Source organism: Mytilus californianus, unplaced genomic scaffold (genome assembly GCF_021869535.1).
Source record: "Mytilus californianus isolate M0D057914Y unplaced genomic scaffold, xbMytCali1.0.p SCAF_9, whole genome shotgun sequence".
Classification (NCBI taxonomy): domain Eukaryota; kingdom Metazoa; phylum Mollusca; class Bivalvia; order Mytilida; family Mytilidae; genus Mytilus; species Mytilus californianus.
In genome coordinates this window covers 29,717,637-29,789,725 of record NW_026262745.1, presented here as the reverse complement: position 1 = coordinate 29,789,725, position 72,089 = coordinate 29,717,637, and the positions used below count along the sequence as shown (strand labels likewise).

At 32.3% G+C, this 72,089-nt stretch overlaps 1 protein-coding gene across 2 annotated transcripts; it reads right to left on the bottom strand.

The window, feature by feature from the left end:
- Window positions 1-23,409: 23,409 nt before the first annotated feature.
- On the bottom strand, window positions 23,410-63,845 carry LOC127714321 (glycoprotein 3-alpha-L-fucosyltransferase A-like). 2 transcript variants are annotated; one of them, XM_052220381.1, is made up of 3 exons: window positions 63,581-63,845; window positions 26,599-26,676; window positions 23,410-24,851 (listed from the first exon to the last, which is right to left on the bottom strand). In XM_052220381.1, exons 2-3 carry the CDS (start codon window positions 26,636-26,638, stop codon window positions 23,776-23,778), a joined length of 1,116 nt encoding a protein of 371 aa, XP_052076341.1. In that variant the 5' UTR covers window positions 26,639-26,676; window positions 63,581-63,845; the 3' UTR covers window positions 23,410-23,775. The 2 variants fall into 2 exon arrangements, with proteins under 2 accessions (XP_052076341.1, XP_052076340.1); XM_052220380.1 differs by lacking the exon at window positions 63,581-63,845 and having other exon boundaries at window positions 26,599-27,131.
- Between the last annotated feature and the right edge of the window lie 8,244 nt (window positions 63,846-72,089).

Genomic DNA, 72,089 nt, shown 5'->3' with positions numbered 1-72,089 from the left:
ATTCAAGATGGTTTTTAAGTCCGCCACACTATTTAATGTCTTAATGGACGATAATTCATTTTCTATCTGATCTGCATACTTTTGAAGAGAAGTAAAATTGTTCCCAAGTTCATAGAATTTCAGTTGAAGTGAATAATATTTACCCTGTAGGTCACTGTACTGCTTTTCTAAAAAGGCTATTGAATTGGTTTGTTGTCCTAGCGTTTGATTGTGTATTTCTTCATTGTGATATACTTGCGTCACTCCTTGCTGGGTGCTCCAAAGCTCGGTGTGTAGTAGATCAATGCGTTTTTCTAATTGTAGTCTAAGTTGTTTTTCTTCTCCTAGGAGATTAAAAAGCATAATAAAATGCTCTTCAGATATTGATGAACTTTTCGTTGTCGGTTGAGTTCGTTCGTCAATTAGAAATCCATGGCAACATATGAAAAATAGTAATATGAAAAAATGTGCAATGAAATTCATACTTTAAATTATAATGTGTTAAATACTTCTATATATTCGTATATTTGTTATCAAATGATTTTATAAATGCAAGATTTAATAGATATGCTGTAATCTAATAGAAATATATGAAATTACTAGGTGAACAGTACAGCGATAAAAAAGATATGGTACATATGCACTCCTTTACCAGTGGGAAATCCAATGACAAAATATGAACTCCTCTGTAAATAGATATAAGAAGATGTGGTATGAGTGCCAATGAGACAACTCTCCATCCAAGTCAAAATTTATAAAAGTAAACCATTATAGGTCACAGTACGGTCTTCAACACGGAGCCTTGGCTCACACCGAACAGTAAGCTATAAAGGGCCCCAAAAAATTACTAGTGTAAAACCATTCAAACGGGAAAACCAACGGTCTAATTTATATAAAAAACGAGAAACGAGAAACACTTATGAACCACATCAACAAACGACAACTACTGAACATCAGATTCCTGATTTAGGACAGGTGCAAACAAATGCAGCGGGTTTAAACGTTTTAATGGTACCAAACCTTCACCCTTTTTCTGAAACAATAGTGTAACATCACAACATAGAAAGACACACTATAAAATATCAACTGAAATAGCTTAACTCAATCAAAGGACATATTAACACCATTGAACATACACTGAACAAATAAATTTGACCTATGACACAATGTAAATACAAAATAAATAAACTAAGGGAAGAATAATAAAAGTAACATGTTATATCGGTAAGAAATGTTAAACAATTAAAGAAAAACAATATGCTCAAACAAAAATACCATCCATTTGCAATAACTTTAAACACAGGTAAATGAAAATAATTTTGTTGTTAGGTATACCTGTACAGTACCAATAGAGAAAGGAAATATTTTTACAAAATAGATAATTTTGAATACAAAATAAATAAACTAAGGGAAGAATAATAAAAGTAACATGTTATATCGGTAAGAAATGTTAAACAATTAAAGAAAAACAATATGCTCGAACAAAAATACCATCCATTTGCAATAACTTTAAACACAGGTAAATGAAAATAATTTTGTTGTTAGGTATACGTGTACAGTACCAATAGAGAAAGGAAATATTATTACAAAATAAATAATTTTGATGTTCATAGTACGGAGTGAAAATTTATAGTTATACCAAACACTTATCAAAGCTGGTATATCCTCTGTAAACATTGATAACTTGATCTTTTCAATGTTTTTCCCGTTTTAGAAAGCACTCTACTTATTATAAATTCTCGAGAAAACGTTTTGGTAAATGGTACAAATTAAAATAAGTTATTATAAAAACAAAATCTCCATTTAAAGTTATCATGTCCCTCCTTAAACAGCTATAGGAGCTTGGTGTATATTTGATTTAAAATATTGCTTTGCGAATAAATTCCTTAAGTAACATTTGTTACTTCAATTTATTTTTTTACTAGCTGTATACCATTCTGGAACATGCCAATTATCCGTATATGTATGCAGCTAGATCAGAGAAGTTCAGGAGACAAATTCCAAAGGAATCGATTGATATGCAGCAAAGATTAACACTTTTGAAATTAAGTTACTAAGCAAATTCAAACGGACCTTATTTCGATGTAAACATTGAATGTGAATAGACCGAGAAGACCGCAAAAACATGTACAAAAAATCGACACGACCTTTTCTTAAAATTATATGTAGATGATTTTTTCCAATTTTTAAGATTTCAATTTCACAAGCTTCTAATGCAAGTATCTCGAAAATACTGAACGTAAAATATCGTGTTTTTGCATGTATATTTCTAATAAGACAATTCAACAAATAATTTCTTTAAAATGTACGATTGCTGTTTAGAAATAAAGTATCTTCCGGCATTGTTTTATTTTTGTTTTTCTCGAAGAAGAGTGAATTTTCTGATGTTCTCAGTCACTGGATTTTCCAATGTTAACACTGTACTGTATCATGGACATTATCATGTTCACCAACAATAATGATGTTAACCCTTGCAATATAATACTCATTTTGACAATTATTGTAAATATTTTTATAAATTAACTGTTTGCAAAAGTATGAATTATTCTAAATACTAAGGATTTTCTTATCCCAGACATATAACCTTAGCCGTATTTGGCACAACTTTTAGGAACTTTTGGTCCTCAATGCTCTTCAACTTTGTACTTGATTTGGCTTTCGTACTTTTATGATCTGATCGTCACTGGTTAGTCTTGTGTGGACGAAACGCGCGTCTTGCGTATTAAATTTTAAACCTGGTACCTTTTGTTAGCTATTATTCGTATGTTTCCCTGTCCTATATGTTCTCCCATTTATTTGTATTGTAGTCTTGTCATGTAATGTTGTCATTTTATTGTTATATTTAACATTGCCAAGCGGGAGGTTTGGCTAGCCACAAAACCAGGTTCAACCCACCATTGTTTTCTTAAAATGTCCTGTACCAAGTCAGGAAAATGGCCATTGTTATATTATAGTTCGTTTCAGTGTGTGTTACATTTTAATGTTGTGTTTCTGTGTGTGTTACATTTTAATGTTGTGTTTCTGTTGTGTCGTAGTTCTCCTCTTATATTTGCTGTATTTCCCTCAGTTTTAGTTTGTAACCCGGATTTGTTTTTTTCTCAATCGATTTATGAATTTCGAACAGCGGTATACTACTGTTGTCTTTATTGCGCCTGTTTAACGAAAATAAAAAAGTTATGAAAACTGTCAAAGGCTCTAAGGTGTCTTTTTACATCTCGCTATAGTTGCCATGTATGTACGAACAAAATTATTTAGCAACTAACAACGCTCAAGGAGCATAGCTGTCGTTTTTGTCCCGATGAAACCGGAAGGAAAAGGTTAAATTTAAAGCCATTCATAAATGATACCTGTTAAGTTCCATTCAGCCTACGACTTAAATTTAAGAAAAATAGGATTATCATAATTTCTTTCAAATGTCATACGGTTTAATACCACATGTAAGGCACCAATGTGGCCGTGGATACAATCTGAGAGGATTATTCAATAGACCAATTTCACAATATATGACATTTAGTTATCATCCCTTGGTAAAACTCTCGTGTTGCTTAGTCTTTAGTTTTCTATGTTGTGTTTTGTGTAATGTTTTGTCTTTTGTCTTTTCGTCTTTTTCTTTTTAAGCCATGGCGTTGTTGGTTTGTTTTCGACTAATGAGTTTGATTGTCCCTTTGGTATCTTTCGTCTCTCTTTCTCAAGCCTCTTTCCAAATGATTAATATCAAGTTGAACTGCAATGAAACCCGCGGTTTAAGTTAGTGTGAAACTATATACCATCGGTTCGTCGTGATTCAAATGTGAATTTTATTAAAAACCAAAGATTTGTTAGAGTACATATAAATCAAGGTTTTTTTCGCCCAAAAGTTAAAAAAAAACCATTGGACTTTTCTTTCCTTTACACTAGTTTATTTCTTTCAAAACTTAAAATAAGGATTGAAAGAATTTTTTTTATTAAAAGGAAGGTCCAATTAGATACAAATATCTTGTTAAGGAAAGGTTACATCACACTTTTAAAAATAAACACACTGTGATTCAAACTAAAAGTTCTATGAAATTGACATCATCAAGACGCTTGATTATTTTATTGGCAAATTATTTATCAAATTGAGAGGACGGGATTTTCAACAGTCAATTGGGATAGCTATGGGAACCAACTATGCCCTTTTTCTACATAACATGTTCCGTTACGCCTATGGGAATGAAGTTAATATCGTAGCTTCCAATGAAAATGAACATAAGCTATACTTATCCTTTATCTGCATATTTTCACTTTCATCGATAAATTGGCAATGAGGGTCGGCTGTGAACTAAATATTACGACAAAAAAGTGAAATTCCCAATTGGCGCTTGCATTTTGCGTATTATATATATCCCAGTTGAAATTTAGATCGTGCGTTTTCTATCATGATTTTACGTGATAGACGACAGTTGGTTACAAGGAAACTATAAGAACCAAAGGTTCGTATAGGTAATGTTGAGATCATTCTAAAGATGAACACGTATATATTTCAGTTGTCGTAGCCACCCCAATTGTTTCCTCTTTTCATCTTTTATGACATTACCAAATGCGTCATGTAACTTTTTGTTTCTTCCCATTACCAAACAACGGATTCCATTTTTGGAGCAGTACCTGATTGCTTGTCCTTCCGGAGCATCGATCTTTTTGTCGTGTGTCTTTTTGGCGATTGTATTGTCTACGACGTATGATGTTTGGTATTGTCTGCCTTCATTTTTTTTTTATATAAAAGTCTTATAATTTTGATTTCTAGGAAGTCTGATACGATTTGTTAGTATCTCAAGAAAAGAAATTTGAAATGACTGATTAGTGATGAACGAAAATTGACTTTAGCCGTTTTCCATCGTGCAGAGCAAATAAAATATTACAACAAAAGCGTTATCATACATGCTATCAGTCAAGTTGGTTTTGATTATCCTTATGCTTTCAGAGAAAATAGTTAAAGGTGATTTCCTATTATGTTAAATTTGGACATATAGTGCATAATTGACTCCCTTCAATTAAAAAAGGAGCTTTGTATTACCACATCAGCTTTTGGCCTACTTTAGACTTTACAAAGATCCTTGCTATGTTTCTGTTTCGTAAACCTCACAACAAACCCGTCAAAAATAGTTTGATCTTGGCTTGGAACATTTAGATAGCATGTTATCGAAATTAGATTCATGGGAATATCATTCATGGAGATTATCAATCCGGTCGTTTGTGTGCAAAATGTTTTAGGGTTCACCATAACCTTTTGGCTAATATGGCCGTATTTACACCACACATGCATGGCAGGAACTAGATAATTAAATTTGAAATGCATTGTATGTTACAGAAAATTATAAATTTTTCTGGATTTTGCTATTCATTTTTTTTTCCATTCCCGCAGAAGGTGCCAAAATAAACTAAGTTGGGACAGAGGTTTGAGAAACTCCCCTCATATAATAGATGTTGTGAGTAGTTTTGATTTAAATGGACGATAGATGGACAATAGACATTTGCAAACAATAGGTGATTTAAACTGTGTAACTGAGTGGACCGTATCAAATGAAACTCATATGTTTGTTTATTTTGCTAGCTTCTGCAGACTGGAAAATATGCACATCAAAATGCAGGTAAGTTTTTAATTTTCTAAAACATAGACTACATATAACTTTTATATATCTTGGTCCTGCCATGCCTTAAAACTTTCCTAGATGCATCAGTTTGTCTGTACTCATGGTAGATTTTTGTAGTGTAAACACGGCCATATTTTTCAATTCCTTTTGATGAACCATAAGTTGACCATTCGATAAAATGGACAACAATGCATTTTGGACTACTTTGAATAATCTTTCACCAAAGAAAACGTGATATTTAGTCGAAAAGTTTAATCATTCATTTCATCTCGGAGATGGGTACTGTTTTCTCATCTCATGTAATACATGTAATTAATATAGCATAATCTTAAATTTACATGCTTGAAATATTGTTCAACAGTTTTAGAGTTCGGTTTTGTTTCGTTTTTCACAGAAGTCGAACAGGTTTCGTCTATTATTATGCACTGTAACAGTACTAGTGCATTCATTTCCATTGTGTAAACCATTTTATTCGCTTTGATTAGTTTTTGTAATGATATAAGTAGGTAAAATATCATAATTCATTGTGTGGCAAATCACATTTTCTAATTCATTTTACGGATATTTGTCAGTCATTTTCCAAATTTTGAGAATTTACTTTCGTTTTGGAAACCAGAATGCAGGTACATAAACTAATGTCATTTGAGGTTTCGTTTCGATTTGGTTGCTGTCTCGTGAACGCATGTATGAATTTTTTAAATTTATTTATCCATAATATAGTTGCTTTGATTCGAATATTTAAAACAATATTTTCTTAGAAACAAAACAATTGTTCGTAAATCTGAGCATAGAACTAAATACTTTATACCGTGTTTTGTAAATGTAAACATAAACGAAAAATAAGTAAGATAAATTTTATTTCCGGCAACTTGTTAAAAATTGGGTTGATTGTCAGTTTTCAATAATTGTAAAAAACACAAAGTAGTTCATTGCAACTTATAATTCTTGGATTGGTCAATGGTCCAGGCAAAACAATTGCATTATTTGTAAACAAACACTAAAGCATGTATTAGCGCGAGGGTTCGTAGGCTAAACACTGCTTATCCGTATAAGGAACTGTATCCGACCTGATGAATTCAGCTGTTTCAAAAACAAATGGTATGGTTCACAATCAACTCTAGATAATTAAATTTGAAATGCATTGTATGTTACAGAAAATTATAAATTTTTCTGGATTTTGCTATTCATTTTTTTTTCATTCCCGCAGAAGGTGCCAACATAAACTAAGTTGGGAAAGAGGTTTGAGAAACTCCCCTCATATAATAGATGTTGTGAGTAGTTTTGATTTAAATGGACGATAGATGGACAATAGACATTTGCAAACAATAGGTGATTTAAACTGTGTAACTGAGTGGACCGTATCAAATGAAACTCATATGTTTGTTTATTTTGCTATCTTCTGCAGAATGGAAAATATGCACATCAAAATGCAGGTAAGTTTTTAATTTTCTAAAACATAGACTACATATAACTTTTATATATCTTGGTCCTGCCATGCCTTAAAACTTTCCTAGATGCATCAGTTTGTCTGTACTCATGGTAGATTTTTGTAGTGTAAACACGGCCATATTTTTCAATTCCTTTTGATGAACCATAAGTTGACCATTCGATAAAATGGACAACAATGCATTTTGGACTACTTTGAAAGACTTTCACCAAAGAAAACGTGATATTTAGTCGAAAAGTGTAATCATTCATTTCATCTCGGAGATGGGTACTGTTTTCTCATCTCATGTAATACATGTAATTAATATAGCATAATCTTAAATTTACATGCTTGAAATATTGTTCAACAGTTTTAGAGTTCGGTTTTGTTTCGTTTTTCACAGAAGTCGAACAGGTTTCGTCTATTATTATGCACTGTAACAGTACTAGTGCATTCATTTCCATTGTGTAAACCATTTTATTCGCTTTGATTAGTTTTTGTAATGATATAAGTAGGTTAAATATCATAATTCATTGTGTGGCAAATCACATTTTCTAATTCATTTTACGGATATTTGTCACTCGTTTTCCAAATTTTGAGAATTTACTTTCGTTTTGGAAACCAGCATGCAGGTACATAAACTAATGTCATTTGAGGTTTCGTTTCGTTTTGGTTGCTGTCTCGTGAACGCATGTATGAATTTTTTAAATTTATTTATCCATAATATAGTTGCTTTGATTCGAATATTTAAAACAAAATTTTCTTAGAAACAAAACAATTATTCGTAAATCTGAGCATAGAACTAAATACTTTATACCGTGTTTTGTAAATGTAAACATAAACGAAAAATAAGTAAGATAAATTTTATTTCCGGCAACTTATTAAAAATTGGGTTGATTGTCAGTTTTCAACAATTGTAAAAACACAAAGTAGTTCATTGCAACTTATAATTCTTGGATTGGTCAATGGCCCAGGCAAAACAATTGCATTATTTGTAAACAAACACTAAAGCATGTATCAGCGCGAGGGTTTGTAGGCTAAATACTGCTTATCCGTATAAGGAACTGTAGTCGACCTGATGAATTCAGCTGATTCAAAAACAAATGGTATGGTTCACAATCAACTTTATAATTGCACTTATTTTTTTTGTGGAATCCGTATTTCAATATATATCCGTGAATTAAATAATATGTTCGCACTACTTTGTAATATATACTACCAATATCAAATTGTTTTTAAAGTGATGTAGTCTTGTTTCGGGGCAATATATACACATAAACAAGATATGTCGGAACGACACGAATGACACCGCTTACAAAAAAGCTTGAAGCCATTTTTAGGATTTGAAATTTGGGAATGAAAGTCTGAACAACTATTATTTTCACGAAATTTTCAAAGTCCAAAAGCCCGTAATTTCAGCAAAAATCAATGGAGTGGAACTAAATTTTAACCCTATCTTTAACTAATCATAGTCTATTCACTTACTAAAACCGTATAACTGATATTTAAGTCCAAAAGCCCAGTGATCAGGCAAAATCAGCGGCGCGGAACCAAATACATTTTAAATCTGTAACTAATTATTAAAGACTCGCATACTATAAATTAGCTCAATATGCGAAGGCGTTTAGAAAGAAAGACCGTATAACTGTTATTTTCACGAAATGTTCAATGTCCAAAGCCCATAATTTTGGCAAAAATCAGCGGGGCAGAACCAAACGTCCCGTCATTTCCAACTAGTGATAGTTAACAATGTCTAAGATGGTCTTATTGCATATCTCTCTAAACCAGTGGCTTTAACTAACGGCACCTGGGCCAAAGAAGAGATGTATTCAGCGTTCTAAAGCCATGTGTTTATAATAATAAACTAGTTATCCATAAGCGGTTGTAATTACATATATCAACACCCGACCCTAGGACACAATTCGAGTCACACATTTTGCAAATACAATCAGCTTCCGCTTCTCCAACAGACCGCCCTGGTTCAATCTTCAAAAGGAAGGATGCCGAATCAAAATACTAGTAGTGCTAGTATAGAACGTTTAGCAAGAGTGAGGTTCAATCCAACATTGTTTTCAAAATTATATTCTTATTTGAATGTTTTATATGTCCGTAATTTTGGAAAGTTTGTAATAGAGTTTTCCCATTCAGTGGAACACATATAAAGTCTGTTTATAACAAAGGAAAGATCACAATTTGTTTTTTTTTTGTGGAAATAGTCTTCCATGTCAATTTGTGTCAAAATATGTTTCACATCTGATGACCAATTCAAAAGTTACTTAGTGAAAAATATTTGTAATGAGCATCTCATACCTGATCTAATAAAATATCATAATTGATTTTTTTTATCCGCCTCATGCTTACTTTAGACCAGACAAAGTTGACCTTAGATGGGTTTGGTTATTTTTTTTTATGTCCTTTTTGATCATATAGCTCTTCAACTGTTACGGTTCTTATACATCCTTGGCTTTCAAATATTCGGTTATGAGTGTTCCTGATGACGGTAAATCTAGAAGAAAAAAAAAACGCTTCGGATGCATGAAATTTATAACGTTTTGTTTTCATTTTTTAAACCAACTGCATATAGAGCAAAACAATTTCAATTGACAAAAAAACATTTTACATTTTCTTTCTCATCGCCAACATACTGTGTTTAATTGCAGTTAGACCATAAATATTAGTACATGTTTATATACATGTAGAAGTAATTTGCATCGTCATCAAAGTTGACCATGGGACATTTAACATGTTGGTTTATGTAGGCCCGACTTGTTCTGGTGGTCACGATATTTACTTTATTTGGCTTCACAAACGTTATCACACCAAGAATAAAGAGCCTGTGTCGCTAACCTGCATCTTCAACAATGACCACTTTTTGGTAAAAACCACCATGAAAGGGCAATAGGTCTATAAAGAACTGACTGACAATTTCAGTCAGGTTGACATTTTTGTAGATCTTGTCCTGCTGATCATTTTTGCTTTTTTACATTTTCATCTATTTTACTTTTCAGATAATCATAAACAAAAAACTAAAAAAATGGATAACTCATAACTTCAATCACAAGTCGAATAAAGATTTCAGTCATGATGACTTATTGTAGATTTTGTTTTGTTGATAATTGGTCTTTTAAAGTTTCCATCTAACTATTACAGTTTATAAGATATTAGGCCAAACGCAAAAAAAAATAATGTAAAAATCGTTATTAAAGAGCAATAACACCAATAAGGAGTCGCCAGACGGTTTCAGCCACGTTTTGCTTATTTGTAGATCTTGCCTTGCTGATCACTTCTTCTTAATATATTTTTTCTATCTATTATAGTTTTCAAAATAATCAGCAAAAATGAGGGAAAAAAATAGTACAATTTTATATTTTAGGGCAATAACTCCTATACGAAGTCGTCTTAAAGTTTTGACATAAATGACAGCAGGTAGGTCATAACATTCTGAACATTTCTGCCACTGTCATATTTTATCTATTCAAAGTGATTTTCAAGATAAGACAAAACTTACATTTTACCCCTATGTTCTTTTTTATCCATGTCGGCCATGTTTGTTTGCAAATGGGGTCATCGGTCACGTAATCAAAAACGCCAAAAAAAAAAAAAAAAAAAAATTGGTCATAAAAGGGCAATGACTAAAAGAAGAAGTCGCCTGATGATTTCGAGGATTTGCCTTATTTGTAGATCTTGTCTGTATTTTTCCATATTGAAGTTTCCCTCTATCTATTATAGTTTTCAAACTAATAGACCGAAATGTAAAAAAAATCGGTACAATTAGACATTTAAGGGCAATAACTCCTATAAGAAGTTGTCTGATTGTTTTGATGTAAATTGACATCAGGTAGATCTCAACATTCTGAACATTTCTGCTCCTGTCAGATTTTCTCTTTTTATAGCGATTTTCAAGATAATAGACAAAACTTGCATTTTACCCCCAATGTTCTTCTTTTAGCCATGTCGGCCATGTTGGTTGGCAAGCGGGGTCATCAGACACATTTTTTACACTAGATACCTTCATGATGATTGTGGCAAAGTTTTGTTAAATTTGGCACAGTAGTTTCAGAGGAGAAGATTTTTGTAAAAGTTAACGACGACGGACGACGACGGTCGACGACAACGACGGACAATGGACGCTAATTGATGAGAAAAGCTCACACTTGTCCTTTTGGCCAGGTGAGCTTAGAAGAAAAAGAATATCAAAGAGGTAATCTAAAACGTATATGTACACGATGAAGGCTATTAGAGAAGCACTTGATCTACGCGCATAAACCGTTATCACACGGTTATGTTACTACCACCTTGTCGGTCGAACTGTTCATCGACTATTATTCCCCATGGTTCCCTTCTGTCGTATATTTAAATGTTATAAACTATAATAAGGTACTAAAATTAAGGTTTCTGTTTCCTGAAAGCAACTTTGTCATTTGTTCTTTTGACTGTACTTCTTGCCAATTTGGTTCCGATGCTACTTGATGTTTCATTTATTTGGTTTTGCACTTTTAGTTGGTAAAGCATTTGATGAATGCAATTCCAGAAATATGTGCCATTCACATGCAAATTAATATGAAAACTCTTACATATTGTAAAATTATACTTTTAATATTCCTTCAAATATAGCATTAACAATTAATCGGCTTTCATAATTAAAATTTGCAAAACATTCATTTATAATTTGTGACAAAATAAACAAAGCATAGTATAACAAACTTGTATTATAATACATGGCATAACTCATTGAAAAAAAAAGGTCAACATCAATGTTAAAACATGGAAAAGTACATATGACGTCACAGGTCTATGGATTAAGACGACAGTAGTTTACCGATGTTTAAATTTCGCTTTTGTTGTTATCACATAGTCCGTTTCAATGTATGTTGACGTTTGTTTTTGTTGCAGTTCAGTGTTTCTGTTGTTCCGTTTTATTTCCTCTTATAGTTGATGTGTTTCCCTCAGTTTTGGTTTGTGACCCGGATTTGTTTCAGTTACATCGATTTATGACTATTGAACAGCGGTATACTACTATTGCCTTTTTCTATTTCTCTACTTCTGCGTTTTTTTTCCAATTATTTTCTCTTATTGATTTGGCAAACGAGAAGTCAATAAGGATATGGCAGTTTTCTTGTACCACTTTACGGAAAAAGAAAATGACTCAAATAATAAGCATTTTATCCAAATATGATGCTTGTTCCTTGACACTGCTGGTGGACGTTTAATTCCCGAGGATATCACAAACCCAATAGTCAAAACTTTTCCTAATTCTCTGTTTTTAATGCAACTTCATATTTGATTTTTCTTTCCATCTATTTTGATTTGAACGCCACTAACCAGTCTTGTGTAGACGAAAAGTGCATCTGGCGTTACAAATAATAAGTGTTTAATATATCTTTGATGAGTTCATACAAAGTAAATTTCTGTCTCAAAAATTTCCAATTTATCGTGAAAGAAGTGTAAAATCGGTATAATCTGTACCTTAATTCTGATTACATATTTTTTTTCGAGATCTAGCCGTTGCTATGAGAAAATTAAATCTTCAGATAAAAATAACGATTCATCAATGAAGATAAAATGAAAAAAAAAATGAATATAAATATTGAAAATGTATGCCAGAACACGTATGATTTGATAGAATTAAACTATGTCAATTTCAATGACATTATGAAAAACGATTTGATATATTTTCTGTTAACTGATATTAATATACATTTTCCTCAGTGGCGGTTGATGCACAGACAGATATTTTAATTATAAAAAATTGAAATCATTAAATTTATATAATGCACAACCAAAGATATTTGTTTTGTAATCAACTTGCTTTAACTCATTGTGATAGCTGTTTACAATGTTAGTAAAACGTTTGATTTAAAACAAATAATGGCAGTCGATTAAGGGCTAATATACGGTTGGTTTTATTTTTCTCATTTTGTTTCTTGCAAAAAAAAACAATGTGGTACTACAGCTTAAAGATAAACTTTTTATTATTATATATTTAGAAGTATGATAGAGATATCAAATACAGTTTCGTAAAGTTGTGTTGTTTGGCATTTATAAATGTGACTTTTCTAAAAGCAAAAGCGTCCGATATGTTTATTCAAATCTTAGTTTTACTTAAGTTTGACAATTGACATACAGGAATATCCCGGACGAACAAAGGTGCCTGTATTTGCATTTATAGCAACTCTATCACCGATTTGTAGCTGGGTAAGGACCGTCCCAGTGCCAGTATGATAGTCGGAATCAGTGGGTACTATTCGGACATATACCAAGGCATTTCCATTTCTTACAATACTATATTCCCCATTGTGAGTTGAAGACATCAAACTTGCGACGATTAGGTATAAGCCAGGTTTTTCGCATGTAAATTGACCTTGAAATTGCAGAGTGTTTAAACTGTTAATTTCATGTGATGTCTTTATTTCTGTGAATTTTATCACTCCACCATTGATGCCACCATCACCACTAACACATGCAGTTACAAAAACTGTAATAAAAAAAGAAACATCGAAATTGATTTCATCATATTATCAAATAGAAAAAATATTATATATTATATTCTCTGAAAAAAAGTTTGGGTTCAAGTGAAACTTGCTTTGCATAAGCACCAACAATAGAAATATATGCATTGCTGTCAACATATATTTCAGCCAATATACACTCAATAAAAAAGCAGCTCGACAGCTCAGAGCAATAACAATAGACATATACAATCTATACAACAGGAGATCTCGCTCTGTCCGTCTGTCCATGCCCAGTATGTTGATAAAAGTTTTATGAATCGGATGAAGAAAGCGGTTTTAAGTATTGAAAAATTTCCGGTTTTTCCTTCCAGCTACGGGATTTTAACAATCAGATTTGAATCGAAATTCAACATAATATCGCGAAAGAACGCATGTATACGTGGACCGATTTAATTAAAATTCGTGGTTGTAAAGATTGGTAATTCTGTATTATATAGCATTATGCAATGTTCCGTCAAACAGGAAGTGAACAGCTGCTGTGTCTGAAAATTGCTTTCAACGTACAACTCATCATGTCAAAGTCACATACCACAAATCAAATCATTTTATTGAATAGAAAACGAGAAATCTGTGACGAAAGTTTTGGGACGGACATGGCAAAAGCTTAAGACGTCCTGTTGCATATGCGCGGAGGCATAATAAAAAACTTCAAAATCAAAAGGGAGCTTCCTCAAGCATGTCTAGGTTAATCATATGTGTATAGGTTTTATTTGATTTCAGTCAAGCTATGTATACTTTAGGAAACACAGACAGACAGATGAACTGACAAACATTTACTGATAACTATAGGGCAGTGATCATTGTGAATTTGTTTGATAAATGTCGAGATAACAATTTAATTATATCGATATATCGATATAAATATATCGAAATAACGATATAAATATCGAGATAGCGTTATAAATATATCGAGATAACGATTTAATTATATCGAAATAACGATATCTATTTTCAGATACTGATATTATATTAATTTTATAGGTCCCTATGGCCTTCCGTGCCTTCCTATTTTCATTGCAAACAACGGGGTTCAAATATTCAACGTAAAAAGAATTACATGCAAATAAAAAGGAAAAGCAAAACCTAGTCCAAACAATATTTAACTTTTGATTTCCAAATTTCCGATTCAAACATGCACAACTAATGATAATTCGACCTTGTATAATGTAAATGTGATATCGTTACAATTCGATACATTTGGTCTATTATGGTCTACGTTATTGCCGAATTGCATTGGTTTTTTTCCGTATACGATACATGTGTTTATGTCCTTATGAAGTAAAGAGTTTAGGTCGATATCAAGTTTACTTCTTCTTGGTTCACAAGACTGGTATCACTTTACTGCAAATGAAAGTAAAAACATAGAGTGGTATTAAGTGGTCGTTATTAATGTCAGGTAGATCATGCAAGCATGTCTACAATTAATTTCAACAGACGCATCGTATCAGTCAATTAATAAGATAAGGTAATAATCGTCAAACTATGTTGGGGTTGATTTCAGCCGTTCCTCCTCAGAACTCTGCTGGAGGATTTACACTAATGAATTCCGAATAATGTCAGCATGCATACATAACACTTATATATTGAGATACATGTGACGTATGTAAGCGCCATTTGACTGACTTTCTGTCACATTATTCTACTGAGGAATGACACTGCGAAAACTGCAATCATAACGTTTGTCATATATCCTAGTTTAAAGGAGTCAATCTTCGTCAATTTTAATTTCAAGATGAAGACACGAAGTAGACATTTTGGTTTCGGCAAAACTTTAATTTTATTTTTATTGGGATTATCACAAAAAATAGGAACCAATGGAACAATTAATCTGACTTTTTTGCCATTTTACTGTAACTGTCTGATTTAATTTATCTTTTTAATAACATATTCGATTGATGATTGTAAATATTTCTCGTTACTTTTAAGTAAGGATTACACTTACCTGCCTCGCGTTCCGTGTCCAGTTGAGTTTTAAATGTTTTTAAATCACTCTGGCTAGATTGAAGTGAAGTGCGGAGATTGTGTAATTCAGCATCTGTTTTATTACTCAAACGTTCAATTTGACTGTTTTGCATCATCCATGTTTTATTTGATACCGCTTCTGCCATATGCAATTTTTCCAATGTTTCGTTTTTAAATGTGGAAAGTTCGGTTTTGGTATATAAGGCCAGATTGTAAAGCGCTAGAAAATCCTGTTTTCGTGCTTCTTGGTTACTTATTAGCATGTTCACTTTACTCTGGGTTGTTTGGAATAATTTTTCTAGATGTTTGGTACCATTTTGTAGATCATCTAAACAAGTCGAATTTAAAACGACAGTTGAAACACATTGTTTATCTCTGTTTTCATATTGTTCTAGTTCCAGCTGTAGCTCTACATGATCGGATAGCAATTTTTTATAATTTGTTTTCAACTCTGATGTCGAGTTGACTAATTTTCTAACCTCGGTTTCCAGTTGTCCTATATAAAGTTCCATTTGATTCCTTGCTTTTCTCTCCACCATTATTATATCCATGAGGTTGTTATAATATTTGTCTGTTAATCCGGAGACAAAATTTACTGGAGATGGTGTACTTGTGTCAAATAAAAACCCATTTGAAAGGGCAGGAACAATAAATAGTAGAAAACAAAGCTTCATGTTTTCCAGCAAACGGTTTAAACTGTAGAGCGTTTGTAACTAGACTACACACAATAAAAATGCATATAGATACGTAGAAGTATATAACCCAATCATATATTCATTCTGAAGTGTCGGGTTGATTAATAGGAAGAACATCTTGTACACTCAGAATTAAAATATTTTTTATCTTGGGATATAAAATATTTTCCTTTCAAGTACTCATTTATATGTTTCAACATGACATATAAGCAACAATTAATCACTATGAAATGAAAGATAATACACATACTGGAAAGCTTCGCTGTGAGCAAATTTCACAAATGCATACTTCAGCTTCCCCGTATGTATCAGTATTTTGCTATTCAAAACAAAAAATTACTTGGAATAAAAATATATTGAAGTGCAAGTTTAATATTTTCTGTAAAATATAGTGCATTGACAATGATTTAAGAGCAGTTTTGTAAATATAATGCACAGGTAGATACATTGCCATATCGAGAAACATTTACATTCTGTTATTTTGTCATGATTTGGTGCAGTGGGTCAGTTAGTTCAGTCCCTACCCCCAAACGGCTGTCTTACCTTTGTACAATTAAGCATAAACAGCAAAGAAGATGCTTGAACTGATATTTTACGTCAAAATTTGTTCTCTGAAATTGTCATTGTGAAAATACCATAAGAAAAGCATAATATCGTAAATTGATATGGTTTAGTTAAGCGATTGACATGGTTAAGTTAAGTGTTCTAAATTTTGTCGTCGTTTTCTTCCTATTTGTCATGGTTTCGATCGGAATTGATACTATTCATTTCACGTATATATTGGTATAGAAATAAGGAGATGTGGCATGATTGCCAATGAGACAATTATCCATCAGAGTTAAAATGATGTGGATGTCAGCAACAGTGCATAAGAAAAAAAAGTATTGAAAAATGATTTACAGAGTAAGTAGCAATTAGTAGCAAGTAGTTAACTGATGTTTTAATCTCGTGAATTCATTAAGGAGATACACATCAATGTGAAAACACAAACGAACTCCAAAGGAGCGAGACATGTTGCATGCATTTATTTTAGCCACTAGCGAATTTCCACTCAGTCAAAATGTTCCAATCGGGAACAGGACACAATCGGGTAATTTACAGATCAGGAAACTAAACTAAGTTTCAAAAGTTTCTCAATGCCTAAAACATTAAAAAACATATTTTATGTGTATGCATATACTAAGAGGTAAATGGTTCGGTAATATTAACAAAATACGGGTTACGTATATTCGAAGCTGTTTCGGTTAACCCTCTATGTTCATTTTTCATATTTTGGAGAAAGTATCATAAAAACAAAGAGAAGAATAACTATTTATTAGTTACAGGAATACACGGAACTTTGCCCAGTCAAAATCAATTTAGTCTTATGGACTAGATATTTTTTTCACACACAAAAAACGAAGTCACATTGAAGACTCCAGTGATCAGATTTGCATGTACATACAAATATCATGCAAACAAAATTTAATCCTTGAAATATCATTTAATTAACATATGAATCCGGCCGTTTGGGTGCAAAATCACGGCTTGTAATTTTTCATGAGAATAACCATACAGTTTATGGAAAGTCACTAATGTTTTGATTGGTGTAAAATATTAATAAACAAGATGCAGGGAATAGGCTAAGGTCTCAAGAGATCTGACATCAATCATTAGTAAGACCTTTCTATCATTTGGCCCAAACAAATTTGGAATCAACTTTACATTTGGGCTACTTAAAGTTGTCTATACCTGTACTGGTAAAATATCACTTTAAAATATTTTTTAAAATACAACCTACATCAAAACATGCTAGTTCAAAAAGAGCAGAACCTGAAGTTTTACACCATTTAATGGAAACGCGTTTACATATAGGATAACGCAGTCCAAAGGATTAAAGTTTTTAAAAACTATAGCTTTAAATTCAAGGCCACAACAAATCTTTTAGAACAATCGATTGGATGTACCTTTTATACCTTAACCTAGTTGTTTTATACTTTCATGAAGTTTTAAACAGCTTATTAGTGCTATGAAGACTCATCTTGCTACAAATCCGTCTTTCTACTCACCGCAGTGCTCAGGTACCAGACACGGTCTTGCAAGTGGAAGGGGTACATACAACAAACTAGATGCTCTCAATAGCTTGTATGGCTCACCTGCATCTTCAACAATAGCAAATTTTTTTTTAGTAAAAATCATCATTTATCAGGAATAACTCTATTAAAAGTTAACTGACAATTTCAGTAATGTTAACATATTTATAGATCGTATCCTGTTTATCAATTTTCCTTTGAAAATTTTCTATTTATCTATTACAGTTTTAAAGATAATAGGCAAACATGCAAAACAAAAATGGTAAAATTATCATTAAAAGGCAATAACTCCGGTAAAGAGTTGACTGATGGTTTCAGCCACTGTGGTTCATATGTAGATCTTGTCTTGCTGATTTTTTTTTTCTATGAAAAGTTTCTATCTGTATTTTCTGGTGGGTTTGAACCCACCCCTACTGAAAAATGGTCATTTTCAGTCTATTTTTTTATTTTAATACGACCTTGAGAGGTGAACAATGACTAAACTGTGTTTCTTTGTCATTCAAGTATTACCTTACATTTACAGCAGTCTATCCATACTGACTGGAAGTAAATGTGACTTGAGAATCTTGCTGGGGAATTATTATTTGCTAGCCAAGTATGCCTAAATGTCCGTTTTTACCGATTTCTGACAAAACGGTGACCTAGATTTTAGAGACCAGATTTCTTTTGGCCATATTATACCTCCTTGTGTTCCTGTACCATCTATGCATGTATTTATGATACTGGTTGATACTTACAGCCCATACCAGTAACGTAGTGGCCATAAAAATATTTCCACCCCACCTGATTTTGGCTACTTTTCACGTTTTTCCGATTTTGCACTCTAAAAAGGCAATTAAAGTTGCCATATTTTCATAATCACACATCTGAGAAGAGTTTATGGACCATTAATTGTATGGTTGAAGTCCCTGCTGTAAAGACAGTTGAGCTTGGGCAGTTCTAAAAAAATATGGAGGGTCATACAGGCCATCAAAGAATGGTGGTCGCCATTACGACTACAGGCGGGATTGGGGGCGAAGGGGTTAAAGGACAATAGCTTCAATAGTCGACGAACGATTTCTGCCATAAGGCTTCTTTATAGATCTTGACTTGCTGAACAATTTTGCTGTTTAAAGTGTTTATTTATCTATAATAATTATAGTTTTCAAGATAATAGGCAAAATCACTAAAACTGATAAAAATCGTCATTCAAGAGCAGTAACTCCAATAAGGAGTCATCGAACTAATTCGACCATGTGATTTATTTGTAGATATCTTGTCTTGCTGATCACGTTTGCTCATTTAAGTTTCCATCTATATTTTATTGAAGTCAAGATATTAGACAAAAATGCAAAACCGTAGTAAAATTTGTCATTTAAGGACAATAACACACAACAAATATGTAGATCTCATCATTTTGAACATGTTTGACACTTTCAGATTTTCTCCATTCATAACGGTTTTCAATATATCAGACAAAGCTTGCATTTTATCAATACTATGTTCTATTTTTAGTAATGTCAGCCATGTTGGTTGACAAGTAGGGTCATCGGACACATTTTTAAAACTAGATATTTCAATGATGCTGTTGATTTATAAAAGTTAACAGACGACGACAACGGACGATGGCCGCCAAGTAATGAGAAAAGCTCACTTGGCCCTTCGGGCCAGGTGAGCTAACAAGTTATATAAATAAAAGGTCAATTGAATTCTTTTAAAGCCCATATGACCGTCCATACATTTTAAGAACAGCCCCCAATTGAACTATTTTGACAGCAGAAGTTCAATCTTACAAATAATATGCATGGTCCAAAGACTCTTTTCAGATGCGTTGTTGTGAAAATATGACAACTTTAATGCCCTTATAGGGGATAAAAAAGGGAAAGCTGAGAAAAGTAGCCAAAATAAGATGAGTGACAGTCTCTTGGTGGTCACTACTTTCATGGTATATGCCCTATGTATTAGCTACTGCTAAATTCATACATAGGTAGTTTAGGAACATTAGAAGGTATTATATACCAGAAACATTCTGGTTTGTAAAAACTAGGTTACTGTTTTGTCAGAAATCTGTAAAAATTCCGGAGTTAGACAATGAGGTCAAATTAACTTCCAGATATCATATATGAATTGCTAAAACCACAAGGTAATAATCGAATGACAAAGAAACACAGTTATGTCAATGTTCATCTCTCAAAGTCATACAAAAATGAAAGAAAAACCCTGAAAATTCCGACCTAAGTCCGTCTTCAGATACAAAGAAGTTGTGAAATGTCTATTCTCTCTCCACGATAAGTATGTTGTTGTTACTGTGGACAAAGCTTCAAACAATGTTGTGTCTGTCTGTAAATCCTGTTAAAACTAGTATTTTATCAAAGAATTATGATAAGATGAACGCTCGGGTTATTCAACCAACGTTCACAAACTTTCGATAAATATGAGATCTTGGCAAATAATAAGTCGTACACGGCCTCATTGAATATTCCATTAAGCAACAAATCTTTGGTCTTGCCTTCTTTGTATTGGATACCTTAACTTTACAAAACTCCGTAAAAATAACGGTACATTGCCAGCTTATCTGCATGTTTTACCAAGGAATTGTCCGTTAGAATAAACAAAGTTTTATCAGCAGTGAAAGAGGAAGTACAGAAATACAGTATTTCTGTTTACTCGCATGTTGGCATTAACCATATGTGGATTCTTAAGAATGCAACAGAAATTCTGGAAAATTTTAATTCTCGGTAATTCTCTAAAAATGAATTCCATCAAAACCTTTGATTTTTTTTTATCCTTTTCACCACCATACAACATGAAAAATTGAATAACCGTTCAAAAAAATAATCCACAGTGCTTTTCTCCATAAAAAGGGAATCATACACTACAAATGTATTGTTCTGGGATGCAATTAGGCCTAATTTATTAACAACGAACCCATAAAACATGCTACACCGAAGAACAAGTTATCAGTATGCTGGAGTTTCCCATTGACAATATACTGTAGTTATTGAATTTAGAGGTTGAATTTTCCAGCAGATTGTAGGCATTCCTATGGGAACTTAATGTGCGTTTCATCTTAACGACCTTTTCTTATTTTCAAGAGCGCTGAGTTCACCCCCATAATTTTGTCTCCTCGATTTCTGAATTTTGATTGTCTATTTTATATCTTCTCGCATTTTTTTTTCTTTTAGAAATAATCGAACTGATAATACCTAAAAATCATTCTACTTATGAATAGCTACTCTCAATCTGCAAGCTAATTTTTTCTCAATTTCGGGTGAATTCATTTTGTCCATTGTATTGATTATATGAAGAAATCTTTAGAATTGCGAAAATGAAGTGCACATTGGTCAAGTATACTAATATACGAATGGATAGATGTGACGTTTTTTTTGTAATGCCTTATAAAATATGGTTACGAAAGAAATGAATAATTATACATTTGTGCGAAGCACAGAGCCTGTATGTTGTGACCAATAATATGTGATTGGGGCTATTGTCTATTCATGAATATTAATAAGTGATCACACCTACTAGTAAACAATTTTTGTTCAATTTGTTTCAACATGGACATTTTGTATGGGTCAAATTTTTTTATCCCCACCTTCGCTTTTCATCATAGATATTGTAAATAACTATGAATTTCAAAGTAGAAATAAATAAGCACCACAATTGGTGGTACAAATGTTTCCAAGTAAGTGACCAATTGTGGTGCTTGTTTATTTCTACTTTGAAATTCATAGTTATTTACAACATCTATGATGAAAAGCAAAGGATGGGATACAAAATTTGACCCATACAAAATGTCCATGTTGAAAAAAATTGAAAAGAAACATACATTGTATGATACAATAAGAAAAGCAAAGTTTGGGATCACAAAGTAAGAGGTGGAAAATACTAGTCCAAATGAATTCAGTAATTCTTTGAATAAAATTCTCAAACGTTGCAAGATCAACAATAAAAACGTCAATGTTATTTAAATGACAAATGGAAAAAGAAAAATACATTAGATAAAAAAATATAAATCTTTAAAATAATTCTCACAAAAACTGGCGAAAGACTCAAAATAAAAAACATCTTATTAAAACTTGCCTTACATAAATTGTTTAAAAACTTCGAATTGCAACCATATATACAGCTAAAATGGGCAGTGGTTTGGGAAGAGGTGGCAAATAATAATCCAAATTTATTAATTAATTCTTGAATAAAATTCTCAAACGTTGCAAGATCAACAATAAATGCATGCTCATTTAACTAATTAATACTAATCTATTACCTAAGACAATAACCCAATTACATCTTATCGTCACAACACACAAGCTATGTGCATAAATATGTTATTAATTTCTTAAATAACCCTATTTTATGCGCTTCTATCCTACAGAAAATACAATATACCCTTAATTTTACAACAATATTGTATGCAGTTAGTGCAGTTCGCTTTTCTCCTCTAAATCATAAACAAACATCTACTTGGAAAACAATGTGCTTCCATTTGTGGTGGTATAAAGTTAAATCACAAAAGTACTGAATATTTTATTTCTACTTTCATATCTGTTTAAAACAACTGTGACGAAAAGCGATGGTGGGGATCACACATTTTCCACAGAATTGTGCATGACGACGAAAAACCCCAAATAGCGCCACAAATGGTGGCTCAAATTTTTCCAAATAGGTGTTTGTTTTTAATTTAAAGAAGTAAAATTATATGAATCATTTTATTACCAGATTTGTTGATATATTAAGGGGATAGGCCTTGGTCACCCCAAAATTTTCATCTCTTTTAATGTTTCTTATACACACCATTGAAAGAGTAGATGTTGATATTTTATGTATGAATGTTAATTTTCTATCTCTTCAGCTATTGATTTTTGAAATTTAAAAAATATGTGGCTCCTTAATTTAATGCTTAGTGGAGTCTTAACTTATCTAATTTTCTTAGATGCTCCTGCATCATTCTCACAACTAAAATTTAAACAATTTAAATAATTGATCACCGTTTGAATTACTGCTAGGTTAAACCGCACAAATGATTTCCAATACATTTGTAAGTGTTGTCTCCCATACCCCAAGATCTACCGGCCCCTTAAACGTTTCGGCAAAGTTATGCAAGTGTAGGGAATATTGTATGTAGATAACAGTCATTTGTTCAAACGCATAGAGAAAAGAAATCAAAATAAACAACTTGTAACACTTTTATGTTTTCAGTAGAACTACTAACATCAGTCATGTGATCCAGTCAGTTGCAGGTACTAGTACTTTTTTTTACTAAAACAAAGTTGGCATTTTATAACAGTTTTTGTAAGAGTTCTTTTACTGCTTTGTCTAGTATTTCTTTTATACATTGTGACCTGGATGGAGAGTTGTCTCATTGGGACTCATACCACATCTTCTTATTTATATTACTAGTAACCCTTTTAAAACATTACATTGCAATTAAATGACAATAAAACGTAAAAAACTTAAAACCATATCCATTCCGGTTGCAAAGAATTGCCTTATTTGTATCGTTCATAAATAATTTGAATATGTTCTTTATTCAATAGTTCAAGAGGGTATGTCTTTTGGTTCCTGGCACTGATTTTCCCATAACCATTTGGTGAGATTTTTGGTTTTTGGCTTTTGTCGTCTTACATTTAAATGATAACATATATCACACATTCCAGACTGAAAATTTGGATCTGTATGAAACAAATATTTGTTCTTTTCTTTCAAATATGAAATGTAGCGTGTTTCATCGGTACCTATCTTTTTAAGAAAAGCCGCTAGATTCTGGGGGGACTTAAAATCAGACGTTGAAATGTATGTCTTTTGTGGTAGATGATCTCCGGGATTAGGTGCACCTCGAACGATTGGAATAAAATTCATACTATGCATGTACATTGTTGTTATTTTTTCTGTCAAATAGTCTTTGCACAATGAATTTTCAAAAGACAAGTAAAATTTGTACGTTTTACTTAAAAGTTTTTTACACTCTTCTGCAGATGTGGATGAGCAAGGTTTCCCACATGCTCCATATATATCAACATCAATAAATTTCGATAACTCCTTCACATAAAGCTCTCGCTTTGATATAGTTTGGCAGTGGCTTACGACCCAGGCAATATTTCTTGTTTTATTCAGGAATATAGAAGTGTAATTCTTTTTTGGAATGTAAAGTTGTTTTCTCACAAATCCGTACGGTGCAAACACTTCGGAATCTTTTCGGTACGTCATTGTCCAATCAAATTTCATCTTAAATGGGTCATTGCGAAATGTTTTATAAGTGTGATATGGACTCTCTAAAGAAGCAAATATCCATATTTGACCATTTAACTTGTTAGGCGATGTTGACATTCCATTATGATGAAAGATAACAGCGTCACTTTTGTTAAATACTGTTTTGTCTGTAGTAACTTTACAGTTTGTGTATTCACATTTATCAAAAACAATGTACTTTGCGTTAAAATAGGAAGGATACGCGTAAAATAATATGGTAAAATTAGATGTATTTGACCATGTAGTTTGCGGTTGTTTATGAACAATCTTCATGTCTCCTATTTCAAAGTTCTTTATTATTTTTAGAGTCCATAGAAACCATATGCTGATTAAAAAGACTACAACACCTATGCACACATTTTTTGCTGAAACAGAAAACAAATTATATAATTTAGGATTCTTTCACCTTACAGCATTAAATTTTGAATAGCGTTCTGTCTTTACTGCGTGCGCGTTAATGTATAGATGTTATCTAGTATTTGTCAGTTGAAATTGGCTTCTAACTAGCTTTCAGTACTGTCCGTACTTTTAGATCGTTTTTTAGTGCCTTATATGTTTTGTTTTGCTTCGTGTCGATCTGGAGAGTCTATCCCTTTAAAATTTCAACTTATTTTAATACACAGGTAACGGTGAGTGTCGAGTGCTTGCCAACATTATTTTTAATGCGCCTGTCCCAAGTCAGGAGCCTGTAATATAGTGGCTGTCTTTTGTTGTGTGCTTTATTTGTGTTTCGTTTATGTTTTATCGTAGATAAGGCTGTTGGTTTTCTAGCTTGACTTTTTCACATGCTGGGGCCTTATATATATAATGATGGAAAATTGTATGCTGGAAAATGAAAGTAAAATATAGTAAACTTAGATAAATAAACGAATAAATAAATAAACTTGAATTGTATTGTATTGCTAAAGTTTTGAGACAAAATAGGTGACGTAAGATTAAGTTATAAATAGTTTCGTCTTTTGGTAATAATATAGTTAATATCATTTCTAGAGTTCTTTTGATCATAGCTATTAATGTGACGTTGAGAAATAAATTAAATAAACTGTCATCTTCTTAAAGAATAAAAATGTTTGTAATTTGCCCGTAGGAAAATAATCCTAAAGTGTTTCTATTGTCCACTAAAATAATTCTGTAAATTAAGTAAAAGATTTTGATAATCCATTAATTGCTTTTACATAACTAAATAAAATATATGTCAATCATATAAATCTTTTACATACAAAAAAGAATAGTTGACCAATAAAAAGTAGCTTAAGAAAATTCAAAATTGACGCTGAAATTTCATAGATGACTAAAATAGTTCCAACCAGCACGTGATGTTGGGTTTAAAACGGGAAGACCGCAAACTCCCAACATCACATATCACACTTTAATCTAGATTGCTGTTTGGAATAAATAATTAAAACATCATTGTATTTTATTCACCAGCACCAGGCCTCAAAAGTACAAGTGTCCGAGAAGATGGACATGCCAGCTGATGGCATAACATAGACCAGAAATGAGTGAGCTAAATTACCCAGATTTCCGAATAGATGCTAGTATTCCCCAGATCATCGAGAGAAAATATGACCCTATGTCCCAGCTACAATTCCACAGGTCACAGTCAGAATCCTGCAAGAAGCTAGAATCCCAAAATGAACGAAGACGTGAATAGACCCTAAGCGAAGGATGTCCGTCCCTCGTTATTTAGTTAAGTCTAGTTATTAAAGTTTTGGAGGGAAAGGGGAGACAATTCGACACAGCAGCGGTCCCTCCCCCCTTTTCCTTCATAACATATAGCTGACTGTAAGGTATGGGATTTGCTCATTAATAAAAACCAAACGGTGACCTGTAGTTGCTTACATCCATTACATTTGGTCTTGGTGAATAATTGTCTCATTAGCAATCATACCACGTTTCCTTATTTTTTATATTAAGATATATGGCAATAATTTTATACAAATAAGAGAGACAAATGAAGATACGTAGAACGATAAATAGAAATCCTGTATTTAAGGTTTATCATGTACATTTATTTTACTTCAATGTAAGTAAGACACAGACACACACACACAAACACACACACGATATTTGAACATTTAATATGAATAGTTAATACAGTATAATGTTTACCTGATCTGGAAAAATTCATTTTTTTTGGCACTTTATTCATTCGATGACTAATTAAAGATAATTACCATCGCTCAGTATCTGAAAATTATAAATATAAACAATACATTGATATAGGAAGATGTGGTATGAGTGCCAATGAGAAAACTCTCAATCCAAGTTACAATTTATAAAAGTAAACCATTATAGGTCAAGGTACGGCCTTCAACACGGAGCATTGGATCACACCGAACAGCAAGCTATTAAGGGCCCCAAAAAATTACTAGTGTAAACCATTCAAACGGAAAAACCAACGTTACACATTTTATGATATAATTAGTAGTATACATACAAGTAAATTGTATGTAAAATTCAATTTATGACAATCGTGATATCGATATCAGCCACGGTAACAAAGGCTTTTTCATACCCTCTATCTGTATGACGTCTGTACGAGGTTGTCCGTAAAGTTTGAGGACAATCTCAATAAAATATTATTTACCCGTCCGAAATAGATAAAACAAGTATATAACTAATTTCATGATTTACTGATTAAGTGTACGAAATTTTATTTCAGTACCTGCTTAAATAATCGTATTTTCATCAATTTAAAAATCATAAGAAACTCTCACCCGGAGCACCCAAACAAATATTTCCGACGTTCAGACGTTCCACGACGTCAACATTTTAACTTTTCTCAACGTAGTCTCCTTTCAAAGTAACACATTTTTACATCTTTTTAACCAGTCATCAAATATTTTCTCAAACTGTTCTGTTTTCATTTTTAAGATTATGTTCATTACTTCCTGTCTTAGTTCAGGTAAATCGTCGAACCTTTGTCCACGGAGAAAAGATTTGATATGCGGAAATACCGCAAAATCCATTGGCGCTAAGTCAGGGCTATACGGAGGATGTTTCAGACATTCGAATCCAGGTAAATCAATTTCTAGATGGGTTTTTAGAGAAGTGTGGGCCGGTGCATTGTCTTGGTGTAATATCACTTGCTCTATGTTGGCTGCTAAATAAGGGCGTTCCTTTCTCAAAGCTTGAACCAAATCTCGCCTCAGTACCTGAAAGTACAAAATAAACGGACTTTTAATCGTATTGCATCTAAATTAAAATAAGATTGATAATTTATTTTTTATTCTTTGATAAACACCTTCTTAAACTGTTTATTTCATTTTATTTAGGTTTTAATTATTAATATAAGATCATTCATTATTTTTAAAAGCAAATATTATGTTAAATACCTTGGAGTAGTATTCAGAATTAACAGTCCGGCCACGGGGTACATCATGTGTCAGTAACTTTCCTTTTCGGTCCATGAAGAGAATGAACATATTCTATCCCATTGATTTGGTTATCTTTGCCTTCTTTGGTGGCGGTGAGTTACAGTTTTTCCACTGACTTGACTGTTGTTTCGTTTCCGGATCGTAGCAATGAAACCAGCTTTCGTCGGTTGTAATTATTCCGTCAATAAATCGTATGCCACCACGAGAAACTTTTTTAATAAATTGATTTGACAATTCCATCCATTTTGTTAAATGTTCTGCTGTAAGAAGTCGCGGTACCCATCTAGCACATACTCATACTCGATTCATATTTAAATCATTTGCTAAAATGTGATGCGCTGTAGTCCTAGAAATGTCCCATTTGTCTGCAACTTCGCGAACTGTTAGTCGCTGGTCACTGTTGATAACGTTAAGAACTTCATCTTTTATCGCATCTGATTCCCTGAAAGATGGCCTACCTTCCCGCTTATCGTCCTCCAAATTGTCTCTTCCGTCCCCAAACCTTTTGTGCCACTTGAATACCAATGAACGACTAACTTTGCTATGTTTCTCAGACTGTTTAAAGAATTTGTGTGTTTCTGTTGGCATTTTTCGATGTCTACACAAAACTTTATAACCGCCCGCTGCTCCACCTTTTCCGTAAATTTCCTTTTTTTTAGTGATGCCGATTCTGGATTCAATGCTTCAAATCGAGATTTCTCCACCATTTCGAAATTTTGACCATTCACATTTGGCAGGTGTAACGTCAAGACTATTGTCGACGTCACAATGTAAGTTTCATGTATTTTTTGGCGGATTTTGAAACTTAAAATAACAAAAATATGAAAACACCAGCCTGCATGTTATGTTATATTTTCGCCGTGCTCCGGGTCCCTATTGCTTATATTTATATGAAGTAAGTGTTATTATTTCGCATTTAAAGGTAGATCATAGGTATATATTTCTTGAGATAGAATTTTCTTATACTTTGCCAAAATGAAGATTTTACTATGCTTTTTTCAAAAATATAATAAAAAGTATGGGTCACCGTGCTATTTTCCAACCTATGAGTCGTTGAAAATTGCCTAAATTTGGTTAGATTGTTCATGAAAAAACACATTTGTGTGCATAAAAAAAAATCTATGAGATAGGATTTTGAAATAAATTGTGAGAAGATAGGTTTTATAATATGTTTTAAGAAAATAAAAAGAAAAAATGGTGTCACCGAACTTGTTTTCTTGCTACAAGTAAAAATTAGAAATTTCCCTATCAGTCCAGTTTATATTTTTTACTAAAAGAGTTATCTCCCCTTAAACTGCTGATTTGAAAAAATTGATTCTAAAAACACAAAATTTGATATTTGTTTAAATATTTTGAGTTATACAATAAATCACCAAGTTTCCTTTAAATAAATAAACAGTCTAACCAATAAATTGCAAATCTTTCTTCACATTTGCAGATTTGGTCAAATAACTAGACAGATTTTGTACTGGGATTGTACAATCCAAGATGGCGGTATACCATGAATCTACCTTAAAATTGGACAAATATTGATATAACCGAACTAGGATATAGTTCAGGATTACAAATATGCAAAAAGAATTTACCTGAAATGCTATTTTTACGCAGACTTCAGCTTGTCCGCGAACTTTACGGACAACCCTGGTATATTACCTTGTCTGTATTACGCCATCTCACGACTTACGTGAAAACATCTTCTTTCAAATGGTATAATATTATAATAAAAATTCTCATATGATTGTAGCTTGTTATATATTTCTTGCACGAGATATTTCTCGTATCACACTGCTCGGAGTGTGATACGAAAAAGTGATACGAAAAATGCGTAATTTGATTGGCTTATCCATCACCATGAGACGATATTACGACATTTCCATTTAGTATTCAGTAGTCATTGATAACGTTCAAAGGTTAAGACGATGTACATTTCGTCCATGACAACGGACATATGTAATTTATTCAATAATATACAAAACACTCACATTGTTCACCTCGAAATCTTCTTTTTGTGATTTTATTTTACATTCTGAAGCGTGCAAAATGTTTTGATGTTAAATTTTGACGACGGAAAAGGACATATGACGTCATACTGGTATGCGCAAAAGACTAGATCAACGGTTCGCGGAATTTTTAATTCAACACAAAAAATTCAGATATAGAAAAATATTTAACGAGTGACTAAACAGCACATTAATTTCCGAATGCTCGTAGCGCATGAGTTAATTGTCAGTGTTGTTCGGTCACGAGTTGAATATTTTTCGATAATTGAATTCTTTGATTAATTATTCTTTTTACTACATTGACAATGAGCTTTTTAATGGAAATAAAATAGAAAATGCAAGCGACCTAACCTTTTCTACGCATTCACAATTTGTTCTGATGTAACGTCACCGACAACGTCTAAACAATATTAGTTATCTTGGTGAAATCAGGGGTGTACGGAATTTTACACCGTTGTTGAAAATTCATACACCCTGAGGCGCACCGAATGGGTGTATGAATTTTCAACAACGGTGTAAAATTCCGTACACCCCTGATTACACCAAGATAACGAATTTATTTCTAATGAACAATTTCTTTACTCATTTTTAAACCGGGATGTAACATTGAAAAATGCTAATGAAAAATTTCCAGTGTAACATTTTTTCAACGTTGATGTTGCTGCGTATTGTCAAATACTTTTTTCTTTATTTTTGGGAAATTCAGAAAAAATTTTGTTCTTTTGAATTTTCGGGAAAACAAAATTTTTTAATTTTTGTCCTCAATTTTATTTATTTTTTTATTTTATATATATATATTTTTTTTTTGACATTTTATTTATTTATTTTTTTTTTTTTTTTACATTTTATTTTTTTTTTCTTTATTTTGGCAAATTTTTTATTTTTTGGCAAAATTTTATTTATCCCGGGGTGAACAAGGATGGGGTGTTATTTACACCGGGGTAATTAACCAATCAGATTGCAGTATTTTTGATGCATAAGAAATAACACCTTTTATTGTATGACATCAGAGGAGTGAAATTATCGAGTTTATTTCACATGTGAAATTATCGGTTTTTCATTTCGCTGGGAAATTACGGTAATTTATTGCAAACAATACTGTTGATACTTATAGGTTTCATAACGAGCGAGAATTGAATATCGCTTGATATCAACTCTCACTATTTAATTTAAATAGTAAAAATAAACTAGCCCAAGGCTCGTTTATTATTACATTGAAATTAATTAACTCGAGTTGATATCAAGCGATATTCAATTCTCGCTCGTTATGAAACCTATAAGTATCAACACTCAACAAATATAATTCCACGAGCAGAGCTCTTGTGATTATATTGGTGTCTCGGGTTGATAAAGATGTTACATGGGAAAAGTCACATGATATTACTTAGTAACTATGTGTTATAGAATAATCCTTGGATTATTGTCAGATATATCAGAAACTACACCGATTCAAATAGAAGATATTTTTTGAATGTTTGCGTTTTAAATCGATATATATTCAAAAATGTAGTCAATGGACATATTCTGTGACGGACAATTTGCAATCCATTGCGCATCACCTCTTTCATATAATATTAGAGTTCAGTACTTGCATAAAGCAATCGTCATTTGTAAAATTCAACAGAATTCCTGAATCGTCTTATTCGGTTATTCGAAGAAAAGAGGACGGCATTCTAGTTACAAAAAATGGAACATATGCGTAACCAAAACAGTCATTTAACTACATTGTTGAATATATATCGATTTAAAACGCAAACATTCAAAAAATATCTTCTATTCTAATATGACGACCTATTATATATATCGTCATACAGTACAATCACAGTATATCTACTTTTAGTCTGGCAGATCGGTGACAAAATTGTGGGTTTGATGATTAAAGCATCTAAATTGGCATGGTAGTATTTCTGGGTGTTTCAAACAATATTAGCTATGGACCCACCTTGCAATTTCAATATGGCGGCTTTTTCCAAGATGGCCGCCATAAAATATCAAAATCAACATGTATCACTTATATAAGGTCAAATTTAAGGCAAAATTTGGCCATGACAGTAGTGCTAGATATTTCAAAAAATATTATCTATGGACCCACCTTGAAATTTCAATATGGCGGCTTTTTCCAAGATGGCCGTCTCAAAATATCAAAATTAACAAATATCACTTATACAAGTTCAAATTTGGAATGTTAGTAGTGCTGGATGCGTCGAACAATATTACATATGGCCCAAGTTAATAAAATTTCAAAATGGAGGCTTTTACCAAGATGGCCGCCATAAGATATTAAAATTAACAAATATCCCTTATATAAGGTTACAAAGTGTTTTGTTTTGACGTACTTAAAACTTAGCACCCTATGATACCGAGTGTCTGCCACATTTTTATACTAAAGCCAAACATCAAATGATTTGTGCAAAAAGTATAGAAAATCGTAACTACGGTACCATTCTTTCAGAATTGTAGTCATTAACGAGGGATCACGTTTAGATACTGGCGTTATTCAAATATTTAAGCTAGACTTAACTAGAATGAAAATTCTCGTCTCGAACGGTTTTCTTGATGATCAAGCTGAAGGGGACATATTAATGATCTAAACAAAATTGCAGTAATCTGAGGCTTGCCGTGCCATTATCAAGGCAGTTGCTTGCTTCTTCTGTTTAATGATTATTTTGGTGTTGCAATTAAACAGGCATTCGCAATAATCTACTGGTATGACAACGATACGTGAATAAGCTGCACATACAGGTAGTTCAAAAAGACATCATGTAGGCAAAAGTCTTTTCCACAGTCATCAAAAACATTCGTTGGTTATCGTTTGGGCAAATATTCAGATGCAGTCGAGTTTTGCCATTTAGGCAAAACTATATACCAAATATAAAATCAATATCTTCAAGAACGAAGAAAAAAGGTGTGGAAAACTGATTTGCTGGACTGATGGATGGACAGACGGACGGACGGAAAGATGGACAGATGGCAAGCCTAAAGTCCTCTTCGACTTCGTCGGTAGGGGACTAATTAACAAGTTTCAATCCACCTTATAAGCATATGAAAGCTTTAGATTAGGGAATATTTTGCCCTATTATCTGGAGTGCTACTTCGAGTGAATGCGGATGGCATATACCCTATTGGACATTTATCACAAAGGTATCAGCATATTGGAATGAGCTAATAAAATGTGGTTGAAAGATATGAAAAATGGTAGATAAAAATGTGCGAGGACAATGATGTTATGTACATTTACAGTGCTGTTTAAAATGTGGTGAGGAGCTGTGCAAAGACTAAATGGACTATCCTTAAAACAACATTTTTAGAACTGCTGTGAAAATATGTTGTTGTTTAGATGATAAAAAAGATGAAAAAGACACTTAAGCACTCAAAAATCAATAAAAAAACAAAACCAAATAACAACATGGATAAAAAACGCAAAAAGACTAATATCAGTCAAGACATCTCTACACAAAAATCTAAAAATTGAGCAACACCATCCCCTCATAAAACAGGGGATGATCTCTGGTGCTCAAGAAGAGTCAGCTACCTATGTGCTATTGTTTGTGATAAGTCGTATTCAGTATCACCAAATTTAAAACATATTGGTATATGTAAAGTATCTAAAATATGACCAAATGTGAAAGTTTGAAATGAATTAAGGTCTGCCATGCCTGTACGATCGATAAACACGACTTTCACTGGTTGACAACACAGACATTTAAAAATAAAGATCAAATAGCACAACATTGACAGCACATACAACACGAGTCCCTTTTCATCAAAACTGGGGTAAACGCAGATGTTCCAGAAGGATGTGTAGTTTCTGGCCAACTGTTAGCACGAGTGGTGATACGCATTGCATGTAGAAAATCGGAGATGAGTCTTATTTATTGATCATCTTGATCCACAGTCGAGGAAAAAGAAAGGATTGTGGCAAGGAAAAGTAGAACATATTATAGATTATTATTTGTGACTCAGATGGTACACAATCAAACAAATCCTATTGGAATCCTAAAAACGTTCAAGTGTTTCCATTTATGGGATCTTTCATTAAACTGTCTTGCAAGCAGCATCGATGTATCATGTAAAAAACAATCCCTAAAATATCGCATGAACTGCAAAGTGCAATTTGATTGAAGAAATGAATATCAGCAGAGCCTTGTCTTAGTTTATTTCATTTTCACTTTTTTGGTGGCCATTTTGAGATTTTCCGCCATGTAAAAAAAAAGTCAAAGTCTAATATACCGTCATAATTTACTAGAAACGTTGGATTTAATTTATATATGGTGTTAAAACTTTTGAATGACTGGCAGTCATCTTAAAATGGCCGCCATATTGGATTTTTTTCAGAGTGGGTCCATAGCTTAAATTGACTAATAGTACAATATATATATATAATTTATCTGAAAAATAACTGATTGAATTCTTTCAAAATGGGTGAACATTTGCATAGAAATCACATAAAATCGGCGAAAAACCTTCTTAAATTTGTCTTAAAATTATCAAATATCTAATTTCTAATACATAGATTTTTCTTAAAAAACTATATGTTGTTGATACATACATTTTCGTTTTAATGATGTAAAATAATGAGAAGGTCACCGACTTCGTTTTTACGGTGTACATCATTTAAAGTGGTGTTCTATGTGAAAAAAACACAATACGTCTTAATAATTGTAACGTCATTGCGTTGCAGGCCATAAAACGTTAATTTTTGACGTTTTTTAATACCAACTTGAAACAAATTAAATAGATAAAAAGATAATCTTTATTTCAAGAGGATAATTCCATTAGTTTAAACTAATCTTCCTGAGAGTCCTCAAAATAATAATAACATATATGTAAAGTACATACAATATTATAATGATATATACACACTATACAATTTTATATAGATATTAATCTGCCTTTTTCATGAAAAAAATTTTGCTTTAAAAGATACAAGTGAATTACTCATCTTTATTTTATTTGGTAAACTGTTCCATATTGGAGAACCAGAATGTATAAGAGTTTTTTTCAAAATATTTGTTTTTGTCTTTGGAAGTTTCAATAATTTTCTTATCAACTGAACGTCAATTATAATTTTGATAATCAGTAAAATGAAAATTTTCTCGTAAATAGTTAGAAACCATATCCCTTAATGATTTAAATACAAGTATTGCCTTTTGATATTGAATTTGTTTTCCACATTCAACCAAATGTAACTATTAATCAATAAAGTGGAGGATGCCATTATGTCAGCTTCTACTATAACTCTAGCAGATTTCTTTAATAACTTATTAAGTTTTTTTTTTTTTTTTTTCTTATTACAACTACCCCATATATTGCAACAATAGTCAAACAATATGGTAGAATATAAGCATTAGAATAGATAATACGTATATGCATAGGTAAATACTTTCGTATCTTTTGTAATAAGTTGATTCTATTTGATATTGTACATGACATTTTATCTGTTCCAATTTAGGTTATTGTTGATGTACAAACCAAGAAGTTTTTCACAATCAACAGTCTCTAATCGTTCATCTGAAATATGATATCTAAATTGTTCTCAGTTGAATAAAGCCTCTGGTTTGAACTAATATTCATTGATTATAAGACAGAAAACGAAGTCGGTGACCATATGATTATTTTATACCATTAAAACAGAAATTTATGTATCAACAACATATAGTTTTTAAAGAAATGTCTATGTGTTAGAGATTAGAGATTTGATGATTAGGACAATTCTAGAAGGTTTTTCGCCGATTTTATGTGCTTTCTATACAAATGTTCGGCCATTTTGAAAGAATTCAATTGGTAATATTTCAAGATTAAAGATTAAAAGAGATAAATGCATTATTTTTTCGATTTTCAGTTAAACTTCAACGAGTTAAGGTTGTATGCAAAATTTTAGCAAAATCTGTGACATAGCCCATTTACTATTCCTTGATCTTACTACGCAAAATTGGCTGTTCCGCGTCACGCCAACCTTATTTATACGAACAAGTTAACTCAATTTGCGACAGTAAAACCCAAGCTATATGTCGGTCAAGCTTCAAATACAATAACGCTATCCCTGTTTCAATGCAAAATAGACAATATTATAATGATATATACACACTATACAATTTTATATAGATATAAATCTGCCTTTTTCATGAAAAAAATTGTAATATTTTGCTTTGAAAGATACAAGTGAATTACTCATCTTTATTTTATTTGGTAAACTGTTCCATATTGGAGAACCAGAATGTATAAGAGTTTTTTTCAAAATATTTGTTTTTGGCTTTGGAAGTTTCAATAATTTTCTTATCAACTGAACGTCAATTATAATTTTGATAATCAGTAAAATGAAAATTTTCTCGTAAATAGTTAGAAACCATATCCCTTAATGATTTAAATACAAGTATTGCCTTTTGATATTGAATTTGTTTTCCACATTCAACCAAATTTAACTATTAATCAATAAAGTGGAGGATGCCATTATGTCAGCTTCTACTATAACTCTAGCAGATTTCTTTAATAACTTATTAAGTTTATTTTTTTTTTCTTATTACAACTACCCCATATATTGCAACAATAGTCAAACAATATGGTAGAATATAAGCATTAGAATAGATAATACGTATATGCATAGGTAAATACTTTCGTATCTTTTGTAATAAGTTGATTCTATTTGATATTGTACATGACATTTTATCTGTTCCAATTTAGGTTATTGTTGATGTACAAACCAAGAAGTTTTTCACAATCAACAGTCTCTAATCGTTCATCTGAAATATGATATCTAAATTGTTCTCAGTTGAATAAAGCCTCTGGTTTGAACTGATAATCATTGATTATTAGACAGAAAACGAAGTCGGTGACCATATGATTATTTTATACCATTAAAACAGAAATTTATGTATCAACAACATATAGTTTTTAAAGAAATGTCTATGTGTTAGAGATTAGAGATTTGATGATTAGGACAATTCTAGAAGGTTTTTCGCCGATTTTATGTGCTTTCTATACAAATGTTCGCCCATTTTGAAAGAATTCAATTGGTAATATTTCAAGATTAAAGATTAAAAGAGATAAATGCATTATTTTTTCGATTTTCAGTTAAACTTCAACGAGTTAAGGTTGTATGCAAAATTTTAGCAAAATCTGTGACATAGCCCATTTACTATTCCTTGATCTTACTACGCAAAATTGGCTGTTCCGCGTCACGCCCACCTTATTTATACGAACAAGTTAACTCAATTTGCGACAGTAAAACCCAAGCTATATGTCGGTCAAGCTTCAAATACAATAACGCTATCCCTGTTTCAATGCAAAATAGACAATATTATAATGATATATACACACTATACAATTTTATATAGATATAAATCTGCCTTTTTCATGAAAAAAATTGTAATATTTTGCTTTGAAAGATACAAGTGAATTACTCATCTTTATTTTATTTGGTAAACTGTTCCATATTGGAGAACCAGAATGTATAAGAGTTTTTTTTCAAAATATTTGTTTTTGGCTTTGGAAGTTTCAATAATTTTCTTATCAACTGAACGTCAATTATAATTTTGATAATCAGTAAAATGAAAATTTTCTCGTAAATAGTTAGAAACCATATCCCTTAATGATTTAAATACAAGTATTGCCTTTTGATATTGAATTTGTTTTCCACATTCAACCAAATTTAACTATAAACCAATAAAGTGGAGGGTGCCATTATGTCAGCTTCTACTATAACTCTAGCAGATTTCTTTAATAACTTATTAAGTTTATTTATTTTTTTTCTTATTACAACTACCCCATATATTGCAACAATAGTCAAACAATATGGTAGAATATAAGCATTAGAATAGATAATACGTATATGCATAGGTAAATACTTTCGTATCTTTTGTAATAAGTTGATTCTATTTGATATTGTACATGACATTTTATCTGTTCCAATTTAGGTTATTGTTGATGTACAAACCAAGAAGTTTTTCACAATCAACAGTCTCTAATCGTTCATCTGAAATATGATATCTAAATCGTTCTCAGTTGAATAAAGCCTCTGGTTTGAACCGATAATCATTGATTATTAGACAGAAAACGAAGTCGGTGACCATATGATTATTTTATACCATTAAAACAGAAATTTATGTATCAACAACATATAGTTTTTAAAGAAATGTCTATGCGTTAGAGATTAGAGATTTGATGATTAGGACAATTCTAGAAGGTTTTTCGCCGATTTTATGTGCTTTCTATACAAATGTTCGCCCATTTTGAAAGAATTCAATTAGTCATATTTCAAGATTAAAGATTAAAAGAGATGCATGCATTATTTTTTCGATTTTCAGTTAAACTTCAACGAGTTAAGGTTGTATGCAAAATTTTAGCAAAATCTGTGACATAGCCCATTTACTATTCCTTGATCTTACTACGCAAAAATGGCTGTTCCGCTTCACGCCAACCTTATTTATAGTTAACTCAATTTGCGACAGTAAAACCCAAGTTATACGTCGGTCAAGCTTCAAATACAATAACGCTATCCCTGTTTCAATGCAAAATTGACAAATCAGTCCATTTCAGATATTACTTCGGTACAAAATTTAAAAAAACGAAACTTCCGCGAAATGATGTTATCGTCTTTGCGGCAGCTAAACAAGGTCACGTCATATGTATGCTTCCGGCGTCAAATGTAAACACCGGGCGTTTTCAGGCTTCTTGTACACCTCAGAATATAATAAAATAAGATAAAAAGAACATTTTAAGTGAACAGTGTGGTTTTTTTTTATATTTATAATTAAATAATATAATATTATTAATATTATTATATGAGGGTAAATCGGAACAGCCAAAACAGTATCGTGTGTATCTATATATATATGTGGCATGTGTAGGATTCGAAACCGCGCGTATTTTCTTCATAATCAATAGAGTCCAGTCTATGCATAAGTCCACTAGACCACGATCACTGGTGTTAAACTGATAATCGTAACTTGAGTTACGACGATCCCAATATGGCGACGGCAGAAATAGGTAAAATCTTTTCAGTCATTTTTCTCAAATGTAGCCCGTTGTTGTCAAGAGTTACTCAGCTGCAAGGTTTTTCTATACCATTACATCATATTTGAATCGTAACGGTACACTATAATTGTCTAAGCGCTTAGAAAATTGCCGTCGAAAAATTCGGGATGATAATCGTAATTCGATGGCATTTTTCTTGTTTGATAATCGTAATTTCTTTATGGGATAATAGTAACTGAAAAATAATAAATGTGTCTTCCAGCTTGTCAATGGTATTTTGTGTGTAAAAACGGCAATGTCCAGTTAAACGATTACATTTACGCGTAAAATAAAAAATAATGAAGCAACTTACAGGTTAATATTTAGGACAAATTTACTTACATGTATATATATCTCGATTTATAACTGACAATATGCATAACCTTTTAATATATACATGTACCTGTTGAAGATATGGGAAATGAAGCAGCTGTCGAGTCAGTTATTGTGGTAAATAGAAAATTTAAATTCTTTCAAAGTTTCAATGTTGATTTTCGCGTTTAGGTTTTTTTTTTGAAGTGGGGAAAGGGGGGGGGGGGGGGTATAAGCATTATTCATTATCCCAAAAGTGCAATCCTTTCAAATGAAAGTCCCGTATACCACATTGCAATATGCCATATGTTTTGCCTCAAATATTGCATATATCCAATCGACTTTAAAATCAATACAAAGGCCACGTTAACCTCCCCTATCTCAATATTCCCTATACCACGGGGGTGGCTGTGGGTTACTTCCTATATAAATATATAAGTTGTAACATGGATCAGATATTTTTGGTCTTCGGCAATATATGAAAGGGGATAGTTTTTTAAATTTCAGCAGCACGCCAGAAGTGACACCACCCCTTCCCCCGTGCCTTATACAGACCTTATCTATCATAAGATCGCTGTCAGTTTTTAGTTCCCTGTTGTTTATATTCTGGGATGGGTCCACAAATTATCTAAAAGGGAAATGGGAGGAGGGTGCTATAAACTGAACGTTTATACTAAATTTCTGCGAGAAATGAACAAAATGTTCCATCAGTTACTTAACTGCATTATTGGATTTAACAGTTGTTACTTTGATTGGTGGATATGAGTTTTCATTTTGCCCTTTTCCTTATATTTCAATAGAAATACATAAAGTTTAATTTTGGAGTGAAATGTATCCCGGTTAAAATAGCCGTTCATATTTTTCATGTCACTTTTGTTCTGTTTTACACTGATATTTTATATGATTTTAAAAATTAAATTCAAATATTTTGATTAAATACCCATGTATTTTAGGACGTTTCTTTAAACAGGATGGATGGTAAAGGATCTAGAATAGTTACCAGTTTATTGTTACTATTGTATATTGTTCCGTTCCATGTGTTTATTGTTACTTGTGTTTATTGTTCCTTGTGTTAATAGATAATTAAACAAATATTTTGTGCTTCAGAAAAATGCATGATAATTATGAAAGGCTAATTTTTGTAGCCTTTTCAATAGTCGTCTGGCGCGAAAAGGACAATAACTCAATTTTAGAATTTAATATTTTCGGAGACGGTCAATTTCCGGAATTGCATGCTTTATCATCACGGTTTCTTTCTTTGGACGTCCATGACGACACTATTGCTGCATCCCTTGACAATAAGGTATATCTAACAAGAAAGTATTATCAATGTATTATCGTGGTATCAATATATATGTAAGCAATGTTAGATACCTGATTTAATTCTTATTTTGGCAAGGACAATTCATCACTTCCCCTGATAACATGATTTTGTACAGGTTCACTTATCGGCATCTCCGGGCGGCAAAGCAGATCTATTTCATGATGATTTTTACAACGGCATTCTGATTTTTAATAATTGCTACATATTACCGCTTTTTTTAAATAAATTTTTGTTTATATTATCAACAAATAAGAGTAACATACTAGGTCGAGTTGTCGTTCGTAGTGTATAGTTTGTTCCAAACCAATGTTTGTTTCTCGCACAGGTTGACAGTTGTTTATTAACAATAAAGTTGTTGCAACTAATACACATGTTATCTTCAGTGTGCGTGCGTTTGTTTTTTTTTAAATTAATAATTGTTTATAAAAACAAATTGTTTCTAAATACATTTGGCAGATAGGATTATCATGTAATTGTTATTTCCCTTGTTTAAAAATAGAAATTGCGTGTTTCTATATTTAACGATTTACATGACACTTATTCAGTACATATTTGTTAAATTGAATAGATATTGCTACTTTGAATTCTTTTGTTAAAGATATTTATTTAGGTTCTAAAGTTTAGTATTTGCATCCTTGCTAATCATTTATAACCTTCGTTGAAAGTAGACTTAATCATCTTATATAAGTTGTTTTGGAACAATAGTACCGAATTAAATTCCTTAAAACTCTATAAAGCGCTATGCAAGGCTTACTTGGCGAAGGATATTTAACCAGTCATGGTGGTTCTAAACTTCTATCATTATCGATGATATATGACTTCACTGGACTAACGTTCAGTCCTGCCATGGGAAGCTGTGCTCTTCCAAAATTTCCCTATGAGGTTTGTGCATCTGCCATATGCGTTCTTAAAACGGATAATTATTGCAGTCATTCAATGCTCCATTTCTAAACTTTTGGTCTACATGATACAAATTGTACTTATTGAATAAATTATATATTGTTTTCATTGTTTTGTTTTGTTTTAGTGTTTTTTTTTTCTTTTATTTAGAAGGCGCTATTACATTAGGAATACATCGTCTTCTTATTTATCAGTTCACAAACTAGAACAAGCTGTGGTCCGCATCCCCAACAGAATTGCTCCTTCTACATACATGACCCCAACCCCTTTTCTGTTATGGCTATCAGTAAGGGGCTGGACAGGGAGCATTGATTCCCAGTTCCCTCACCAAACTCCTACTTCATTCCGTATTCTATAATTCCTCTGCACTCCTATATTTTCGTCAACATGAATAATCCCTGTTTTAACAACCCTTATCTCACGGTTAACACCACCCTGACTCCAGCTTTCACCTATCCTATTCCCATTTCCAGCCCTCTCATTCCATAGTTCCCATAATTCTGTCCACCCCTTATCAGTGTCATAATGACTCACACCCTTGAACAACCCATCATTTGGCCACAAAATATATTATACTACCTGATTTGTTTCTTATATGCAAAAATTACGAGTCGGGACTTTTTCTTTAATAATGGCAATTTTTTTAACACATTTCGTTTTTAACTCCCATGCGTATTTTTTACTGTCAACTATATAAATGGCTTCAACGCATACAAGAACAATACAAAATATCTCCTCACAAATGTGTTGTCAAAATAATAAAAATGTACTCTTTTCAATAAATATTCTTGCAATAAATTCCTAGTCACTTTTAAAATTTTCTATAGAATAAATTGAAAAAGAATCAAACTTTCATACACTCAATTGAATTTTGAATGTGTCAATGTCTTAAATTGTCATTCTTACCTATTTATTTGATGGCGCTCTTATTACCCTATAATGAATCTTTTTTTTTAAATCCATAAAGATTACATAGCAAATAATTATTAAGGGTTTTTATTAAAGTTTACTTTGTGGTTAAAAAGTGAGGAACTAATTATAAAACATGGGTAAGCAAACTAAATACCTAGAAGATCTTTTAAAAAATAGACTATAGTTGATGAGATAACTCCTCATGTAACAAGATTTATCTCTCCTGTGATTAAAACACATTGAGATTGAGATTGAATTGTCTCCCTTTGGTAACAGCTAGTACCAAAGCACAATTATTTTTTTTGTGATTTTTTATTGATTAACAATAGTTAAATAAAAGAAAAAGGATAATACTTTCAATTTCGAGGTCTCACAAAAGCTTTTTTTACTGTTATTCTAATTTTACATTAAAAATCCAAATTTAGATGAAAGGCTAATTTTTGTTTTCATTTGATAGAAAAGTACTTAGTATATGGTAATTATGCAAGTACAAAAATGTTCTCTGTTACCTTCCATATTTTTTTCTCTACAATAACTTCCATGCATATGTATGCAGTATATTTTTCATATACCAAGTATTTATGATTTCTTGAATCAGTTTGTTTCTGATATGGCGGAATATGCGCTATGATTTCTTAAAGTTGCAGTCATTCTTTGAATAAATATAGCGTGTAAGGTAATTTAGGGCCACATCAATTTGATTTCTTGATCTTCGAGCTTTTGACTAAACTATTAAAAGAACAGAGATCCATGTTTGCCAATGAACTCCACGTCACCATGTGCTTAATTCCATAACACACAAAGCATTCCAACTTTTCTCTACTCTTACATTAATCGTTTTAAGGATGTCATATTATTAGAATGCCAAACTAAATTGGTGTTGTTAAAATTTATAGTTATTTTCTGAGATATCGAATGTCAGTGACGGTCATGAAGTAGCTAAGCATTTTTATAGTATTTATGGGCTATTCAACTTTTTACACATTCAAAAAGGTGTGACATTTGTTTTCAAGTCCGTATTTAAAGAGAATACCAAACAATATTTCTTTTTAACTCTAAACATGAAGAGATCATGATGACATTTTTAAAAATTTTCTCCCATTATTTGTGACGGTCCTAGTTCCTGGAGTTTTCAGTATTTTAACGTAGTTCGTGTTTCCCCATTTAGAAATTTATTGAAGCGGGTCCCCCTTCCAATTTTATGATATATGCTAGTATGTAGCTGTTTACATTAGAACTGTTAATCATATATGCACAAAAAGAAATGTCATAAGATGTGGGAACGTTTTCGTGATTAATTCATCACCATATTTTCATCATATGCTATTAGATAGACGTTTTTCGTGTCAATACCAATCAAACACTATCCAGTTACGATTATCTTCTTATTTGTTAATACCGAAATTACGATTATCATTTTTGCGAGTTACGATTATCATCCCGAATTTTTCGACGGCAATTTTCTAAGCGCTTAGACAATTATAGTGTACCGTTACGATTCAAATATGATGTAATGGTATAGAAAAACCTTGCAGCTGAGTAACTCTTGACAACAACGGGCTACATTTGAGAAAAATGACTGAAAAGATTTTACCTATTTCTGCCGTCGCCATATTGGGATCGTCGTAATTCCAGTTACGATTATCAGTTTAACACCAGTGACGATGGCTGACATCAATCATTTTATGAATAGTACTCTTAAAGCGCTTAATTGTAAATACATGTCATTTAACTGTATTTCTGTCTCGTTGATAATTCGCTTTTGTAATCTAATGAAATATATATATATCTTGGTTTGTTCATGTTTATTGAATTTGTTTTATTTTGGGTGTTATTTTTTTTCTAAAGAAATGGGTTAAAAGTACTTCTTTGACAGTAAAAACAGAAACAAAATCATCGCCATTATATGAAAATGAAATATATAATACTTCTACATGTTCTAGGATTTAAACAATATTGTGGTCCAGAAAACAATTACAATGAAAAAATTTCATTCCAGGTACAAGGTTCGAACTTTGCACTGTTAATATCACCGTTATGACATTCGATACCAACGATTAGACGATCACAGCTATGAACAGCTTGATGGTAAGTTTACGAAATCAACATAATTATTCATTGTACATCCGTAGCAAGAGCAATTATGATGGGGAGTCAGAATGCGTACCACAGATAAAACTAGTTTCTTGACCGGTAAACCATTGAAGTATTATATTGTCAATATAATATTTCCATGGGTGAACGATATATGCCAAATGTAATAACGTTAAAATAATCTAAACTTAATGAAACCGAAACAGTTTAAACAAAATTTGAATATAATTGTTCAATTTAAATCGTGAGCCCACAATTTTAATACTTAGGAAAGCAACATAAATTTGAGCATTATGAAAAGGCAGATTTATGGCATCTACGCTAATAATATTTCTCTAATTCTTTGACAATTTATACCTTTCTGCACTCATTGTATAAAAAAATTTAATCAACGTGTGGTTGCCGGTAACTCAGAAGATGATTGGATGAATTTAAGGGTCATAACCTTTATCAGCTCAAAATATGCTAACAGGTGTTAATGAAATTGACAACTTTGTGAAATGTGGAAGGCACTCGAAGGGAGTTTTGGTTAAACAAAAAATGAAAATGTATTTTTCAATAATTAGAGAAACAGATGCTTACATAGTTACTCGTGAATTATCGAATTTATCCAATCTCGATAGTTAAATTATAAATTTTAAAATCCTCGCCAAGGCTCAGACATTAAAATTGATAATTTAACTATCTCGATTGGTTAAATCCAATAATCCACTGGTATCAATGTAAGAATCTATATTTATTTGACGGCTTAACGGTGTTTAGTCTTCAATATACCAAATAATGTTGCTAAATATTATATATATAAATTTTGAAGGTTCTAAATTTTGGCAATTCAAATTTTTTAACTTTTCAAAACAAGATAAATAAATTCTGTATATTGATATATGTCTTTTTCAATAAAATAAATATACCAAAATCTATTCAATTTAAATAATTTGTAATGATTAAACACTAAATGAAATATGTATATACAAAAATAAAATCTTGTGTTAAAAAGGGGAGCTAACACCCCATTTAAGTTATCTAAAACATATGTTAACTTGTCAAATGTCTAAATATAGATGCGAACCGTGTGGATATAATCATTTCCAGCTATAATAGAATAAAAAAGACGAAATACGATCCTATTTTTATGAAATATCGTTGATTCATTGTCAAAACGTAAAACAGACAGTCGTTTTACTAGAAATGGGTTAAGTTAGAGAATTGATAAGATGTAGTGGATTCGGAAACGATTATCAACTTGCGACTAAAGTCGCTCGTTGATTATCGTTTACGAATCCATTACTTCTTATCAATTCTCTACTACCGAATTTTCGAATATTAATTTTCGTACAAACTTTTCATGCACAGAATCTGTATATTGTTATATGTAAAAAACATCTTTCTTTGTACCATTAACTTGCTTTTATAAGAAATAAAGAATCTTTATGTCCTCTTAGTACAAAACGGACTTATCTGTCCACAACGGGCAGAATCTTAAGAGAACACAAATGTCAATTTTAAATTAATTAACAAAGTTATAAATTCAGATAAGTAGAACTTGTTATTACCAAAAGAATATATAAATTACGCACTCATTCTAAAAATGGAATTCAACAGAAATTCCGTAACATTGTTGATTAAATCCACTCTGACAATGCTTCAAACAAGCCATCATATTTCAATCTGAGTATATGTCTTAATATGCAAATGGTGTCTAAATTTATAAGTGACCAAATATACGATTTTTATTTCATCAAAAAAAATCATATCAATAGTTTTCACATCCCGATTTCGACATTGTTTTATTATGGAACGCCACAGCTGTCTTATGGTACCAGTCTTGTATTACAACTCCAGTTTTCGGTGCATGTCAAAACATGGCGTGAAATAAAATAGTCCATTTTTTTCTGAATTTTTTCTGGGCTCAATTTGTTCTGTTTGAAGTTTATGCTGAGTTGAAACATACATTTAGATTTAAAAAAATCTTGCATCTTTTTTGGGGATATCAAACCAGGAAAGTGGAAGGATATCATGTTTACTGGAAGTGATGCAGCCTAGTAAAAACAGCAAACAGAAAGTAGAAAATTTTTTTTTTCCTACGTTCACTGCAAGGAAGTAGCTCATGTGGACTTTTGTGTGCCCAGAATGACAAAACTTTATGATTTCAGTACTCTTTAAGAAATAAAAATCATGGGGTATCAAGTTACACTGAAAAAACTGAAATTATGTAATAATTATGATTTTTTATACAAGACACCATACAAAAGTATAAAAAGATATAAAGCACAACAGTTTGAGGTAAATTGAGATTCTGGAAGTATAACATATATGGTTTTCAATTAAAAAGAACATAGAAAGATTTTTTCCTCCATGAAAACTTCTTCTTGTGATGAAAATTCTAGTTGAGCAGTTTCATTGAAAATCAGTGTAAAGTTGAATAAACAGCTAGATACAAAAGTATTTTTTTTCTTTAGGGTTATTATTTTTATGGCTCAATTGTTAACATTTAGGTAGAATAAATATAAAATGAACTTTTGGTGAACAGATTTTTACAAAATGTTCACTTTACAAGAGTCTATGACTTCTTTTCCTGTCTGCGGCACTGCATCGTTAATTGAAAATTCCATGTTTGGGATAAACATTTGTTTAAAAAGTAGAATTTTTCTAATACTATCCATGATGACAAAGATTTTTCTGCTTAGGTGTGACAAGTAATCAATATTCTTACCAAAAACACCAACTTGAGTATTCATTTTGTTTATTCTAGGATTTTATTGCAAATCTTATATGCATAGGAGTGTGAAGTACAGCCAAAAAACCATCATATAGTAGGCATGTATAAAGACATGTGTTGTCAAAATAGACAAAGGTATACTAGAAGTATTTTTTGTCTGTAAATAGTTGTATTGCAACACATTCTTCAATATGAAAAAGTTATGGGGTAGTTTTTCAATTTGACGTAAACAAGAGGCCCACTTTGATAGACTTCATGGAAAAAAGGGGGAGGGGTAAAATATTGAATGAGGTTCGATCAAAGAGAAGGAAACAAATAAAAATAACAAATAATGATTCTCTTCTAGCTTAACAGTATCCAAATAATTAGTTAACATTCATAAAGATAAACTAGAATGAGATTTACATATCATTTGATAGGCATGACTTATTTCCAAATTTTGCCTTGTTTAGGCAAAGGGTACTCCGTTAATAATGGGAATTTATTTAATAATACAACTAAACAATTCTTTTAATGGCATTTTTTATGTTCAAATATGGCTACTTAATGACACAAAATAAATGATTTATTTTTTTAAGACATGTCATTACAGGGTACCAGTCTTGTATAACAACTCCAGTTTCCGGTGCATGTCAAAACATGGCGTGAAATAAAATAGTCCATTTTTTTCTGAATTTTTTTCTGGACTCAATTTTTTTTGTTTGAAGTTTATGCTGAGTTGAAACATATATTTAGATTTAAAAAAAATCTTGCATCTTTTTGGGGATATCAAACTAGGAAAGTGGAAGGATATCATGTTTATTGGAAGTGGTGCAGCCTAGTAAAAACAGCAAACAGAAAGTAGAAAAAAATAGTTTTGACTTCAGGGTTACATAACTTTTTATTCTTCGTGGCATGACCCACTTTTTTTTCTCGATTAAATCACAATTTCACATTACTACATACATGATATGCACATGAAAAAATTTTTCTATGTAGCATTTTATTTTAAAAAATTTTCAAAGATCAGCTGTTTTGCATGTAAGCCTATGGAGCAGTCAATTACAAGACTGCAACCTGCAGCATAGGAGAATTTTTTCCTATGTTCACTGCAAGGAAGTAGCTCTTGTTGACTTTTGTGTGCCCAGAATGACAAAACTTTATGATTTAAGTACTTTTTAAGAAATAAAAATCATGGGGTATCAAGTTACACTGAAAAAACTAAAATTATGTAATAATTATGTTTTTTTTATACAAGACACCATAACAAAAGTATAAAAAGATATATAAAGCACAACAGTTTGAGGTAAATTGGGATTCTGGTAGTAGTATATCATACTTGATTTTCAAATAAAAAGAACATAGAAAGATTTTCTCCTCCATGAAAACTTCTTCTTGTGATGAAAATTCTAGTTGAGCAGTTTCATTGAAAATCAGTGTAAAGTTGAATAGACAGCTAGATACAAAAGTAATTTTTTTTCTTTAGGGTTATTATTTTTATGGCTCAATTGTTGACATTTAGGTAGAATATATATAAAATATATAAAAATACTATCCATGATGACAAATATTTTTCTGCTTAGGTGTGACAAGTAATCAATATTCTTGCCAAAAACACCAACTTGAGTATTCATTTTGTTTATTCTAGGATTTTATTGCAAATTTTATATGCATAGGGGTGTGAAATACAGCCCAAAAACCATCATATAGCAGGCATGTATATATAAAGACATGTGTTGTCAAAAAAGAGAAAGGTATAGTCTTTCTTGTCTTTAAATAGTTGTATTGCAACACATTCTTCAATATGAAAAAGTTATGGGGTAGTTTTTCAATTTGACGTAAACAAGAGGCGCACATTGATACACTTCATGGAAAAAAGGGGGAGGGGTAAAATATTGAATGAGGTTCGATCAAAGAGAAGGGAAAAAAAAAACAAAAAATAATTCTCTTCTAGCTTAACAGTATCCAAATAATTAGTTAACATTCATAAAGATAAACTAGAATGAGATTTACATATCATTTGATAGGCATGACTTATTTCCAAATTTTACCTTGTTTAGGCAAAGGGTACTCCTTTAATAATGGGATTATATTTAATAATACAACTAAACAATTCTTTTAATGGCATTTTTTATGTTCAAATATGGCTACTTAATGAAACAAAATAAATGATTTATTTTTTTTAAGACATGTCATAACAGGGTATCAGTCTGGTATTACAACTCCAGTTTCCGGTGCATGTCAAAACATGGCGTGAAATAAAATAATCTATTTTTTTCTGAATTTTTTTCTGGACTCAGTTTTTTCTGTTTGAAGTGTATGCTGAGTTGAAACATATATTTAGATTTAAAAAAAAATCTTGCATCTTTTTGGGGATATCAAACCAGGAAAGTGGAAGGATATCATGTTTACTGGAAGTGGTGCAGCGTAGTAAAAACAGCAAACAGAAAGTAGAAAAAAATAGTTTTGACTTCAGGGTTACATAACTTTTTATTCTTCGTGGCATGACCCATTTTTTTTCTCGATTAATTCACAATTTCACATTACTACATACATGATATGCACATGAAAAAAAATTTCTATGTAGCATTTTATTTTAAAAAAATTTTCAAAGATCAGCTGTTTTGCATGTAAGCCTATGGAGCAGTCAATTACAAGACTGCAACCTTATGTGGTATTCTGATATTACGTTATGTCGTTTTATTATTACTTGATGATATTTTGTCTTTACATAATATGGTTTTGACATTACGTAATGATGTTTTGATATAACACCCAATATGGAATAGTCATTACTTACTGATATTTCAAAATTACGTGATATGGTTTCGTATGGACTTGATATGGTTTTGTCATTACTCGATGTGGTTTCATCATTATTCATTGTGGTTGTGTTATTAGGCAATGTGGTTTTAACATTACTTGATGTGTATGTGGTTGTTTCATTACATGATGTGGTTTTGTTATTTCGTAATGATGATTTGCCAATTCCTTATATGGCTTTAAAATAACATAATGATGTTTCAAAATTTGACGATTTTACACTACATGATGTGTTCGTTCCAGTATTTGATGTGGTCCTGTCATTCTTTGATGTGGTTATCACATTACTTGATGAGGTAAAACAAATGACTATTTGGAAAAAACTAGTTTTATTTTTAAAACCGATTTCCATGTTTTATTTGCCTCGGATGAGTGTGGCAATCCATCGAGTTAGAGTTCAAATTTATAGTTCGGATTACTGTTCGAATTAAACTTCGAGTTAGTCTTCGATTTAAACTTCGAGTAATTTTCGATTTCGAGTTAGAATTCAAGTCATAACTAGAATTAAAGTTCGAGTTAGCATTGAGTTGCGAGTTGAACTTCGAGTTTGAGTTACCTTTTGAGGTAGAGTTCGAGTTAGACTTCGAATTTGAGTCTCATTTAGATTAAGATTTCGAGTTGAAATTGGAGTTATCTAATATGAGTTCGCATTTAAATTTTCTATCGCGGATCAAGGGCTTTTGCTCGGGCTGCCGAAAAAAAGGGTTAAGGGATATGCGTACAAAAGATAAACAATGTTACAGTATACAAAACACCACATAGAAATCGAAATAAAGTTAGATGTGGTGTGATTGCCAATGAGACAACTATCCACCAGAGTTTTAATGCAGTGGATGTAAGCAATTATAGGCACCCGTAACTAATAACTAAACAACTTACGAAAAACAAATATGACACACATGAAACAACGACAACCATTGAATTACAGGCTCCTGACTTGGGACAGGCACATAAAGAATGTGCACGTGGCGGAGTTAAACATGTCTGTGAGCGCAAAACCCTGTGACCATATATTTGTTCCGCATAATACTTGTTCCCCCTGGAACAAAACTATGGATAATAAAAGTTCTTGGGAACAAACATTACATAATACTATTTCCACCTTCATAAGATATTTTCCTGGAACTAAAACGTCATATGGTTTTATAATATTTGTTCCTTTAAAGAAAGAGTGTCATTTGATTTTTTACACCTGATTACATCTTAATTAATGTTCATCTCACATAACATTTACCTGTACATGTAGTACATACAAAGGAAAACAACAAAAATTGTACATATTTAAATGATGGCTCTTATTCCAAACAAGGTAAGAATATATATTTTTAATATTTTATTACTGCATGCTCCACTGTGACTTACTTAACTAAATGGTCCGTTAGTCTGTACCAATGAAGAAAGTTTAGCTTATACTTTAGTCAAGCATGAAGTTAGCCACAAATTTCAGATGAAAATGCCTGTACTTTATTATTGGAAATTTACTTCCATACATTTGTAGCTAGAAATAATTTTGGATATTGTAGTATATATTCCTAGAACTTTGATCATATGATAAATATTTCTAGAACTTTAATTATCTAATAACCATGATAACTATCCCTGGAACATTTATAATATAGCCAATATTCCAATATACCTGGAAATTTTATAATATAACAAATATTCCTAGAACTTTTAAATATAACAAATATTCCTGGAACTTTTTACAATATAACAAATTCTCCTGGAACTTTCATAATATAACAAATATTCCTGGAACTTTTATTATATAAAACATTGTCCATAATATTTATTCCAAAGAACTTTTAGCATATAACAAAAGTTCCATTGGGAACTTTCCTTGTGTAATATTTTATCCTTTGTGAAGAAAATTTTCTTATAGCATTGGATAAAATATTATATAAGGAAAGTTCCCAATGGAACTTTAGTTATATGCTAAAAGTTCTTTGGAACAAATATTATGGGGGAACTTATATTCTGTCACAACCCTACCATGAGTGAATAGTGTAACAGCACAACACAAGAATAAACTGTAAAAATCAGATGCAATTGGCTTAACTCTTTAGATCGGTATGACTGGGCAATATAAATCAATCAAAATCCTGGGGGTGATCTCGGGTTCTCCGGAACAGTAAGCAGATCCTGCTCAACTTGTGGCACTCGTCGTGTTATTCGTAAAAGTACAAACCCAGTGATTTGGTCTAATTCGGTAGGTCACATTCAAGGAAAAGAGGACGGGATTGTGGTTACGACAACTGGACCGGAACATATTCGTCGTCACCTGTGAAACAGATATTCCAAAAAAATAAGTTTTTTTTCAATTAAGTGCGAGGTATATCAGAGAATGGAATTAATAAAAATATTTATTAAAAGATTGATATTCGTATATGTTCAAATGATAATACACGGTAAAAAAAATCGAAGAATTCTTATTTTATAGAATTGATGATTTGTCGCTTAGTCCGATCTCCCCATTTCCCTGTAACTTTAGTGTGAGTTGATTTAAAGTGTCTCATTTGTTGACAATAAAGTACAAGACATTTGATGTGTGTCCAGCCTGCGATATTAATGTCGCGGAAGTGAGACACAACAAACATATACTCCGTCGTCGGCGTCTTCATCATTTAGATCGTTAGGTTACTCGTTTGAATAGTTTTTACATTAATTTGTCATTTCTGGACCTGTTAAAGCTTACGTCATTTGGTATGTGGTGGAGAGTTGTCTCATTGGCAATCATACAACATCTTCTTATTTTTATATTAGTTTTATTTGCATTAAATATTTCGAAATTAAACTATTTTGTCATGATAAATTTGAAAACCTCCATGAATTGTTATAAAACTTGTTTAAGAGTTCATCTTCTATATCGAGATAAAGCATGTACAGAAAAATATTTCTTTAATTTTGTTTTTTACCGATAAATGGACGTTTTACAGTCAACATTACACCTTAACATTGACAGCAGCAATCTCAGGTTAAAGACAGTGTTCTGTGGAATTCTTCACGAATTTATTGTAATACTGCTTCCATATGAGAACTAAGGGAGAAAAAAAAAAAAAAAACGGCAGGACCATGTGGTTTGCGATATTCCCCTTATGTCCGAAATATTGATATTTTTTGTACTTTTTTTCTAATTTTTTCTTATTTTTATTTTTTTTTACAAAATATCATCAAGTAATAATAATACAACATAACGTAATATCAGAGTACCACATAAGACAGCTGTGGCGTTCCATATTTTATACTACTTTCTTTGTTTTGAACTGTTCTTTTGTATTGCTAGCTGAGGACCTGCTATGCAGAAGGCACTGCGAAATTGCATATTTTACGCAAATATTCCTTGTAAACTAGGACTTTTCTAATTGTGTAAACCCTGTTAGAAATTTACAAAAAAAAAAAAAAAAAAAAAAAATAGGATGAGAAACGTGGTTCATATTGTTGAAGGGCACTTATTTATTTTGCTTTTAAAAAAATGCTTTTACCCCTTTAGTCGTAACTGAATTAAAAATAATTAATTTAATGTCAATTACAAGTATGACAATAAACTTTCAATAATTAGTCTTAATGAAAAATATGAAATAACATAATTTTAACCTTTAAAGAAATGTACGAAAGCCTATTAGGGTCACAAAAAAAATATTTATCTCGTAATTACGAGATATTCATCTCGTAATTACGAGAAATCTATCGCGTAATTACGAGATAATTATTGCGTATTTACGAGAAGAGAAAACTATTGCGTAATTACGAAATAATCATTTTTTAACTCGTAATTACGAGATAATCATTTTTTAACTCGTAATTTCGAGATAATGATCGCGTAATTACGAGATAATTATCGCGTAATTACGAGAAAACTATCTCGTAATTACGAGATAAGCATCGCGTTATTACGAGAAAACTATCGCGTAATTACGATATAAGAAGTTTTTTATCTCGTAATTACGAGATAATTATCGCGTAATTACGAAATAATCATCGCGAAATCACGAGAAAACTATCGCGTAATAACGAGATAAGAAGTTTTTTATCTCGTAATTACGAGATAATCATCGCGTTATTACGAGATAAAATAAACTGCTTCGCTGAGCGCTGCTGGATACGCCCGCAGAGGTCCAACCCTGAACAGTTGGGGCAAAAATGGACACAATATTCAAGCTTGATACAGGTCTAAATTTGGATTGTAATTAAATATTTGACATATTATAGGCTTCTGAATAAATGTAATCAAAGAACTTGAAATTTGTTATATGAATTGAATTTATATTCAATTAAAGATTTCTTGCTGTTGTGCAATACACTGTGCTGTTGCGCAATACTTAGTAAATCTGTTGTCAGACTATAAACAAATAAAGTTCAATTAATTCTCAATGTCATATTAGAAATTTATGAAAATGTAAAGGGAAATTACATCAATAGATATAAACTATTCACGAAAGTTTCATGAGAATTGCTGACAGCATTTTTTAGTTATTGTCCGAAAACTGGAAAATCACCCCTTTTTTAATGAATAAAACCCAATAACTCAGAAATGATAAATGAAAAATTTATAAAATTCTAAACAGAGCTTACATCAATAGATATAAACAATTCACCAAAGTTTTATAAGAACTGCTGAAAGCATTTTTTATATTTTGTCCGAAAACTGGAAAATCTCCCTTTTTTTATGAATAAAACCCTGTAACTCGGAAACGTAAAATCTAAAATATATAAAAATCCAAAGGGAGCTCACGTCAATAGACATAACCAATTCACCAAAGTTTTATGCAAATTAGTTAAAGCGTTTTTGAGTAAATGTCCGACATGTTGACGACGGACGGACAGACGGACGGACGGACAACGGTATACCATAATACGTCCCGTAAACGGGCGTATAAAAATGATTATCTCGAAATTACGAGATAAAAAAATGATTATCTCGTAATTACGCGATAGTTTTCTCGTAATTACGCGATAATTATCTCGTAATTACGAGATAAAAAACTTCTTATCTCGTAATTACGATATAGTTTTCTCGTAATTACCTGATGATTATCTCGTAATTACGAGATTAAAAACTTCTTATCTCGTAATTACGCGATAGTTTTCTCGTAATTACGAGATATTTATCTCGTAATTACGCGATAAATATTTTTTTTTTTACCCTAATAGGCTTTCGTAGATATGTGACGGGTTCTATATTGATTTTTAATTTCCCAGTCTAGTATCAATGAGGTTTTGTTACCTGCATAGGTCATAAGTATCAACTTTTAACATGCGTTTATTAGATTTTTTATACACCCTTTACTGATTTTTGTATACTTACTTGCAAGCTTTTCAGAATTTTTTTAATTTGTGCATGTTATCCATACATGCAACACCTGTGTCCAACTTGAACTTTTATCAATATTATCAATGTCTAAATTGTCTTTCTCGGAGTGAACAGATTAAGTTATTCTGTTGATGTGATTTTTACTGAACTTTTAGCTCAGTATGGATAAAGAAATTATAGATACTGAACTGAAAAAACTTTAACAAAGTACTTTGTGTGTTCGTCATTATTTTTTGTCATTGAATGGGGCTAGTCGATGACATTATTCTGTATTTCTCTGTGCGATGATTCACATTTCAAAATCCGAAAGAACTCCCATCATGTTATTCGAGAAGTGTAAGAAGAGAACAAAAGAAGTGACACGCTCTACTGACACGTATCTAGTTAGAAATTTTCAACAGGAGTTGATATAGCCTCTCAAATCTTGAACTTATTTTACCATTTTGGCTTCGGTTGATAATGTAACATAATTATATCATTTAAAAATAATACACGGTTTGTTTAATTTCAGGTAAGGAATAAGAGGAGTGCTGCAATTATTCCCCGTCATAACTACGGGAAATACTTTCTTTCAGACTGTTTGACTTTTTTTTGTTGTGTTTTTTAAATTTGATTAGCTACGTATACATAAAGCAAACTAGTTACTTTTAATACCCAATCTCAAAGTGAAAAAAGAGACACCGAGTGCAGGCCTAAATCAAAGGTTATATCCCCTTCTTTAATTTTGTAAGCAGTTTCAGTGATTTTTTTTCACAAATATTCAAAACTCAACTGGACCAAACTAATCCAACAGTGATATATTCAAAATAAGTTACCTCAAAAAAGGATTTCCTCTTTATGCACTAGTTTAATAAAGAGAATCGAATATATATTTTAACAAGCTATACTCGGAACAGAAACAAATTCAATACAGTTTAGGAAAAAGAACCAGTAATGACCGCTAATTATACAGAAATCCTGACACAAAATTGTTGTGATTAAGGAAGATTGTAAACAAAATATATAATACCGAAAAACAACTGTCAATGAGGTATGTCATGCATGACACATGGAAGTCAGGCGCTTGTTTAGTGGACCCCCTTTTTTATTCTATTTTTCAATATTATATGCAAATAATTCGTTCATATTTCAACGTATCTCAATTTATTCTCACTTTATAAAATTAGTTTATATGTGTCACCCTCTGTATATTCTTATGTGCAGAATACTCTTAAACATAAGAATAGAGGGCAACATATATAAATTATTATTGTTAAATCGCATGGATAAGAGTTTGAACACTTTAGACAAGGAAAAATAAGTTGAAATATGAAAAGAATATTTTCAAATATAAATTAACCACAAAAAAATAAAAAATGTGGGCCACCCAACAAGCGCCTGTGCGTGGAATACTATATTTTTAATATAATACTTCCATGTTAGATAAAATAGTAACATATGGTAGTGAAGGGTGATACAGCACCGGAAAGGATTTGTTGTGGCACCATGGGACACTTATATACTATTATAATGTAAGTATTGACACATTCGTGTTTATATGGTAGTTAAGATCGATAATTATGGATCTTTTCTTAAAAAGGAACTTCGATGTTTTTCTTAATTTTTAACATTAGACGACATTTCATGAATATACTAAACATTTAAATTAATGAACGCAGGAGAACATAAAGATAACATATCCTACCAATGATTTTGACGCTATAATATCCTACTGTATACATTCAAAATACTTGCATTTACTTCTTTGATCTAGCTCTTTCTTATAATGACAAGAATAACATTCCCTAAAGTAATTAAATGGGCTACCTTTTCATAATACAAAACGTATATAAAATTTTATATGTTTAAAATTTTGAATAACATTAAAAATTTCACGTTGCCATCTCTTTTTTATTTTAATTTACTTTTTCAGATTATATATATATATTTTTTTTTCAATAATACAATCATCATGTGCAATTGTGTATTCAAATATTTGATAATAACAATATAATTACTCGAATCAATATAAGATAAATTAGACAGAGCCTCTTTTAAAAAAAAAACCTTTTTGCATATTTTTCCTAAAGATGTCAACAGAACCACACTACTTTATTTTGATGTTTAAAGAATCTATTTACATTCAAGTATACCATGTGCGTCTACCTCCCAACTTGCCATGCATCACCATCCCTTGGTGGCTTTTGCAGTTAAGTTAAATATCCAATACATTGCCAATTTATTTTAGGAACTTTTTCATGTTGGGGTGTACATGAGAAGGAGGGAAGCACTGTTGAACGTTTATTTATATATATCTATATATGTGTGTAGTTCATGATGCTCAAACTGCTTTTTCTTTTCTTTGTATGTATACTAGACTATTGTTGTTTCTTTTTGTTATTGTCTTATTAATGTCTTATAGTGTATTATGCTCCTTGTGAGCCCATTTAATGGAAATAAAACATCTTCTTCTTCTTCATATTCATATGCCTGTCCAACGTCAGAAACCTTCTCAGTGTAGGAGGTTTTAATTCCTATGTCATATTTTTTGTAGAGTTAATTGGTGACTGCAGATCTCTTTTCAATTTATAATTCACAACTTCTACAGACTGGGGACGATCATTGACGTAGACATTTAGTTTAAGACATCATTTTGCCCCTTTTTTGCCGCTGGGTTGCTGCTTCATAGACGTATAACCAACATATCCTTTTATTCATATCTGAAATAAATCTATATCACTGAATAAAACATGCTTCGCTTATTCGAGGAACAAAAAACTGAAAGTTAACAAATTTGTAAGAATAAGGAAATAAGTAATTTTCCGTGGTAAAGGATAGTATTCATTACTCTCAATTGACAAACTAACGAGTTCTAAGTACTTTTAGATTGGTCACTTCTGTTACGTCTTATACATTGGACGGATTTTAACACTGATTCTATAAATAAATGTTTGCTAAGTACTTTTGGTTTTCTAAGTACTTTTTGATGAAATAAGGCTTATAATTTATGAGCTTTTCCAGTTGAAACAATCTCACTTCCTAGGTCATCAGGTTATTTTACAAGCATTCAAAAATATAAATGAGTCACTTTTCTGGAAGTAAATGAGAAAAAAACCCCGATTACTTCCAGTTGAACGTTTCCAGATCAACCTTATTGCCATTTAGGTGTCAACCACCAATTCAAAATTCCTATCTATTTTTTTTTTAAGTTTTCACAGCTTTTTAAATATTTTACCTTAACTTCATAGAAACCAGGTATATCCTGAATTGTACATGTATCACCTTTCTACATGCCAATTTTCAACCAATGTTTAAAGTCTTGTAATGAAACACCATCGCAAGGCAACTAATACTAACATTAACTCCTGGTTTTCTGGAAATCTTAAATAAGTATACTATGGAGCCGTTAATCTTAAATTGTTAATGCCAACTCATGGACAAGTAAAATATGGCTCCAAATCATCTAAATTTATTTCTCTTTCGCCAAAAGTTTTATTTCTGCAAATTTGTTGTTTAAGTTAAGTAAACTGGAAAGTTATTTCACTTGACCCATATTTTTAATTTCTTGGTACTGTGAATTTTTGATGTTATGATATTAATATGTAGCCAAAACATATAAAAATTTAGTGTAATCTGAAGCAAGATGCTTTACCAAATATGTTTGCTTAATACGTTATCAAGACAAAACAGTCAACTTAATCACGCCTGAACATAAAAAGGTGTACCCGACTTTCTATTGTCGATGAGATTATTGCCCATTTTTAGGATTTTTTCACAATAAAGTGTTACCAGGGGGCAGAGATGCAAATTTATGCTTTAAAACAACAATCTCTTATCTTTCTGTGGATTTTTTTTCTGTGGAATTTATGCTTATGCACAAAAAAGATCCACATGTATTAGCACATACCTCAATCGCCTGTTTTTGTGAAAATTTGTCTTTAATTTAAAAGTTTACAAATTTCTCGGTTCATAAAATGCAAAAAAATCTAAATATTGCACCTACATTAAAGTTTTAAAGCTCATAGAAACAGATGTAAACAATTCAAATATACCAACTTGACCATTTTTACCTTCTCTAATAACGAGTTCCGTTTCTTTTGTTTAATTTCAACTGTAAATATTTTAACATTGTATCCTGTTTAGACTAAAATATTGTGTGTCATGTCCATATATATATGGATCTGTCGTAGAGTTGTCACTTGTTTAGATGTACTTATCAAATAATTATTTCTGTGACTGTTTCTTACGATCCTTTACGATAGGTATTTAGCTAATCTGCAATCAATTCCATCTTCATGCCTAATATATCATGTACTGTGTTACAACTCTAGATTCTACTGACGAGGAAAGGTAACACTAGGCCACCGAAAACTGAATTATCAGTTCAGTCTAGGTGGCTGAGTGGTCTAGAGCGCTGGACAAAATGCAAGCGGTGTTGTCTCGATATCCCAAATAGCATGAGTTCGAATCCCGGCGAGGGAAGAACAAACATTTGCTTCCGCAAATTTGCAGATTTAACATTGTTGTGCTTATATTTAAAGAAAATATGAATATAATATGTGTTTTCAGCCGTGTATCACTTTCACTTGTGACCCAATCCATAGAGTTGTCACCAGTTTAGATGTATATATACATAATTACTCTAAATATCAGCACAACAACGTCAAATTTGCAGAAAAAACCCCAAAACTTAACTTGTTTATAAGATAACGATTTTCGCAAGATTGTTAAATATGATTTATAACACCATTCAAACATATTTCAGATGACAGGAAAATGTGCTGTTACAGTTGACCAATGAACCATGGAAATGAGGTCAAGGTCAAATGAACAATGCCATAAAGACATGTGCACCATACACCAAATATAGCTGACCTTTTAATTACAGTATCAAAGATACAGACTTGACAACAAAAAATTAAGCTAGATCACTGACCCATTCCAACCATATTTCAGATGACAGGAAAATGTGCTGTTACAGTTGACCAATGAACCATGGAAATGAGGTCAAGGTCAAATGAACAATGCCATAAAGACATGTGCACCATACACCAAATATAGCTGACCTTTTAATTACAGTATCAAAGATACAGACTTGACAACAAAAAATTAACCTAGATCACTGACCCATAAAATGAGGTCACGGTAAGGTGAACCTGTCTGAAGGACAAGTAGAACTTGCTAGGACCATGGAAGTATGCTAGGACCCAATATGTCAAATATAGTTATCCTATATATCAATAAAGATAAGTGTGAAATTTACAAAAAAAACCGACTTTTTTACTGTAGAACTATTTGCATAATTTCCCACTAATATTATTTCTATGAACGACGTTTCCTTTTGTTTTTTTTGTAAAAAAATGGCACGTCTCAATATTTCTGCAGTTTGGTATTATTGTACCTTGAAAAATTCGTAATACACAGGCCTGCAGAAAGGGTCATAAACATTAATAGTCCCAAGGAGGGTTCAGAAGATATTCCAAACGCATAATTGTTGTGATCCTTCGCGCTGTATGAACATTTTGAGAAATTCTGCATATATATATACATATATATATATATATATATATATATATATAGTCAGCAGGGTTTAAGAACATTTGTTGTTCGACCTGTTAGCCAAATGCGTTTTGTTAAAATATACTTTTTCACTTTTTTGGTCTTTTGGAAAATGTTGTTTGTGCTGTATTGAGACCCCTCTAACAAGACATTTGTTTTGCATGCACACGTTTAAAAATTGCGGTTTTTATCCAACGCAATCATAGGTTTGAACGTTGTTATACGTGTGCATGTAAAACAAATTTCGTGGTAGAGGGGTCTAAATACAGCACAAACAACATTTTCCAAAAGACCAAAAAAAGTGAAAAAGTCTATTTGAACAAAACGCATTTGACTAACAGGTCGAACAACTGATGTTCTTAAACCCTGCTGACTGCCATTGGCGATTGCCAAATAAATTGATCACTTGATCTAACAAAATGGATCTTAATATTAATTTAATACCAAACAGAAAACAATAAACTTGTAGAAAAGATGGTATACCACAAACATGAGGTGCAAAAATGTGTACACCATATCCGGATTTCGACAATTAATGTCTCTTCAGTATATATATAATCAACATTTTGTGTTCAAGATATCTATTTTCAAACTACAACATGTATCATAAGAAAGACCATCCCCCTTCCCCAGATAGGGTGGAATATTTACTTCGATAAGCATTCTGTTGCCCTAAAAAAAAAATCAAAGGGGCGTCTTCAATTTTCGAGGCTGTGCGTTATCCAAGTTTGAACACTAAATTTTACAGAAATCATAGCAAAAAAAAACGTATATATAGAGAGCGGAGAGTATCAAATTGAGTTACATTTTTTATTGGGATTTCGGCGTTAAAGAGAGGCGGAAGAAACCAAAGGAATTTTAGGACGAAACAAGGTCGTACACATATAAAAAACCGGGTCTTTCCATTGTGACATGACCGTTTCTTTCGTTCCATACATGAAAATAGAAATATTGAGGTGCAAAATTGGTTAAAATCTCCTGATCTTCAAGTATATATCTTTCGTTTCGTACGTTTAATTCCATACTACATTTTGTAAGTGTACAATGTAATGAGAAATTAAACAAATTCGAGGGAAAGTTCGCGCTATTAGACATTTTCGAAAAGTCGTCTACACAGACACTTATACCGACACCGATACCAACACTGACTACAATATTATAGGGACCGTATCAAAATGTCGAATCATGTTGAATGAATAACCTCGTACAACTTGGTTGCAGATATAGAAAAATACTTTCTGTATTTCTTATATATTTTTTTCGGAATAGGAGCTAGAAACACCGAATGCTCTTATTTAGTTTTAGATTATTAAATATGAATTTGTGATATTCCATCTGTTTCTTTTTTTCAATCATTCAAACGGAATACAGTATTGCGTTAGAATATACAATTGGCGAACTGAATAACTAGAAAGCATTCGGAACATAAATAAAGTATCTTATTTCTTATGAAGTAAACATATGTTAAATCAATGTAAACCAATAGGTTTTAGGATTTGTAATGGACGTTTTAGTGACTCAAGTATAAAATAAAAATGGTTGTAGTGTAAAATTCCACCAAAAACAAAATGTCAGAAGTAAAAAAAATAGTTGCAAAAAGTAAAACGAAATGCGAAAAGTAATAAAACAATTAAAAAATTATAAAAAAAACCCCCAAAATTTTGCCAAATTTTGCCAAATAACTTTTTCCCAATACAATTTCAAAAACTAAACACAAAAATAAAATTTTGACCCCCCCCCCCCCCGCCTCTTTCCAAAAACAAAGATATGTATCTTAAAATTATATTTGACAATACCAGTGTTGAATTCATGTGAAGTGGTTCTTCATAAGATTTTTTTTATTTTGTAACCAGGTATAAAAATTAGTGAAGGAAAGTTAATAAATTCGTTTTCTTCGTGTTATCAAGGGTGTACGGAATTTTACAATGCATTTTCAACACCGGTGTAAAATTCCGTACACCCCTGATTCCACTAAGATAACACATACTACCAACTAAATATTTATACGAGAAAAGACTTTACATGTTACTGTTTCTGATATAAGTTTTACTAATTTACTCCCCCCCCCCCTTTTTACAAAGTACAATGTTAAGATCGGTTAATTTTCAGCTACTGAACAGAGCTAAAAAAGTAGCAAATAATTCAAAATAAAAAGCTTTATACAGTATTTAAATAAGAAAAACAAATATAATATAAATGCCTGTGGTCGTTGTACATTGAGATGACCCTTTCTGAAAAAGGTTACCTGTAGGCATAGGTGTAGGTGTAAGCGTCGGTATCGAATGGTTTTAGAAAATGTCTATTCATCATTTTGCCGTGCATTTTATCTTATTTCTTTTTGAATCTGGAACGGTTGTAGAAAATATTGCATCTTACAATCGAAAATAGTAACATGTGTATGTATATTCTACAAATACATAAAATAACAAATAAATACAAGGAAATCCTACATTTTCCTGTCTGTAGGTGGTTCGTCATCGTATCGGATATAAGATACTATCGAAACTTAACATGTCTTTGTCGGGGTACTATAGACACATGTACAGCGAACAACAGTAATACAATAATAAAAAAAAAAAAATGAAATAATGAATATTTTGGATAACAAATATCTTTTTATCAGTATGAGCAGCCTAATGTAAAATAGTGTCATTAAATATGCATTTTTTATATATGATGAATGATTTATTCTCTGTTAAGCTCCATATCCTGTACATGTTTGCTTTTGGTATATGGGTTTTTCGTTATTTATTTCTTAATTCAGTATAAATAACAATAATATAAGCCTACCTTTATTCTGTATACAATAATTGATTAAAATTAATTATTTCATGAATCCCACAGGAAAAACACATGATTTAAAACAACTTTGCTAACATGTCTATCGTTATCTTGCGACGTAAAAACCCAGACAAGATAAGGGTTGTTTGGTAAATTTAACGTACAAGGTTTGTTGACATAGCCCATGTGTCAATGATAATTCTTATCAGCACTACAGTGAAGTGTAATAATCATTTTTATCGATCAATACACGGAAATATGACATGTCTCAAATCCGGCGTGATGTACATGTAATAGCTCGTCAGCCGAGAAGTATTATTCACACTTCAGAATTCAGAATTCAAAACTTGCACATTAACTTAGAAAGTTATTCCATGTTTCCTGTGTTATTGCAGTTCAAATCTAAACACTACCAATAAAATTCTTAAATAATCATAAATACACGCACAAGGAAGTATTGCACAGGTTATATTTGTGTGATACCAAACCTTCTTTGCACACAATGCTTTGCAGCTGTACAAATTGTCAGTGTAATCTCAATCTTATTACTTGATCTTAAACCGTAAATTAATAATATAAATGACTAGTGTCAAGCTATCCAGCAATTCTCATCCTGCAATTCTCTTTATAAAAATCTATCCTGCAATTCGTCATCCTGCAATTGCGTTTGGAAAACTACTTGAGCGACAATTTTATTTTTCTTTAAAATCATAGTTTTTGAGTTTTTTGTTCTAAATTAGCATTTACAATAATATCATGATGACGATTCAAACAAAGTATTATCTGTTAATAAGTCCAGGATGTGATTCGTATAAACCCATGCTTAACCCACATTTGCGATTTTCGAAACTCATATTAACGACTAAAAATATTTGGATATTGATGTAAAATAAATTTTTTCATGGTATACCTACAACACAACTTCTATTTGAAACTGGGTCAACCCACTTGTTCAAAACCATTGCCCCGGCAGTTATGAATGGCTAGGGATTATAGATTCTGCTCTAATAAATAGCTTTTGGGTAGTACTACAACGAGGGGGCCAAAGAATTTCTGGGGTAAGCATTCTTAGAGGACGAAAATTGCGTCCGAAACATGGAAATAAAGCCAAATTCGATAAAATACGCATTAGGGGCACCCACTTTCCGACCCATTGTCTCGGTAGTTCTTTATGGCTAGGCATTATAGACGCTGCCCTAAGGAATAGCTGTTGGATAGTACTACAACGTGAGGGAAAAGAATTTCTGGGGTAAGCATTCTTAAAGGCCGAAAATTTCGTCCGTAACACGGAAAAAAATTCATATTTGATAAAATATGCACTGGGGTCACCCACTTGTTCAAAACCTTTGCCCCGGCAGTTCTGTATGGCTAGGGATTATAGATTGTGCTCTAATAAATAGCTTTTGGAAAGTACTACACCGAGGGGCCAAAGAATTTCTGGGGTAAGCATTCCTAGATGACGAAAATTGCGTCAGAAACATGGAAATAAAGCCAAATTCGATAAAATACGCATTAGGGGCACTCACTTTCCGACCCATTGTCTCGGTAGTTCTTTATGGCTAGGCATTATAGACGCTGCCCTAATGAATAGCTATTGGATAGTACTACAACGTGAGGGTAAAGAATTTCTGGAGTAAGCATTCTTAAAGGCCGAAGATTTCGTCCGTAACACGGAAAAAAAGTCATATTTGATAAAATATTCACTGGGGTCACCCACTTGTTCAAAACCTTTGCACCGGCAGTTCTGTATGGCTAGGGATTATAGATTGTGCTCTCATAAATAGCTTTTGGGAAGTACTACAACGAGGGGGCCAAAGAATTTCTGGGGTAAGCATTCCTAGAGGACGAAAATTGCGTCCTAAACATGGAAATAAAGCCAAATTCGATAAAATACGCATTTTGGGCACCCACTTTCCGACCCATTGTCTCGGTAGTTCTTTATGGCTAGGCATTATAGACGCTGCCCTAAGAAATAGCTATTGGATAGTACTACAACGTGAGGGTAAAGAATTTCTGGGGCAAGCATTCTTGAAGGCCGAAAAGTTTGTCCGTAACACGGAAAAAAAGTCATATTTGATAAAATATGCACTGGGGTCACCCACTTGTTCAAACCTTTGCCCCGGCAGTTCTGTATGGCTAGGGATTATAGATTCTGCTCTAATAAATAGCTTTTGGGAAGTACTACAACGAGGGGCTAAAGAATTTCTAGGGTAAGCATTCCTAGAGGACGAAAATTGCGTCCGAAACATGGAAATAAAGCCAAATTCGATAAAATACGCATTTTGGGCACCCACTTTCAGACCCATTGTCTCGGTAGTTCTTTATGGCTAGGCATTATTGACGCTGCCCTAAGGAATAGCTATTGGATAGTACTACAACGTGAGGGTAAAGAATTTCTGAGGTAAGCATTCTTAAAGGCCGAAAAATTTCGTCCGTAACACGGAAAAAAAGTCATATTTGATGAAATATGCACTGGGGTCACCCACTTGTTCAAAACCTTTGCCCCGGCAGTTCTGTATGGCTAGGGATTATAGATTCTGCTCTAATAGATAGCTTTTTAGAAGTACTACAACGAGGGGACAAAGAATTTCTGGGGTAAGCATTCCTAGAGGAAGAGAATTGCGTCCGAAACATGGAAATAAAGCCAAATTCGATAAAATACGCATTAGGGGCACCCACTTACCGAGCCATTGTCTCGGTAGTCCTCTATGGCTAGGCATTATAGACGCTGTCCTAATGAATGGCTATTGGATAGTACTACAACGTGAGGGTAAAGAATTTCTGAGGTAAGCATTCTTAAAGGCCGAAAATTTCGTCCGTAACACGGAAAAAAATTCATATTTAATAAAATATGCACTGGGGTCACCCACTTGTTCAAAACCTTTGCCCCGGCAGTTCTGTATGGCTAGGGATTATAGATTCTACTGTAATAAATAGCTTTTGGGAAGTACAACAACGAGGGGCCAAAGAAGTTCTGAGGGTAAGCATTCCTAGATGACGAAAATTGCGTCCGAAACATGGAAATAAAGCCAAATTCGATAAAATACGCTTTAGGGGCACCCACTTTCCGACCCATTGTCTCGGTAGTTCTTTATGGCTAGGCATTAAAGACGCTGCCCTAAGGAATAGCTATTGGATAGTACTACAACGTGAGGGTAAAGAATTTCTGGGGTAAGCATTCTTAAAGGCCGAAAATTTCGTCCGTAACACGGAAAAAAAGTCATATTTGATAAAATATGCACTGGGGTCACCCACTTGTTCAAAACCTTTGCCCCGGCAGTTTTGTATGGCTAGGGATTATAGATTGTGCTCTAATAAATTGCTTTTGGGAAGTACTACAACGAGGGGCCAAAGAATTTCTAGGGTAAGCATTCCTAGAGGACGAAAATTGCGTCCGAAACATGGAAATAAAGCCAAATTCGATAAAATACGCATTAGGGGCACCCACTTTCCGACCCATTGTCTTGGTAGTTCGTTATGGCTAGGCATTATAGACGCTGCCCTAAGCAATAGCTATTGGATAGTACTACAATGTGAGGGTAAAGAATTTCTGGGGTAAGCATTCTTAAAGGCCGAAAATTTCGTCCGTAACACGGAAAAAAAGTCATATTTGATAAAATATGCACTGGGGTCATCCACTTGTTCAAAACCTTTGCCCCGGCAGTTTTGTATGGCTAGGGATTATAGATTGTGCTCTCATAAATTGCTTTTGGGAAGTACTACAACGAGGGGCCAAAGAATTTCTGGGGTAAGCATTCCTAGAGGACGAAAATTGCGTCCGAAACATGGAAATAATGCCAAATTCGATAAAATACGAATTGGGGGCACCCACTTTCCGACCCATTGTCTCGGTAGTTCTTTATGACTAGGCATTATAGACGCTGCCCTAAGCAATAGCTATTGGATAGTACTACAACGTGAGGGTAAAGAATTTCTGGGGTATAAATGTGTACAGACAAACAACGAAAGGATTTCAACGGATATGCGAGCGGATATGTGACGATATTATGTAATGCAAATATTATTTATTGATGTCACGTTTTATCCACAGGAGGGGGAGATTGAATGTCACCTCTACTCCAGAGGAGGGGGAGATCGGATGTCTCTTAAAATCCACTGAGGGGAGATCGGATGTCACTTATACACAAGAGGAGAGGGAGATCTGATTTCACTTATACTCAGAGGAGAAGGAGGTCGTTTGTCACTTATACCCCAGAGGAGAGGGAGATCTGATTTCACCTATACCCCAGAGGAGAGGAATGTCGTTTGTCACTTATTATGGAACATCAAAACTGTCTTATTATGCCCATTTTCATTATATGATGTGCATTTACCTTTATATGATGGGCACTTGTCATTATATGATGTGCAAATACCTTTATATGATGTGCAAATATCCTTATATGATGTGCAAATATCCTTATATGATGTGCAGTAATACTTAAATGATGTGCAAATATACTTATATGATGTGCAAATATACGTATATGTAGTGCATGAATCCTTATATGATGTGCGAATATCCTTATATGATGTGCAAATATCCTTATATGATGTGCAAACATCCTTATATGATGTGCATATATACTTATATGATTTGCAAATATACTTATATGATGTGCAAGCATACATTTGTTAAATTAGGTACGGTTACAAATTAAGGCAGATCCAAAAAAAGGTGGGGTGGGGGGGGGAGTGTTTTTTTCTGGGGGGGGGGGGGGGTCTGGGGGTTGGACCCCTTTTTTGACGATCAATGCTTTTGAATGGGGACATATGGTTGGAACCACCCCTTTTAGACTGGGTTGAGAACCCCATTTTTGAAAATGGCTGGATCCGCCCCTCTTTAAAATGTAACAATTTATAAATGATATTTTTATCTTATTAAATATTAAGTAGAATTATAAAAATCGATGAGTTTTATAATTTGACAACACTCATTGATATTTGAAATACACTAAAAGATATACGACAATTAATTTATTTACGACATTAAATGTTTAGTAAAATTGCCGACCAATCAACACTGAGAGCGCGATATCTAAAATTTGTAAATCACAGTCATTTATAAAAGTATTTCATAACAATAGCTATAAAATTATCTACTCATGCATAATTATACCGGTATTGATGATTGATTGATTGATTGATTAATTGGTTGATTATTTGATGGTTAACGCCACTTTCAACACTATCGTCCTATTTCGTGGCTGTCAGTTTATATTGGTGGAGGAAGCCGTAGTGCCCGGAGAGAATCACAGACCTTCGGTAGGAAAACTAACAATTCTTGTCAATTAAGATAGGTGTAAAGCTTACCTGCCACGTGCGGGATTCGAACTCACAAACTAAGTGTTGACAGGCTAGTGATACAGTAGTTCGACTATTTAGACCACTCTGCCACCGAGTTCCGCGGTATGGATGAAAGGAGATATGGGATGAACTTCAACTCGGTGTATTACATTTGAGCGCAGCTTTTTATTATGTTTTCGTGCATTTATTTTACAGCTTCAACTAGATGATGATGGATTGATGCTTAACGTCCAGCGGCAAACTAATATGCATATTCAGGACGAGAACTTGTTAATGTAATATGAATATTTACCCTGCTTTGTACTAGACCGGCACGCTGAGTCGGATTTTTAACGTGTTAGTTCACAAGGTAACAATCCACAGGAAGACATGTCACCTTACCCGGGCACATTATTCTGATTCCGAGCCTACCAGTCTTTGCTCTTACTCCTTAATGCCGCGTACTTAGCGAGGAAGCAGCAAATACCAATTTTAAAGTCTTTGGTTTGACCAAGCCGGGGTTCGAACCCACGACCTCCCGCACTCGGAGGTGAACACGCTACCAACTAGACAGTAACCCGCAATATAAAAGGTTTCGTGGGAAGCCGCTCGTATCTACACGCCAGACTCAAGAAATCTAACTGTAAACAGGGATAAGGTACCGACCATTCATCTTTTTTTTTTCGGGATGGGGACAATTTTTTAAAAATATTTGATTCCAAATTTCTTGAAAAAAGACTATAGTTATTTCAGAAGCGAAAAAATAGTTTGTTTCCATTGAAAATGGGGGAAAAATAAAACAATAATGAAATTAAAAAAATAACCTTGTGCTGTAGATATAATAGATATAAATTTACTTTACATCTTCAGCGCTGGACTTTACATCTCAAGACCAACAAGGCTCCGTAATTATTAAAGCTAGAGGATTGAGGATGTTGAAAATATCGTTTTTTATATAAAGTCCAGTTTTTCAACAGTTATTGTTATTGTCATACAGGCCTGTAAGGCCATGTGAGCTATTCTCGTCATTAAGCATACGTCGTCGGTAAACTTTCACATTTTCACCTTCTTCTCTGAAAACACTCAGCCAATTTTAATAAATCTTCGCGAGAATAATGTATTGAAAGTCCTATATAAAAGACCTTCATTTAGTTCAAATTAGTAAAAAAATAATACCACCAGAGTCAATCTTTGAATTTGACAGGTCAATTTTTAAAAATTCTCTTCACTAAAACTACAAAGCTATATGTTTGGAAACTCTATATGATTAATGATGAGTAGACCCCTTTCAACGATTACCATTTACTACTGATAGGTAACCGATACTGGCCACAGTGGCACATAGTTTCATTTGAAAAGCAACGGAAATAGTATAATTAAACCACTTTTTCATTAAAAAATTGCGAAGAATGTCAAGATCTATACGTATACCTACATGTATTTCCACCAAATTTAATCCGGCGATGAATCCTTGTAGGAGTAATTAGCTTTAAATGTCTTAAATAATAGCTTTTGGGTAGAAACTGTAAGCAGTTGAAATGGTGAGCAATACACGATCTAGAGCAATGTCTGAATAGTTAGCCCTAGTACCTTTCATATTGATTTTGGATAAAGACTCGAGTATCTTATTCTTAACTTTAACACATTTAAAATTTGTTCAAGTAAAAATAATGTTTTGCAAATATTTGCCCCTCCAAGCATTCTAAAATTATAAACCCTTGAATAATTTTTTTTTCGATAAAGGTTCAGTTCGGAGAGATTCAGTTTGCGGCGGCGGATTTTAATATTTTGAATACTACAATAGATTTAAAAAAAAAAGAAAAGTGCAATGAGAACAGTCTGAATATGCTCTATAGTTAAAGTCCCATGTGGGCAATTTGGGCACTTATGAGTTTTGTTGTATTATTGCCTATTATCTTGATAACTTATTTATAGAGAAACCTTTCCTTGCAAAATGGTATAAACAAGAACAGATTTACAAATAAATAATTAAATATGACTGAAATTATAAATCAACTATTAAAGGTCATTTTCTTTCATTGGGAGGAGGACGCGGAGGAAACATGGGAATTTCTCTTTTTTTTTTAATTCCCCAACTTGAAGAAGTTTTTACCACGCCTTCATCTAATTTTAGCTTCAGGTGAAAAATACTCTACTGGAAGAACATGTTGAAACTTAGGATTCAGGTCTTAACAATTGAGGCGAGCGGAGCGAGGCGTAAAAACTTGATGTCTTTCGAGTCAAAGCTATTTGCTTACTGTAGGGGAAGGGTAGGGATTTGGGTCGAACCCTGAACATTTGGGGCAAGTATGGATACACCATTCAAGCTTGATACAGCTCTGAATGTTGATTATGATTAAATATTTGACACATCATAGGTTTCTGACACAAAATAAATGTGGTCTAAGATCTTAAAAAGTTGAAATAGGACCTTTTCCTATCATATGGTCCAATATCCAAAATCTAAATATATGGTTAGATTCAGCATATCGAAGAACCCCAAGAACTCAATTTTCGTTGAAATCAAACAAAGTTTAATTTGGACCCTTTTGACCTTAATGTGGACCAATTTGAAAACAAGGCCCAAAATTAAAAAAAATGTAAATACACGATTAGGTTCGGCATATCAAAGAATCCAAATAATTCAATTTTTGATGAAATCAAACAAAGATTAGTTTTGGACCCTTTGAACTTCAATTTCGAACCAATTTAAAAACGGGGCCAAAAATCTAATTACACGGTTAGATTCAGCATATCAAAGAACCCCAAGAATTCAAGACTTTGGATTAAGCCCAATTGAAATTGGTCAAGAAATAAGCAATTTATACAGTATTAGAAAAGTATTGTTTTTGTCCCCTAATTCCTTATCGGTTAAAGCCATGACCCCAAAATTGATCCCAAACTTCCTTTTTTTGGTATGGAACCTTGTGGTACAATTTCATAGAGATCCACACACTTATACACAAGTGATTGTTCTGAAACAAGAAAAGTGCTTCTTTTTGTCCCCTAATTCCCAAACAGTTAAGACAATAACGGTTTACCACAAAAATCAATCCCAAACTTCCTTTTGTAGTATGGAACCTTGTGGTACAATTTGATAGAGATCCATACACTTATACTCAAGTTATTGTCTGGAAACCAAATGTCTCCGGACGACGACGGCATCGCAATACCATTATACGGCCTCAAATTTATAAATATAAAAGATTGAATACCACCTCTCTATTCCAAA

What these genes read in the sequence shown, in the direction of transcription:
- LOC127714321 (XM_052220381.1), bottom strand. Translation starts at nt 26,638, where the DNA reads ATGAATAAAGTGCCAAAAAAAATGAATTTTTCCAGATCAG. An exon ending in AATGAATTTTTCCAGATCAG is followed by an intron (nt 24,852 to 26,598) that starts GTAAACATTATA and finishes TTTCTGTTTCAG; the next exon opens with CAAAAAATGTGTGCATAGGT.